The sequence below is a fragment of the Dermochelys coriacea genome, chromosome 26, assembly GCF_009764565.3.
Source record: "Dermochelys coriacea isolate rDerCor1 chromosome 26, rDerCor1.pri.v4, whole genome shotgun sequence".
Classification (NCBI taxonomy): Eukaryota; Metazoa; Chordata; order Testudines; family Dermochelyidae; genus Dermochelys; species Dermochelys coriacea.
Genome location: NC_050093.1, coordinates 15,346,505 through 15,413,618, shown reverse-complemented (window position 1 = coordinate 15,413,618; position 67,114 = coordinate 15,346,505). Strand labels below are relative to the sequence as shown.

General features: G+C 61.0%; 4 protein-coding genes across 7 annotated transcripts; 2 read left to right on the top strand and 2 right to left on the bottom strand.

The window, feature by feature from the left end:
• Positions 1–16,879: 16,879 nt before the first annotated feature.
• Positions 16,880–29,133, bottom strand: SH2D6 (SH2 domain containing 6). Its single transcript, XM_038385013.2, has 10 exons — positions 29,061–29,133; positions 25,958–25,974; positions 25,287–25,407; positions 25,083–25,135; positions 24,328–24,409; positions 23,785–23,898; positions 18,624–18,673; positions 18,225–18,308; positions 17,673–17,831; positions 16,880–17,355 (listed from the first exon to the last, which is right to left on the bottom strand). Exons 3-10 carry the CDS (start codon positions 25,369–25,371, stop codon positions 17,239–17,241), a joined length of 744 nt encoding a protein of 247 aa, XP_038240941.1. The 5' UTR covers positions 25,372–25,407; positions 25,958–25,974; positions 29,061–29,133; the 3' UTR covers positions 16,880–17,238.
• Positions 29,134–31,109: 1,976 nt separating this feature from the next.
• Positions 31,110–46,683, bottom strand: LOC119848828 (N-acetylglucosamine-6-sulfatase-like). The gene is made up of 13 exons (XM_038385109.2): positions 46,446–46,683; positions 39,185–39,244; positions 38,343–38,546; positions 37,059–37,124; positions 36,309–36,407; positions 35,017–35,181; positions 34,605–34,687; positions 33,992–34,110; positions 33,688–33,791; positions 33,263–33,364; positions 32,878–32,988; positions 32,201–32,308; positions 31,110–31,625 (listed from the first exon to the last, which is right to left on the bottom strand). Exons 1-13 carry the CDS (start codon positions 46,662–46,664, stop codon positions 31,482–31,484), a joined length of 1,584 nt encoding a protein of 527 aa, XP_038241037.1. The 5' UTR covers positions 46,665–46,683; the 3' UTR covers positions 31,110–31,481.
• A 164-nt stretch (positions 46,684–46,847) lies between these two features.
• POLM (DNA polymerase mu) lies at positions 46,848–53,862 on the top strand. Of its 4 annotated transcripts, XM_038385107.2 has the most exons (12): positions 46,848–46,918; positions 47,254–47,456; positions 48,718–48,898; positions 49,052–49,141; positions 49,390–49,560; positions 49,976–50,047; positions 51,162–51,282; positions 51,699–51,831; positions 52,112–52,214; positions 52,443–52,676; positions 53,115–53,198; positions 53,558–53,862. In XM_038385107.2, the coding sequence occupies exons 2-12, from the start codon at positions 47,275–47,277 to the stop codon at positions 53,642–53,644; spliced, it is 1,458 nt and encodes a 485-aa protein (XP_038241035.1). In that variant the 5' UTR covers positions 46,848–46,918; positions 47,254–47,274; the 3' UTR covers positions 53,645–53,862. The 4 variants fall into 4 exon arrangements, with proteins under 4 accessions (XP_038241035.1, XP_043358984.1, XP_043358982.1 ...); XM_043503049.1 differs by having other exon boundaries at positions 46,875–47,456; positions 52,112–52,172; XM_043503047.1 differs by lacking the exon at positions 46,848–46,918 and having other exon boundaries at positions 47,096–47,456; positions 52,112–52,172; positions 53,115–53,194.
• A 5,803-nt stretch (positions 53,863–59,665) lies between these two features.
• LOC119848761 (heparan sulfate glucosamine 3-O-sulfotransferase 1-like) lies at positions 59,666–64,759 on the top strand. The gene is made up of 2 exons (XM_043503148.1): positions 59,666–59,806; positions 62,846–64,759. The coding sequence occupies exon 2, from the start codon at positions 63,185–63,187 to the stop codon at positions 64,097–64,099; it is 915 nt and encodes a 304-aa protein (XP_043359083.1). The 5' UTR covers positions 59,666–59,806; positions 62,846–63,184; the 3' UTR covers positions 64,100–64,759.
• Positions 64,760–67,114: the final 2,355 nt, after the last annotated feature.

The window sequence follows — 67,114 nt, the reverse complement described above, 5'->3', positions numbered from 1 at the left end:
GCAAGTCCCGGCGCTGTGGGGGGCGAGGTATTGTGCAATCTGTGTCCAGGAGCCGAGGCGCACGGCTCAGCTGGTATTGATGGAGCAGGGTGGGGGCAAAGCGGGGGTGCAGCCTCACCCAGCAGCCCAATCTGGAGTGTTCCCACTTGCCAGGGGATGGGCGTGGGATGGCCCATAATATTGGTTTTCTGAGCCCCAGAGCCCAGGGCTTATCGGGGCTGGTTATTACGAGAGGGGCCTGGACAGAACTCCAGAGCGAAACCCTGCTGGCTCCGGGAGGAGAGAGTGGCCAAGTGGGATCTAGTTAATGTCTCTGCCCCACAATGAGCTGGGCCAGAACCCTGACCCCCGCCCCTTGGCCTGGCTGCTGCACATCAAGCATTCTCACTGGCTAGGGCCACAGCGGCCAGTGCCCCTGCTCTTGCGCCAGTGGGTTCTCATTGGCCATGGGAGTGAGCCTTGCAGAGTCTGATCCATAGACAGCCTGGGGCAGGGAGCCCAGGGGGGTGGGTTAACCCCTGCCATGCTGGGCTGCTGGGCATTTATGTGGGCACAAAGGGGGCAGGAGCCCAGAACACCGGCTGATCCCCGCGCTCTCCCTCTCTCTCCCAGCTGTTAGCCCCTGTTGCCCTGGTCTCCGCGGAAGTTAGTTTAGGCTCCAAATTTGGGCTGGTAACCAAAGGGCCTTTCCCAGCCACATGATCCTTGGAACCGTGGCCTGAGCTTTCCCACTGGGCTGGGCTGGGAAAGCCCCACCCCAGGCCCACCCCTGCACTGCCACCTGGGCCAGGACTGGAGAGTGAAACTGACCAGCCTCTGTGAAAGGCCCCTTTTGCCTCTGCTCGCCCTGAAACTGGCACAAATCAGGGCAAGGGCACCGGGGCCAGTGGAGTTTCATGGGTACAAAGTGGGGAGAAAAGAGAATCAGGGGCGCAGTGTCCAGGGCATGAAACTGACTCTGCAGCTGAGCTCCAGCCCACGGCCCTGAGCTCCGGGGCTTATCTCCTGCCAATTCCTGCTCTCTCCCACCCCAGATCACTGCTGTTTAGAAGGCAGGAGCCCTAATGTGCCCCCAGACATCATCCTCCCCCACATCCCTAGAGCTCCTCTGCTTGTTTCCCTGCTGCCCTGCTTTGTGCAGTCGTGTCAATCCACACCTGCCCTCTTGCCCTCTTCCCCCTGCCCTGTCCCGCTCGCCCCCTTCCCTTCCGTGGTCCCGTTCCCTTCCCTTCCCATTTAGTTGATCTCTTCCTATCTCCCCCCCACCCCCGCCACATCACATCCTGTTTGCTGCCATCCCTTGTTCCCTTTGCTGGTGCCCGACCCCAGCCCCCACCTGCAGCTGTCTGGTCGGTTTAGATTGCCAGCTCTCGAGGCAGGGACTGTGGGCACCGCTCTGGGTTTGTGCAGTGCTTGGCACAAGGGGCCCTGTGATTGGCTGGCCCCAGACTCTGCTGTTGTGAGTAATAATTATACATGGGTTTAAAACACCAGCATCAGGACAGGATTGCATGTTTGGGCACAGGATGGAGGATCAGGCCCTTGGTGTCTAGCCCCCTTCAGCAAGTCCCTTTGGGTCACTGGGACCTGAGGACACCCTGACTACCCCCCTGCTGAGTGGGTCACAGGGTTCCTGAGGCTGAGTGTTCTTCCTGGGCCCCAGGGTTACTGCAGGGCAGGGCGTGGGCCTTCCCCAAACACATACGCTCGACACCAAACAACACCGCCTGTGGGGTAACGTGCTCCATTTGCAGAGAATGGAGCTTTACATAATCCTGGCTTGGGTTCCTCTTGGGGATCTGCCTGGCGGGTCAGGCGGGCACTTGCCCTGCGGCTGTGGGTGTGGAAGGGTTCAGCTGTTGTTCTCTGTTTAAAGTTCATGGCTCCCCAGGGGCAGTGAGGAGCTCATTGGCCCAAGGATCAAGGTGTGTTTGTTGTTCAACATCCCAGCTCTCTGCCCAACTGCCTCCCACCTACCTGAATTGCCTCTGCCAGGGCCTTATCATGGGGCGGTTATCTTGGGAGAGCAGGGAGTAGGAGAGACGGCCACAGTTTGCATCATCCTGGACTCCCAGCGAGGTGGAGCCCGGGTGGGGGCCTGCGGTTAGGGTTGTGGGGGACTGGAGACCATGTGGGAAGCTGTGTGTGTGCTTAAGCCTCATATCTGCAAACCTTGGCTGGAAAGCGCAAGTGCCAGAACAGGCTTTTCTGTCCCTGCTGGCCCTGTTTCATGCCGGCTGCACAGCCACTCCTGGGCTCTGCTCCTGGCTCAGATGCTGACTTCACTGCTCTGTGCCTCCCTTTGCCCACTGAGGGGGAAGATGACCCTGACCCACCTTGTGATGGGAGGTTGTGAGTCTGAATGTGCCAGTGTTTGCAAAGTGCTCTGAGCTCCCTGGGCCAGGGATGGGTGGAGGGTGACCAGGGCGTGATTGGTATCGCAGAAGAACCTGGGTCCCGCCATCCCTGGGGCCTGTGTGGGAGGCAGGGGCCACCGGGGGGAATCCAGCCGGGCAGTGAAGCTCAAGGTCAGCTCACCAGATGGAAGATCTGAGCAACACTGAAACTTCAGATCTACCCAGCTGCGTGGCTCAGGGTGTGGATTCTCCAGCGCTGCAGAGCCGTAGTGTGGACAGGGCCTAAGAGTTGCCAGCTGGTCCCAGACATGGTTCGGTTTAATCCCGTAGCCCCGAACATGGGAGGTGGCTGAGAAGGTGCCTGGGGAGCGCATGTGGGGCTGGGAACCTCACTGCTCTCAGAACCTGGCCTCCTAGCCCCAAACTCCAGGAGCAATTTTAATTGGAGCCAGCGATGGTAAAGGGGCCTGATTCTGATCTCGCTCAATCTGGAGTCAATCCAGAGTGACTCTCCTGAAGCAGGGAAAGTGAAGCAGGATCAGGCCTGAGGGGAGCTGGGATACCCCCAGATGCCCGAAGGTCTCTGTGGGCAAGTATAGCTGGCTCTGTCCCTGGGAAGCTGCCCTCGCTATGTGGTATCTCAGCTGCCGGAGCAGGTGCCTGCCAGGGAGAGAAGGGGGGGACACCCCCATCCCATGCAGCTCCTGATAGGGAGGAAAGGCCAGCGTCTGTCTGCACAATGAGTGGATATGGCTGTGAATGTGCGTCAGGGGCTGGTGGGGCAGGGGATCCCTCTGATGGGGCTCAGGACCCGCTGCCAAACAGAGGCAGTGACCTTTCTGGGGAAGGTCATGGTGAGCTGATCCCTCATCTCCCCAGGCCCAGGGTGCGGGGGGGCAGGGTTGCGGTGGGAGAGTGGAGCAGCCTATCGCTCTAGGGCTCTGCCTCACATGGTTGGGTGGGTTTCAGGTCTTTGTGCATCAGTGAGAAGGATCAGAGCAAGGCCCAGGCACCAGGATGCACAAGGGCTCGGCCAAGGGCCAGGCACCAGGACGCACCAGGACACACGAAGGCTCAGCCAAGGGCCAGGCACCAGGTTGAAGGGAGGAAAGGTTAAGGAGACGGGTAATTGCCACCATCTATTCCTTAGTGACATGCATGGGCCAAGCCAGTCTGCTGCAGTCAGAGTCGGGCCGCATCTGCTGGCTCTGGGCCAGCCCGGGTGCTGGGAAGGGTTAATCCTGGTTGGTCTCAGGCCCAGCGCCCTTTTGTGGACATTTTGACCGTTACACTTTCCTGCATGACGCAAGGAAGCCGAAGACTCACCAGTGCTGGAGCTGATCCAGCGCAGCCCAGCAGGTCACAGAGTCCCTCGCCACGCCCAGGAGCGAGCTGTTCTCCCCAATGCACAGCTGCCTTCCAGGCCCTGCCCCTGCTCTCGGGGCCTCTGGAAAGCAGCAAGCCTTGCTCTCACTGGGGGTCAGCATGGCCAGGCGCGGGCAGTCTGGGTGGCTCCTCCGCCAGGCTGATGCAAGAGGCGGTGGCTCTTTCCATGGGGCGGGAGGGGCTGAGCCAGAGCCTCTTCACCATGGAGTCTGGGAACTTCTCAGGGCTTTGCCAGTTGAGGGCGGGAGGGACCCTGCGATCCTATGGGGCAGCCTCTTCCTAGCCCCTTTGCTGGTCTGTGCAGCGCTGCCTCCTAGTAAGGACCCTTCCCCAATGCCCTCTCCTCCTCCAGCCCCTCCTGGGCTCACAAAGCAGTGGGTTAACTGCCCATCTGTGCTCCATATGCCCAGCCCCCTCTCCCTGTGCGCCTGCCCCTCTCGCCTTCCTCCCCGTGGCTCAAGGCGGATTCAGCAGCCATGGTTCAGGCAGCTGGCGGGGAGCGCAGAGAATGACCCAGGCGGCCTCTGGCACAGCTGGGGACGGGGAGAGCCAGCGCTGTCCCTGGAAGGAGGGCATCAATCAGTGTCAATCCCAGCCCGCAATTCCTGGATATCTCTGTGCAGAGAGTAAAGAGCAAACCTCTTTCAGAGACTAGGAGCTGAGCTAACAAGCTCTGACAAGACCCAGCAGCTTGTTTGCTCTTCATTAATATGGCTTAGGCTCAGACAGGGGCTTGGCCCAGTGGACTGATCACAGGCCCAGGAGCTAGCAATAAACCATTGGCGCAGCTTCCCAAGGGACACGGTGGATTCGCTGTCGCTTGGAGACGGGGTCTCTTTCTAAAAGATCTGCTTGAGCTAGGCAGAAGCAACAGGTTGAGTGAGAGGCGCTGGGCTGGGTTACGCCGGCGATTGGATGGGATGAGCCAAATAGGCCCTTCTGGCCTTACCATTTAGGAATCAGGAATCAGGAACTGAGTTCTGATCCCAGCTCTAACAGGGATGCTCATTCAGGGCTCTGAGGTCTTGGTGGATTCTGACCCCATTGAGTTTTAATCACCCTAATGGCAAATGCAGCATCCGAACGTGCCTGGAATTGGGATGGCATTGCAGGCCTGATCTGTAGCCCATTGATGTCAATGGCGGAGGTGTTGGCCCGGGGCTTGTTACCGCCAGGGCAGGTGTCAGCAGTTGGCACCTTTGCACCTAGTCTTTCCAGTTCTATTTCTTAGTGTGCGAGCAAGTAGTGAATCTTGGGAAGAGATGCTGTGTTGTGGCTAGCGTGGGGCTGTGCACGGTCTGGAGCAGAGGGAGCTGAGCGAATAGCAGGCGCGATTGCTCTCCGCCTTGGGCACCAGCGGGTCAATTCTTGAGGCAGAGTCGCTCTCTGAGAACCCCACAGTCTGAGATCCACGGAAGAAACAATTGCCCTGCGTGGTGTTTGTCCATCAAACAGCTCGGCCTGCTTGATACATTTACACAGGAGATTCTATGGTGGGGCTGCCTGTGATGGCTTTGAAAGTCCTGTGCCATCCTCTGCTCTGATCTCAGTGTAAATATACACGGGACATATCGAGTACAGCCCGGCTTGGCATCACGGATGTCTCCGTCACTGGGAAGCCGACCTGCAAGGCCCTGGACCCTTGCAGGGCAGAGGGGCGAATCCAATGCTGGTGGCAGAAAAGGGGCAAGCTCTCAGTCCAAGTGTATCCCAAAGAGCAGCATAGTCCCCAGTCCAGTCAGGGCTGTGGAGAGGGAGCGGATGATCGCCCGCCTGATTCCCAGGGGAAAGGAGATGGAATTCCTACCCTCCCAGGAGATTGAGGCATTGAATTGGGGGCCAGGGGACGTGTGCCCTCTGCCCCTCCAATGAGCCCCGTGCACACAATAAGCCGCGCCGAAGGAAGTCCCCAGAACAAGACGCCGCTCGCAGGAGATTGTGAAGATGTTGGAAATGGGAGTGTGAAGCTCTTGGGCTCCTGTCAGTGGGGCGTGGATCTGCCCATGGGCTCTGCCAAGGTGCTCGACTCCTTGACTGGGGAAACATAAGTAGTGACCACCCCGCCGTGGGCAAAATGAGCTGTTCCCACTCCTGTCCCACCGGCGGGATGAAATCGTGAACGATGCTGGCCATCGCTGGGCACCCGAGTGAGCCCCGCTCCGAGGTACAGGGCTGGCTCGCACCCCACCCAGCGGTCGTCCCAGGCTCTGTGCAGACGTCTCGGCATCGGTTCCACGCGGGTCACATTCCTAAGGCTGTCGTCACCGCTAGAGGCTGGCAGCGTTTACAATAAAAGCGGAGGCTCCATGGAAGTCGCCAGCAGCAGGAGCGGGCTGCTAGTCCATGGTGCTGCCACGTGCCAGCTCAGTGCGAGCCCTCCCCGGCTCTGCAACTAGGGACCATAGGCAAGTCACTTAATGTCTTTGAGCCTGAGTTTCTCCAGCTGTAACATGAGGGGCAGTGTGGTCCAGTGGTCTGAAACTCATGCCTGGCTCTCCTGCTGACCTCCTGTAAGACCATGGATAGGTCACGTGCCCGCTCTGTGCCTCAGTTTCCCCTTTATCATGGTCTGTTTAGACTGCGAGCTCTTCAGGGCAGGGACCAGCTCTCATTCTGTGTCTGCGCAGCACCAGGCATGATGGGATCCTGATCTATGGCGATACTTGCCCAGCTGGCAGGGCAGTGTCAGTAAAGCGCTTTGAGATCTCGGGATCCAAGCGCAGAGCTTTGACAATCACATTCCTGGCTCTGGGAGTGGGGCAGGGACAATCAGGGCAAAGGGAAACACAACAGCTCCCATTTTAACAAGTAACCATAGCCCGCCCCAGAGGACCCTCCAAGCCGCTCCCATGCCCCAGGTGCCTGGGCAGGCCCCAGTCCAAAGGGCAGTCAGCTGAGGAGCACAGCTGTGCCTGGCCTCTTCCACTGACTCTGTTGATCTGTGAATCTATTATTAAATCAAATGGGGCCAGAGAGGCTAATTACCAGCCCGGGTGGGTGGCCCCTCAGCCAATCAGGTCCTTCCTGCATTCGCACCCATTTGCTTATGGTGTCTCAAGGAAAAGAGCAGTGAGTGTATTAGGAACTGGCTTAGCAGGAAGAAGGGCAATGCAGAGGCCCTGAATGTGCAGCAGGCCCCACTGGGGGTTAGCAGAGAGTTTTGAACCTGGGGCCTTTAGCACCAAAGTGCTGATCTCTGCCTCTTGAGCTAAAAAGGGGAGCATATTAGCCACCAGCAGTAGTAGACTGTTATCCTCATTGTGACCCAGGCAGACTTTACACGCAGGCTATGCACATGCAGCGGCGAGGGCTCTCCCCCCATCTTGCCAGTGTGGCTTCCACAGTGCTACAGGCCCAGGGTGCAGGGGGGCAGGGTTGCAGTGGGAGAATGGAGCAGCCTATCGCTCTAGGGCTCTGCCCCACATGGTTGGGTGGGTTTCAGGTCTTTGTGCATCAGTGAGAAGGATCAGAGCAAGGCCCAGGCACCAGGACGCACCAGGGCGCACGAGGGCTCGGCCAAGGCCCAGGCACCAGGGCGCACGAGGGCTCGGCCAAGGCCCAGGCACCAGGGCACACCAGGGCTCGGCCAAGGCCCAGGCACCAGGGCGCACCAGGGCTCGGCCAAGGCCCAGGCACCAGGGCGCACCAGGGCTCGGCCAAGGCCCAGGCACCAGGACGCCCCAGGATGCACGAGGGCTCGGCCAAGGCCAAGGACTCAAGTGGGCCGCACGTGGCACATGGACCTTGTGACTCTCACCTAGGCTGCTCAGCTTGGCTGTAACAGAGAATCTGTCAAGGGCTAGTGACCAATTCGGGGACATGCGTGGTGGGATCCTGCATCCTTCCTCCACACACGGCCACGGGGCACCTGCAGCAGCAGCAGAAAAGGATCCCAGAACCCCATTGCTTCCACAAGAGGGAAGGAGAATCACTAGCAGCTCTCTGCACTACAGGGCCTAGGACCCACATTGCTGCACACGACATTTGCTGCATCAAAGCTAAGTGCTGGCTGTTCGGGGGAGGGGGGCGACACGCTGGCTGCTGATCGGCCGCAGGGAGGGGGTCACACAGTGCGTGGAGGCTCTTTGTGTCATATGGCAACAGGTGTGAGGGGCCTGGTGCAGTCCCACCACCTTCCTTTCCAGTCGGTTCTGCATAACGCCAGCTGGGAGGCCTTGCAAGGCTGCTGCAAAGGGGCTATTCTGGGCCAGCAGCTGTGCCCTGCGCCTGACCCCGGCAGCTGTGGCGTGTGGGAAAGATCCTTCTGAGTCAGTCCTGGGAGAAGGGGCTAAAAGTAGGGCGCCCGTGGGAGACCGAGCTCTGGAGCCAGTGGGTGCAGGGCCCTGGAGCCGTGGCCGGAGCTCAGGCTCGTGTCAATCAGTTCCATCGACCCGGCTCTGCCACAGCGGCTCAGAAATCCACCCGGCTGGCCCAGCACGCCCAGTGCCAGGGGCCTGACCCCATCTTGCTTCTGCTTCTTGTTTCCTAGGGGCCCCGGGGGGGCCGAGAAGAGCCACAGCGCGGGCGCCCCAGCCACCCCCCCGCCCCGTCCCCTGTGGGCCCCATTGGGCCGAGAACAGTCACAGCGCGGGCGCCCCAGCCGTCTCCCCGCCCCGCTCCCCATGGGCCCCGGGGGGCCAAGGACAGCCATAGCATGGGTGTCCCAGGAGCCCCGCCCCGCCCCCCGTGGCCCCGTTAGGCTGAGAACAGCCACAGCACGGGCGCCCCGGCCGCCCCCCCACCCCGCCCCCCGTGGGCCCTGGGGGGCCAAGAACAGCCACAGCGTGGGCGCCCCAGCCACACCCCTGGTCCACACTGGGAACAGGGCCCTTCCTCCAGCTCCGCACCAGTCAGGGAGGCCCCCGCTCAGGGGAGATGCTCAGAGAGGAGGCCAGGCCCCGGCTCTGCCACAGCGGGCTCTGGGCACTTGCCTCACAGGGTTTGCTCCGTGTGCTGGGCGAGGGACCAGCCCAGCCGGGAGCTGATGCAACCTGCCCCTGCAATTGGCCTGTTTGGTTCCTGCCTGGCCTGGCTCCCAGCCCCGCTGTTTGCATTTCCAGGAGCACCTGGGGCAGCGCCAGGCCTTGGGCCCCGTTCCCGGCCTTCCCCCAGCCTGCCAACGCCCAGAACAGGCGCACAGGAAAGCGGGCTGGGAGGGCAGGGGGCTAGAGGCTAGAGCAGGGAACGGGGGCAGCCAGACGCTGGGATTCTGCTCCTACTTCTGCCGCTGACTCAGATTCCCCATCTGCAATAGGAGGCTATGACACACCCTCCTGGGTGAGGAGCTCGGCGATGTGAGGGACACCCAAAGGCGCCTGCCATGGGCAAGGGGCTGCTGTGGGAGCTGGGCCTGCTAGGTGCAGGACTCCCTGCACTTGGGGGCGGCTCCATGGGCCCGGAGCATTTGGGCTGTTTTCTCCTGAGGCCCCCCGGCACCTTGGCCTCTGGGACGGCAACGGGCTGGGAAAGCCACAGCTGAGCTGTGGGGGGAAGAGCTGCGGGGAAGCATGGGTCTGAGGGATTCCCCCAGCCCCGTGATGCCAGGCGTCTCCTGGGGGAAGCTGGCGAGGAGTCCTGGATGGGCAGCCCCAGGTGCAGAGTAGGGGCAGTGCCAAGGCCAGTGTCCCACACTGCCCTCTGCCAGCGTGCCCCAGCCTGCCAAACTCCCCTGCCCCCGCATGGTGGCTGTGGCTCAGGGCTTCTCGCTGGCACCACGGGCTGCCAAGCCCCCAGCGTCTGCTGCCTGCCTGCCCCAGGGCTCCGGCTCCTGCCTGCCAGCTCGCAGCACAGGGCAGTGGGCAGTGGAGGGCCCCTGGACCCACATGGGTGCTTGCTCCCCCAGGAGTCCATGCCCAGCAGCTGGGCTGGGGGCTGTATACAAGCCGACCTAGAACCCGGAGCCGGGGGAGGCTGGTCCTGGGTCCCAAGGGCAGAGGTGAAAGTAAGCCAGTACGCCCCATACGGCGTACCGGTAACAGCCGGTGCGCTGTACGGGGACCAGCTTTCCCAGAGGGCAATTTAAAGCCCTGGGGTAGTGGCGGCAGGGCTGCGTTGGGGATTTAAAGGGCCCCAGAGCTCCAGCCCCCACTACCCTCCTGCTGGAGCCCTGCTGCCTGAGCCCTGGGGTAGGGGTTGGGGGGTTCTGGCGGGGATTTAAAGGGCCCCAGAGCTCCAGCCCCCACTACCCTCCTGCTGGAGCCCTGCTGCCTGAGCCCTGGGGTAGGGGTTGGGGGGTTCTGGCAGGGATTTAAAGGGCCCCAGAGCTCCAGAGCCACTACCGCCCCAGGGCCCTTTAAATCTCCACCAGAGCCCTGCTGCTGAAGCCCTGGGGAAGCCTCTGGAGTGGATTTAAAGGGCTGGGGCCCCGGGGCCCTTTAAATCCTTGATGGAGCCCGGCCACCGTGACCCCAGGGATTGGGCAGCAGGGCTCAGGCGGGGATTTAAAGGGCTCCGGGCTCCGGCAGCCGCTACCACAGCGGAGCCCCAGGCCCATTAAAGCTCTGCCAGAGCCCAGAGCCCCAGGGTAGCGGTGGCAGCCGGGAGCCCCCAGGGCTCCTCAGTGATTTAAAGGGCCCGGGGCTCGGCTGCAGTAGCAGCGGCCAGAGCCCTGGGCCTTTTAAATCACCCCTGAGCCCCGGGGCTCCCAGCCGCCTCTGCAGCTGGTAGCTCAGGGGTGATTTAAAGGGCCCCGGGCTCCCAGCCACCACTACCGCAGCTGAAGCCCTGGCCCTTTAAATCAAGATTTAAAAGGCCTGGGGATTTAAGGCCCTGCCCCTTCCAGTTGAGGCCACGCCCCCCTCTAACTTACTTTCACCCCTGCCCAAGGGGGATGCTCAAGCCCATCTCTAGTTGGATCCTTTCCAGCTTGTTTTCCCAGCTGGCCCAGAGCACTTCGCCCTCCTGGACCACTGTCCCTAGCCTACACTTACACAGGTCTAAATCCAGAGTGACTCCAGCCCAGTCAGTGAGTCACTCCTCATTCAGACCATTTACGGACTGAAAGCCGAGCCTGGCCCAGCAGAGTGACTCCGGATTTACCCCCAGTCGGTGAGGCAGAATCCGTCTCAGTGGAGTGACTCCGGATTTACCCCAGTATCGGCGAGACAGAATCCAGCCGAGCAGAGTGACTCCGGATTTATCCCAGTATCAGCAAGGCAGAATCTGGCCGAGCAGAATGACTCTGGATTTACCCCAGTATCGGCAAGGCAGAATCCGGCCCATTGTGTTCCATCGCCGCCCATTGGCCGTGTGCCGAGTATTGTCCGTCTGTGGATGTCCTGGCCCAGCATTATCCTGCCTGCCCTGGGCAAGGCTGGTAGCCATTGTACTGGAGAGATAAGGAGCCCTTTCAGCTGGGCTCTGGCTCTGCCCCGTTGGTGCTTCCCGCTGGGCACCAATCCTCCTGCAGGGGGCCCTGCAGTCTGGGGGGGCTTACAGGCCCTCCCTGGGCCCAGGGGGTGGGGTGCCTCCTGCTTGCTGTCTGCTCAATCCCCATCGTATCTGCTAGGATCCACATCGCTCTTTATATGCTGAGCAGCGCAGCTGTGTCAGGCTGGGGCTGGCATGCACCCGGGCCACAAGGGGTGAATCTGCAGGGGTGCCCTCCCTCTCCTCCAAGGGCCAGTTGTTCCACTGACCCAGCTCCCACGAGCCGATGGTGCCATCCTGCTGGCTCTAGCTCAGCCATGCTCCCCTCTCAGGCTAGCTGTGCCCCGCTGGGCATGGACAGGCTCTGAGGTACAAGCGGGGTCTGCAGAGCTGGTGCTGAGTGAGAGGCACTCGGAGTGCCACGGCGGTGGGTGAGGGCAATAGGTGGGACCTGGGACCTAGGAATAGCCCTGCGCCACGCACACGAAATGTCAGTGCCAGGGAGCCATGCCACGGCCTGGCAAGAGGCAGGAGGCTTCCTGCAGAGGCCGGGAGCTCAACAAGCACCCATTGGGCATCCCTCTCGCCCGTGGTAACCCCCAGGAGTGGGGGCAGTGGGGGGGGTGACCAGAAATGCTGCCAGAGTTCTGCCGGGCCTGGCCTCTGTTCTGCCAGAGGGGGGCTCAGGCTCAGAGACCAGCCTGTAACACCCCTCATGCCAGGGCTGGCCCCACCTGCTCCCTACCCTGGCACTACTGGGTTATATCCCAGAATCCTCTGCTCCCCACCCTGGCACTGCCTGGGTTATAGCCCAGAATCCTCTGCTCCCCACCCTGGCACTACCTGGGTTATATAGAATCATAGAAGATTAGGGTTGGAAGAGACCTCAGGAGGTCATTTAGTCCAACCCCCTGCTCAAAGCAGGACCAACCCTAACTAAATCATCCCAGCCAGGGCTTTGTCTAGCTGGGCCTTAAAAACCTCTAAGGATGGAGATTCCATCACCTCCCTAGGTAACCCAGAATTGCTACTTAGCAGGTCGGTCCCCAGCCTGTAGTGGTGCATGGGATTCTTCCCTCCTAAGTGCAGAACTTGTCTTTGTTGAAGTGCACTTGTCCTTGTTGAACCTCATCAGATTTCTTTTGGCCTAATCCTTCAATTTGTCTAGGTCACTCTGGACCCTATCCCTACCCTCCAGCTTAGTGTTATCTGTGAACTTGCTGAGAGGGCAATCCATCCCATCATCCAGATCGTTATTGAAGATGTTGAAGAAAACTGGTCCCAGGACCGAAACCTGGGACACTCCGCTTGATATTGGCTGCCAACTAGACATCGAGCCGTTGATCACTACCCGTTGAGCCTGACAATCTAGCCAGCTTTCTATCCACCTTATAGTCCATTCATCCAGCCCATACTTCTTTAACTTGTTGGCAAGAATTCTGTGGGAGACCGTGTCAAAAGTTTTGCTAAAATCAAGATCTATCACATCCACCACTTTCCCTGTATCGACAGAGCCAGTTAGCTCATCATAGAAGGCAATCGGTTGGTCAGGCATGACTTGCCTTGGTGAATCCATGCTGACTGTTCCTGATCACCTTCCTCTCCTCCAAGTGCTTCAAAATGTATTCCTTGAGGACCTGCTCCATGATTTTTCCAGGTACTGAGGTGAGGCTGACTGGTCTGTAGTTCCCCGGATCCTCCTTCTTCCCTTTTTTAAAGATGGGCACTACATTAGCCTTTTTCCAGTCGTCCGGGACTTCCCCCGATCACCATGAGTTTTCAAAGATAATGGCCAATGGCTCTGCAATCACATCCGCCAACTCCTTTAGCACTCTCGGATGCAGCGCATCCGGCCCCATGGACTTGTGCTCGTCCAGCTTTTTTAAATAGTCCTGAACTTGTTCTTTCACCATTGAGGGCTGGTCACCTCCTCCCCATGCTGTACTGCCCAGTGCAGCAGTCTTGGAGCTGACCTTGTCTGAAGACCAAGGCAAAACAAGCATTGAGTACTTCAGCTTTTTCCACATCATCTGTCACTGGGTTGCCTGCCCCATTCAGTAAGGGGCCCACACTTTCCCTGACCTTCTTGTTGCTAACATACCTGTAGAAACCCTTCTTGTTACGCTTCACATCCCTTGCTCGCTGCAACTCCAGTTGTGTTTTGGCCTTCTTGATTACACCCCTGCATGCTTGAGCAATATTTTTATACTCCTCCCTACTCATCTGTCCAAGTTTCTTGTAAGCTTCCTTTTTGTGTTTAAGCTCCCCAAAGATTTCTCTGTTAAGCCAAGCTGGTCACCTGCCATATTTGCTATTCTTTCTGCACATTGGGACGGTTTGTTCCTGTGCCCTCAATAAAGCTTATTTAAAATACAGCCAGCTCTCCTGGACTCCTTCCCCACTCACATTAGCCTCCCAGGAATCCTGCTCATCAGTTCCCTGAGGGAGTCAAAGTCTGCTTTTCTGAAGTCCAGGGTCTGTATTCTGCTGCTCTCCTGTCTTCCCTGTGTCAGGATCCTGAACTCCACCATCTCATGGTCACTGCCTCCCAGGTTGCCACCCACTTCTACTTTCCCTATCAATTCTTCCCTGTTTGTAAGCAGCAGGTCAAGAGGAAAACGGCCCCTGGTTGGTTCCTCCAATAGTTGCACCAGAAGTTGTCCCTAACACTGTCCAAAAACGTTCTGGATTGTCTGTGCTCTGCTTTCCCAGCAGACATCAGGGTGATTGAAGTCCCCCAGGAGAACCAGGGCCTGTGTTGTGGAAAGTTCAGTCAATTGTCCGAAGAAAGCCTCGTCTACTTCCTCCTCCTGGTCTGGTGGTCTATAGCAGGCGCCAACCACGACATCACCCTTGTTGCTCTCGCCTCTAAACTTAACCCAAAGACTCTCAACAGGCTTTTCTCCCATTTCATACTGGAGCTCTGAGCAATCGTACAGTGCAAATCCTCCCCCTTTCCTCCCCTGCCTGTCCTTCCTGAACAGTTTATACCCATCCATGGCAGTGCTCCAGTCATGTGAGCTACCCACCAAGTCAAGTCTCTGTTATCTCCCAGAATCCTCTGCTCCCCGCCCTGGCTACATCCCAGAAGCCTCTGCTCCCACCCTGGCCCCGCCTGGGTTATAACCCAGAATCCTCTGCTCCCCGCCCTGGCCCTGCCTGGGTTATATCCCAGAATCCTCTGCTCCCGCCCTGGCCCTGCCTGGGTTATAACCCAGAATCCTCTGCTCCCGCCCTGGCCCTGCCTGGGTTATATCCCAGAATCCTCTCTGGGCCGCGCTCCCAGCCCCACCGGCGGGTGATAGATCTCGCTCCCAGCCTCCAGCCCCTCCACGGCTGTGGCCTTGTCCCTGGCCTGGTCACCCAGCAGGTCCCACCTTGGCCCAGGCTCCAGCTCGCAAGGAGGCTCCCAGGGGCAGGGGAGTGCACAGACATGGCAGTAATGCATGGGGCCCCCCAGCTTGAGAGCGGCACTAGGTGTTGCGGGGCACACTGCCCTGTTGTAAGCAGAGCCTGGGCAGGGTCTTTGGCTGGCAGCCGGACAGCCTCCGTGAATGGGGTACCGGCTGCCACCCTCGCCCGTTAGTGGAAGGCAGAGAGCTGGGGGGGCCGCCAAAGTGTGGGGTGAGTGTGAAGAATCACACTGTGTGCACGTGTGAACAGTCCGTGTGTATGTGAGAGAGACAGAGACCAGCCGGCATGTCGGGGGTGTGAAGAGACGCAGGACTCTGTGTCTGTGTGTGAGAGTGCAAGAGACCAGTTGCAGGGTGGGTGTGTTCAGTTCCCATCCTACCCGACGGACCTGGGCGCGTACTGCAGGGGAAAGGCCCTGCGGCCCGTTCCCTGAGCTGTGCCAGCCAGGCTCCTAGTACTCCTGGCACAGTTTGCCTCCGCTGACATTCAGCCCTGGCCAGGCTCCGGCTGCCCCCCATGGCATGTACTTGATTCGGTTGCAGCCCCCAGTTAGGGGGCCTGGCGGGTTTCCCTGTACCCCGCCCCTGGGGGGATGGGCTGCTCAAGCTGTGAGGGCCCTGGGCAGCCATGGCTCAGGCCGGGCTTGTGTGCGCCTGGCAACCCCAGTGTGCCCACTTCTGCCACCGCCTGCCCCCTTTGAGCCAAGTGCTTCCAACATGCTGAACAGCCAGCCAGAGAGGGAGAGACGCCCCCACATGCAGCCACCTCTGGGGAGGGTGTACAAACCGACTCCACTCCACCGACATGCAGCCAATAGGGGGTATTTTCCCCACACTGTCTGCTCTGCCCCCACCGTGGTGCTAGGGGGCAGATGCTGCCGGGAGCAGGCAAGGGCCAGAGGCTGATGCTGGAGGCAGGGGGTGCAGAGAGGATTGGGGGCGCTGCTGCTCCCCCTGGGCATTGCAAGGTGCCCAGTTCAGCCTAAGGCGAGAGGAAGATCCCCAAGGCAGCAGGTCCCCCAGACTCCCCCAGAACTGGCTGGGGCCTGGCAGGGGGCCCTGCCCCACTGCATCTGTCAGCCCCAGGCTCTAGGGGCCTTGCCCAGCAGCGAGAAGCCTGGCAGGCACCATGTGGGCTGTGGGGGGACAAGGCCTTCCACTAACGCCCCCAGGCAAGATGAGAGATGGGTCCTGGGGGGCAGGGAATGGGCTGATGGGGGTTCGGGGGGGGGTGTTGGATCCAGAGGCAGGGGGCTCTCTGCGGCCCAGGGGAAAGGGCCAGGGCCAGGGACACCCAACTGCTGGACACAGGGGGCCCTGGTGGTCTGTGTGGGCATTGCGTAGGGCTTCCCCACTCCGGCTCCTTTGGGGCCCAGGTGGGGAAAGGGTCCCAGACCCCTCTCCTGCCGGCCGCAAGTCCAGGGACGGGGCAGTGGCGGGGGGCGCGCTGGCCACGAGCCCAGGAATGGGGGTGGGTGGGTGCATTGTCTGCAGCATCTCCCACCTTGTAGCTAGGGCCCCAATGGGTCAGTGAGCAGGGCGGTGGGGAGCTCCATCCCCTGGCCAGCCCTGACTGCCCCCTACTGAGCCCTCCACTCTACTCCCTGCAGGTCTCCCCTCCACAACCTGCCTGGGCCCAGCTCTCCTGGGCTTGCTGACCTAGCCCTGCCCCCTCCCCCAGGAGTCACAGGGCTGGGCCAAGAGTCTTCTGTTAGTGCCCACGGCCCTGCTCCCCACCGCTCGGCCCTGCTCAGACCAACCACCTCCTGGCAGCGTCAAGCATGCAACAACTGCGCCATTAACATGGGGAAGGCCCCATATGCAGCTCACTGGGCACCGGGGGGCAGAACAGACTTGGGGGGGCTCAGGCAGGCAGGTGCCAAGAGTCAGGCCTGCGACCTTCAATCCCGGGGCTAAGCCTGGAGGTCCAAAGGGGTCCCCATGGTGCTGGGCACGACCCAGAGCCCCAGAGAGCGAGCTCAAGCCCCTGTTGTGCTGGGCGCTGTGCAGCCACAGACCACAATTCGGGCATAGAACTTTCTGTGGGTGGGGCTAACTAGACAATGGTGGAAAGGGAAACTGAGGCACCAAGCAGGGAAGTGGCAGGAATCGAACCCAGCAGTCCCATGGGTCCCAGCCCAGCATCTGATGCAGCCAGTCTCATTGTCTCACCCTCCCCCACACTTGTCTGGATCAGCTGCTGGGGCGAGGCCAAGGCCAGGGAGTCCCCGGCACAGAGTGGATAGCTCTGGAAAGGTCCCAGCCTGCAAATGGGCGGGGAGGAGGCAATGGCAGCAAAGAGGCTCCAGGAGGCAGCACCAGGCGTGTCCCAACGTTTATTGGGACCTGACACTGACACGGGGCAAGCGCGGCCGGGAGCCCCAGGGGCTTGGAGGTCCCACCATGAGCAGCAGGCCAAGCGAGACCCAGAGAAACCCAAAGGCTCCAAATCCCCCACCGCAGCAGAGGGGCCCGAGCCAAGGGCTACAGGAGCCAGCCCCCACCAGGGCTGTAGAGGCGAAAGCAGCAGTAACTCCAGCCGGAACGGGGGAGCTCCCAGCTCCCCAAGCCCTGTCCCTGCAGGGGCTGCACGGCCCAGCACGGGGGCATTCTGCAGCACTGGCACCCCCTGCTGTCCATCCTGCAGCAGTCAGGGCAGAGAGCCTCGCATCCCGCATGGCAGAGCTGGGGGTGGGAGCAGCCGGGCCCAGCCCTCAGGGCTTGACAGGGAAGAGCAGGCAGGTGTGCGCCCTGGAGGCAGAGCTGCCCTCGATCAGCACCAGGGGGTACTCGCTGTAGTGCTGGACGATGCTGGCCACGCTGTCAAACCGCTGGGGGAGAAAAGGGGAGATGGCAGCAGAGAGCGGCTGGGGGAAGTGGGACCAGCCCGACCCTCCGCGGGCACCGTCCCCAGGGCCGGATGTGCCCCGCCCAGTTCCACTGGCTCCCAGTTGTCCATTGAGTGCCCCGGCCTGGGGCTGCCACCCACCGACCCCTGGGCCAAGCAAGCAGCAGGGGCGACCAGGAGCTTTCCCAGGGGTCCCCCCCCATTCCCAGGGCTGCCAGGAGAGAGGCTGCCCCTGAAGGGGGCAGGGGAGAGACCCCTCCCTCAGGGCTCCCTGGCACCCCCTGCCCTCCTGGCACCCACCTCCTCGCGGCTCTTCCCATCCTTGCCCAGCGTGTACTGGCGGCTGCTCTCCAGGTAGCGGATGGGGATGTTGTAGACGCGGCCCTTGTACAGCACGACCAAGGTGAATGGTTGATTCCAGCCCAGCCCTGAGCTCTGGCGCACCATGAACGCGCTGTCCTGGGGCGGGGGGGGGGGGGCTGCTCAGCACTGGGGCAAGGACCCGGCCTGGCGCTGAGAGACGCTGCCAGGCCTGCCCAGGCCCTACCTGGCATAGATCTGTGGCAGCTCCTGGGTGCAGGAGGAACCACCACAGGGTCCCTACAGCCCCAGGGACGGGCTCTGGACCCAGCCTTTCCCCCCACACCAACCCACAGTACAGCTGGGGACTGACCCGCTCACAGTCACAGAGAGTCAGCAGCAGAGCTGGGAGAGAACCCAGGAGTCCTGCCTCCCAGCCCCTCCCCAACAACTCGACCCCACTCCCCTCCTCGAGCTGGGAGAGAACCCAGGAGTCCTGCCTCCCAGTGCCAAGCCCTGCTCTCGCCCTCGCCTGGTGGGTGCAGCCGGTACCTTATTGACCCCCTGCAGGACGCTCTCTGCCACGTGCCGGTCACAGCTCCCAGCGTACCAGGCCTGGTCCTGCAAGCCAGGATCCTGGGGAGCACAGGGGAGAGGTGAGAGCGCCGTGTGTATCCTCCCCCGTGGCAACACTTGACACGCTCAAGATGAATCTTCCCAGAATGCCCCTGGCTGCCTGTGGGGTGGGGTGGGGCTGGGGATGAAGCTGGGACCACCATGGTGAGGGTGGGGAAGGGAGAGTTCTCATAACTCTGCTCTGGGGCCCCCCCTTATATCTGCCCCCTCCCGGGACAAGCCCCCCCAGAGGCTGTGCTGGCTGCTTCGGGAGGAAGGTGCCACCCCTCCCGCCCGCCCAGGCACAGCGAGCCCACAAGCAGGGTAGGCGCTTACCTCTGCCAGGGATCTGCTGCCCCTGGGCCAGGCTGGGGCTTTGCTCGAGGCTGAAAGAGGCAGGACGCCGACGGGTTAAGAGGAGATGCGGCAGATGTCCAGCCAGGCCATGGGCACCATGCTCCCAGGCCTCTGCCATGAGCCTGAGGGGAGCTCCCTCAGCTGGCAGCAGTAGCGGGTCCTTTATTCCCCATGGGCCCAGCCCTGGGAGGGTGCCATAGTCACTGACACTCAGCCAGGACCTGGGGAGATCACAGGCCTGACCCACACCAGCTCCCAGCCTGACCCTCGCTCCCTGACCCTCCACCAGCTCCCAGGCCTGGCAGGAGCCACTGGCTCAGCAGCCTCAGGGAGACTGGACACCTGCTCCTCAATGAACAGGGTGCCGCGACTGTGCGGTGCACTCCCCCTCTCTGCCCCAGGGGGTGCTCACAGGCACCGGGGCCGTGCCCAGGCTGAAAGCGCCTGCCTTTCCCCTTCAGTCCCAGACGAAGCGGCTCCGCGCGGCCTCAGCTTGCTTGCACCTTCCCCAGCCCCCAAACAGGCCACACCTGGATGGGGAAAGACCACGGCTGCCTCTGCCCAGGGCCGGGATAGCAGGGGTTGTGGGTCAGGACAAACCCCTGACTTATGTCTGAGCTATTGAGTCCCCAAATCGTGATTTAAAGACTTCAAGGTGCAGAGAATCCTCCAGCAAGTGACCTGTGCCCCATGCTACAGAGGAAGGCGAAAAACCCCCAGGGCCTCTTCCAATCTGCCCTGGAGGAAAATTCCTTCCCGACCCCAAATAGGAGCAATCAGCTGAACCCTGAGCATATGGGCAAGATTCACCAGCCAGATACCCAGAGAAGAATTCTCTGTAGTAACTCAGATCCTACCCCATCTAACATCCCATCACAGGCCATTGGGAATATCTACCGCTAATAGTCTAAGATCAATTAATTGCCAAAATTAGGCTATCCTATCACACCATCACTTCCATAAACTCATCAAGCTTAGTCTTGAAGCCAGATATGACTTTTGCCCCCACTGCTTTCCTTGGAAGGCTGTTCCAGAACTTCACTCCTCTGATGGTTAGAAACTTCGTCTAATTTCAAGTCTAAACTTCCTGATGGCCAGTTTATATCCATTTGTTCTTGTGTCCACATTGGTACTGAGCTTAAATAATTCCTCTCCCTCTGTGGTATTTATCCCTCCGATATATTTATAGAGAGCAATCATATCTCCCCTCAACCTTCTTTTGGTTAGGCTAAACAAGCCAAGCTCCTTGAGTCTCCTTTCATAAAACAGGTTTTCCATTCCTCGGATCATCCTAGTAGCCCTTCTCTGTACCTGCTCCAGTTTGAATTCATCCTTCTTAAACATGGGAGACCAGAACTGCACACAGTATTCCAGGTGAGGTCTCACCAGTGCCTTGTATAATGGTACTAACACCTCCTTATCTCTACTGGAAGGACCGCTCCTGATGCATCCCAAGACCGCATTAGCTTTTTTCACAGCCATATCACATTGGCTGCTCATAGTCATCCTGTGATCAACCAATACTCCAAGGTCCTTCTCCGTTACTTCCAAGTGATGCATCCCCAATTTATAACAGAAGTTCTTGTTATTAATCCCTAAATGCATGACCTTGCACTTTTCACTATTAAATTTCATCCTATTACTAGTACTCTAGTTTACAAGGTCATCAAGATCTTCTTGCGTGATATCCCTGTCCTTCTCCATATTGGCAATACCTCCCAGCTTTGTATCATCCACAAACTTTATTAGCACACTCCCACTTTTTGTGCCAAGGTCAGTAATAAAAGGATTAAATAAGATTGGTCCCAAAACTGATCCTGAGGAACTCCACTAGTAACCTCCTTCCAGCCTGACAGTTTGCCTTTCAGTGTGACCTACTGTAGTCTCCCTTTAGCCAGTTCCTTATCCACCTTTCAGTTTTCATACTGATCCCCATCTTTTCCAATTTAACTAATAATTCCCCATGTGGCACCGTATCAAACACCTTATTGAAATCTAGGTAAATTAGATCCACTGCATTTCCTTTGTCTAAAAAATCTGTTACTTTCTCAAAGAACCTTGCATAATGACAGGTTTCAGAGTAGCAACTGTGTTAGTCTGTATTCGCAAAAAGAAAAGGAGTACTTGTGGCACCTTAGAGACTAACAAATTTATTTGAGCATAAGCTTTCGTGAGCTACAGCTCACTTCATCATAGCTCACGAAAGCTTATGCTCAAATAAATTTGTTAGCCTCTAAGGTGCCACAAGTACTCCTTTTCTTTTTTCTCAAAGAAGGAGATCAGGTTGGTTTGACACGATCTACCTTTTGTAAAACTATGTTGTATTTTGTCCCATTTACCATTGACCTCAATGTCCTTAACTACTTTCTCCTTCAAAATTTTTTCCAAGACCTTGCATACTACAGATGTCAAACTAACAGGTCTGTAGTTACCCGGATCACTTTTTTTCCCTTTCTTAAAAATAGGAACTGTGTTAGCAATTCTCCAGTCATATGGTACAATCCCTGAGTTTACAGATTGATTAAAAATTCTTGATAACGGGCTTGCAATTTCATGTGTCAATTCCTTTAATATTCTTGGATGAGGATTATCCGGGCCCCCCGATTTAGTCCCATTAAACTGTTTGAGTTTGGCTTATACCTCAGATGTGGTAATATCTACCTCCATATCCTCCTTCCCATTTGTTGTCCTACCATTATCCCTACAGTCCTCATTAGCCTCATTGAAGACTGAGGCAAAGTATTTGTTTAGATATTGGGCCATGCCTAGATTATCCTTAACCTCCACTCCATCCTCAGTGTTTAGCGGCCCCACTTCTTCTTTCTTTGTTTTCTTCTTATTTATATGGCTATAGAACCTTTTACTATTGGTTTTAATTCCCTTTGCAAGGTGCAACTCTACATGGCTTTTGGCCTTTCTCACTTTATCCCTACATGTCTTGACTTCAATAAGGCAGCTTTCCTTGCTGATCCCTCACATCTTCCACTCCTTGTAGGCTTTCTGCTTTTTCTTAATGACCTCTCTGAGATGCTTGCTCATCCAGCTTGGTCTACAACTCCTGCTTGTGAATTTTTTCCCCTTTCTTGGGATACAGGCTTCCGACAGCTTCTGCAGCTTTGACTTGAAGTAATTCCAGGCCTCCTCTACCTTTAGATCCACAAGTTTTTCAGTCCAATCCACTTCCCTAACTAATGTCCTTAATTTTTTTAAGTCAGCCTTTTGAAATCAAAAACCCTAGTCACAGATATATTTTTGTTTATCCTTCCATTTAGTTTGAACTGAATTAGCTCACGATCGCTTGAACCAAGGTTGTCGATGTGATGAAGTGGGACTGTTCTTAATGTTTCCTCTGAATATTGTGGGGGTGCCTCAGTTTCCCCTGTGCAGTTCTTAAGTATCTAGGTGGTGGGATAGGGGTGTATGATCGTTGCAGAGCTCTAGAGGGTAGGTGTGTGCAGGGGTCTGGACACAGAGAATGGCCGACACCCTGTTTCCTGGCAACTGATGGCCTGGCCCTTCCCCCTTGCAAGGTGAGAGCTAAAGGGTTGGAGAACAAAGGGATCCGGTGACCACCTGGCCAGGGAAAGGGACAAAGCCTGAGCTTTGGGGACAAAGGGACAAAGCCCAGAGGAGGGGCGGGGTTGGAGAGAGTTTCAGTTTGTGGCTGGCTGGGGACATGGAGTGAAGTGCAGACGTGGTTGTCTGGCTCACTGCCCCCCAAAATGGACCCAGCTGAGGGGTCCTGTTCTCTGTACCAACCAGCTCTGGTTTAGACCATGTTCCTGTCATCTAATAAACCTCTGTTTTACTGGCTGGCTGAGAGTCACGTCTGACTGTGGAGTTGTGGGGCAGGACCCTCTGGCTTCCCCAGGACCCTGCCTGGGTGGACTGGCTGGGGGAAGCACACGGAGGGGCAGAGGATGCTGCATGCTCCGATGTCAGACCCAGGAAGGGGGGAACCGGGAGAGCTGTGTGTCCTGCAGACAGGCTGCTCCCAGAGAGGAGGCTCCCCCAGAGTCCTGCCTGGCTTTGTAGGGCGCAGCTCCAGAGCATCGCCCGGGGACTCCATGACAGTCCCCTACAACCATTTCTTCTATGAGGTCCTCACTACTCACCAAAACCAAATTTAAAATGGCATCCCCTCTTGTCGGTTCAGCTATCGCAGCCAGGAAAATCTGAGACCTATTATTATTACTTATCATTTTCCACCGAATGCATCCGATGAAGTGAGCTGTAGCTCACGAAAGCTTATGCTCAAATAACTTTGTTAGTCTCTAAGGTGCCACAAGTCCTCCTTTTCTTTTTGCGGATACAGACTAACACGGCTGCTACTCTGAAACCTATTATTATTACTGGCACTTGTCCTCCAGTCTATATCTGGGAAGTTAAAGTCTCCCATGATCACGCAGTTTCCATTAGTATTTACTTCACTAAAAAACATTAAAGAGGGCTCTATCCATATCCACATCCGATCCGGCGGTCTATAGCACACCTCAAGCACATCTCAGGGAAGGCTCTAGTAGCTTTGTTCCCCAATGTGATTTTTGCCCAGACAGACTCAGTCTTATCCATTCCATCGCTTCTTATCTCTTTACCGTCGACCTCATCATTGATATACAATGCTACTCCTCTACCTTTGCCTTTCCTAAACAGCACATACCCTTCAATACCCACGAGGTCGGGCCGGGATCTGTGGGTGCAGGAACAAGGTGAAGTGAGCAGCAGAGGCTATCCCCCCCCCGAAAGGAAGGGGGTCACCACTGGAGTCCTGGGGGGCCCTCAGGCACTAAACCATGTGACTGGGTGGGGCACATCCATGGGGACAGGCCTGGGGTGGGACAGAGACTGTGGGGGGACGGGAACAGGCCGCGGGCAGAGATTGGGGGGGAGACAGACTGGGGGTAAGGGATTGCAGGGTGATGGGAGGAACTGGAAGGGGCTATGGGATGAGCAGAAGTATCCGGAGCCCAAGCAGGACTGAAGAGAACAGAGGGACCCCATCTGGGGAGCCCCCAGGAAAGGCCCTGGGGGATTCTGAGGAGCCCCCACCAGCCCGCAGGGACAAGCCCCCCCAGCTGCTCCAGTCCTCCCCCAGAAACTCCCTCCAACTCCCATCTACCAAACCCGGTGCCCCACATACCCCGGGGTGCAGCGGGGCCTGCAGGCGTCGGCAGGGGCCTCGGGAAGGAGCTGGACAGGGAGACCCTGCAACTGGCGGGAGCTGGCGGGAGCTTTGCCCAGGTTCTGTCCAGACCTGTAAGGGAAGAAGGCGGCTCAGCTCCGGGCGCAAGGGGCCAGCCAGGGGCAAGAGGCCGCGTGGCCAAGCCGGGCTTGTGGGGAGCCCAAGGGGCCCCAGGGCCCAGCCACAGAGACTCAGCCCCCAGGACGCCCCACGGGCCCAACACGACTACCCCAGCAACCATCAGCAAGCCCACCTGTCATCATGGCAATCACTGCCCTGGGCAAAGAGATCCCCTCCCACACAGGGCAGGGGCAAGCGGGGACCCCATAGGTGGGCAGGGAGCCAGGCTGCCCCTAGCCCTGTGGCCAGAGCCAGCCTCCATGGGTCCCGGGGTGCCTCCAAGCGGCTCTGCCAGGCTCCCAGGCTGCGGGGGACTCGGTGTCTGTGGGGAAGGGGGTCACTCCACAAAGCAGCCCCCTCCCAGCCCCCCCAGCCCCTCACCTTTCCCGCAGGCCAGGCCCTGGGGCATCTCCTCTCCGTTGCCAGCATCTGTGCCAGGCCCCAGGCTGAGCTTCGACAGGAACTGTGGGTTACAACAGGGACTGGTTACCAGCTAGCCAGGCTCCCCATAGTCTCTAACTGGCCCCCCCCATGAGTAACTCCTGGGCCCAACTCCTGAGTCTGCAGTTTTGGAGCTGGCTGGGCCAGGGTGGCTCCCTGGGGTAAATGGTGGCAGTGGTGGGATATAGGGCTCTGGGCTCTCCTGGAACGTAGCTGGCCACATGGTGCCATGCCATCACCTCAGAGGGTGGCCACAGGGTGAATGGGGGGGCAGTAGGGGGCTGGGAGGTTTTCTGGGGCCCATGACTGTTAGGGGAAGGGGAGCCCCCTGTCTGTTCACCCTGTATCTCTCCCTGGCAGGGGGCATCGGGGCGCTGGCTGGGGGGACCCAGCACTGAGGGCAGGGAAGCAGAAGAAGCAAGTTGGTGGTGTGGGGGCTCAGCCTGGGGAAAGGAAGATCAGCATGGGGGAGATGGGGCATGGGGAAGGGGATTGGGGGTACAGGGGGTTCGGTGTGGGGTGGGGTGTGGGAGGGGGCTTGGGGGTGCAGAGGGCTCGGTGTGGGGTGCAGGAGGGGAATGGGGGATGGCGGTCTCAGTGTTGGGGAGAGGGATTGGGGGTGCAGGGGGCTCGGTGTTAGGGGAGGGGATTGGGGGTGCTGGGGGCTCGGTGTGGGGTGGGGGTGGCTCACTCACCTTGGCTGGCAGCAGGGTGAAGGGCTCCGAGCAGCGCCGGGCAGTGGCGTGATCTGGAGGCAGGGACAGGGTGAGACGGGCACTGGGGGCACGCTGCCCCCCAACCTTCCAACCCCCACCAACTCTGCTCCTCACTGGTCCCAGCCCCCTGCTCCCTTCCCCCATTGCCAGCCTCCCAGTCTCCTGCCCCCCAGGTCCCGTTACCTAGGTAGGTGCCGTCCATGTCCTCCGGCCTCTTGGCTGGAGCCACCTTCCAGGCCTGGCTCTCACAGGGAGGCGCCTCGTACATGTCCCCCTCCTCTGACTTCTCTGCCGCCCTGGGACCCTGCGGAGTGGGACGGGGGCAGGTGGGTCCTGCCCTGGGGCTGAGGGAGTGGGCAGAGCAATGGCTGGGGGACACAGTGGGTTGGGGTGAGAGGTTGCATGAGGGGTGCAAAGGGTGGGGGTGAGGCGGGGAGCAGTGGGCAGGGTGGGGACAGGGTTGGGGGTTCAGCGGGTAGGGTGGGGCAGGGAGAAATGGGTGGGGCTATGGCTGTGTGGGGGAAGGATTGGGGTGCAGCAGGTGGGACGGGGCAGGGAGCAGTGGGTGGGGCAGGGAGCAATGGGTGGGGCTGTGTCTGGGTGGGGGCGGGGTTAGGGTGAAGTGGGCAGGGCAGAGCAGGGAACGGTGGGTGGGGCTGTGGGTGGGGGCGGGGTTAGGGTGAAGTGGGCGGGGCAGAGCAGGGTGCGGTGGGTGGGGCTGTGGGTGGGGGCGGGGTTAGGGTGAAGTGGGCGGGGCAGAGCAGGGAGCAGTGGGTGGGGCTGTGGGTGGGTGGGGGCAGGTTGTGGGTTAAGTGGGCGGGGCAGGGGTGGGTTTCTGGCTGGGCTATACTTACCGCATGCTCCCAGCTCTCTGTAACACACAGGGGGCTGTCAGTGGCTCTGCCTGCCCATCTATGGACCTGCCCCACCCCTCAGGACCTCCCTCCATGCATCTGTCCCCCACAGTAGCACCCTGGAACCCCATACTCACCATTTTTACCTTTGTGAGGTGATGGTGTGAGGGCCTTGTGAGGTATCTGACCTGTCGAACATTAATACCCTGTTGAATTGTGCGTACTCTCACTATATGGGAAGTTATGACATTGGTGTGCATGTTACATTGTGAAATACATTGTGAGGTGGGAAGACACCCACAACCAGCCTTTCAGTGGCAATAAAGGAGCAGCCATCACTGGCCAGACAGGCATTGATGGCTCATCAAGAACAATTCCCTTCCAGAGGCTCCTCAGAGAGGGCAGGTGCAATATGGGGGCTGCCTGATCCCACGTCACAGCTGCTAGAAAGATCCTGGCTGGATGAAAGTGTAAAAGGGAGCAGTGACAACATCACTTGCCCTCTCCCCTCCCCCATCTCAACAGCTGCAAGATCGATTGTCTGGAGGACAAAGTCTTTGAACTGGGGAGATTGGTCCCAGACTGAAAGGGAATCTAGCCTGTGTATTGAAAACTGTGAGCTGCCTGTAACATCTACGAGGGCGAGAAATTCTTGCTTGATTCTAATCCTGCTTAGTTTGTAGAATTTAGACTGCAAATTTATTTTTATTTCTTATGGTATTCACCAGATGGTATCACCCAAGAGCTCTGAAGAAATGCAAATGTGAAATTGCAGAACTACTAACTGTGGTCTGTGACCTATCATTTAAATCAGCTTCTGTACCAGATGACTGGAGGCTAGCTAATGTGATGCCAATTTTTAAAAAGGGCTCCAGAGGTGATCCCAGCAATTACAGGCCGGTAAGCCTGACTTCGGTAGTGGGCAAACTGGTTGAAACTATAGTAAAGAAAAAAATTGTCAGACATGTCGATGAACATAATTTGTAGAGGAAGAGTCAACGTGGTTTTAGTAAAGGTAAATCCTGCCTCACCAATCTACTAGAATTCTTTGGGGGGGTCAACAGGCATGTGCCCCAAGGGGATCCAGTGGATTAGTGTACTTAGATTTTCAGAACGCCTTTGACAAGGTCCCTCACCAAAGGCTCTTACACAAAATAAGCTGCAATGGGATAAGAGGGAAGGTCCTCTCATGGGTTGGTAACTGGTTAAAAGACAGGAAACAAAGAGTAGGAATAAATGGTCAGTTTTCAGAATGGGGAGAGGTAAATAGTGGTGTCCCCCAGGGGTCTGTACTGGGACCAGTCCTATTCAACATAGTCATAAATGGTCTGGGAAAAGGGGTAAACGGTGAGGTGGCCAAATTTGCAGATGATACAAAACTACTCAAGACAGTTAAGACCCAGGCAGACTGCGAAGAGCTACCCAAGGATCTCTCAAAACTGGGTGACCGGGCAACAAAATGGCAGATGAAATTCAAGGTTGATAAATGCAAAGTAAAGCACATTGGAAAACATAATCCCAACTACACCTATAAAATGATGGGGTCTAAATTAGACCACTCAAGAAAGAGATCTTGGAGTCCGTGTGGATAATTCTCTGAAAACATCCAAACAATGTGCAGCAGCAGTCAAAAAAGCGGGAACAGAATGTTGGGAATCATTAAGAAAGGGATGGAAAATAGGACAGAAAATATCATATTGCATCTACATAAATCCATGGTACTCCCACATCTGGAATACTGCGTGCAGGTGTGGTTGTCCCATCTCGAAAAAGATCTATTGGAATTGGAAAAGGTTCAGAAAAGGGCAACAAAAAGGATTAGGGGTATGCAACGGCTTCCATATGAGAAGAGGTTAATAAGACTGGAACTTTTCACCTGGAAAAGCTGGTGTGGAGAAAGTAAGTAAGGGAGTGTTATTTACTCCTTCTCATAACACAAGAACTAGGGGCCACCAACTGAAATTATTGGTTTCAGAGTAGCAGTCATGTTGGTCTGTATCCACAAAAATAACAGGAGGACTCGTGGCACCTTAGAGACTAACAAATTTATTTGAGCATAAGCTTTTGTGAGCTACAGCTCATTCGATGAAGTGAGCAGTAGCTCACTAAAGATTATGCTCAAATAAATTTGTTAGTCTCTAAGGTGCCACAAGGACTCCTTTTCTTTCAACTGAAATTAAGAAGCAGAAGCTTTAAAACAAACAGAAGGAAGTATTTTTTCACACAACACACAGTCAACCTGTGGAACTCTTTGCCAGAAGATGTTGTGAAGGCCATGACTATAACAGGGTTCAGAAAAGAACTAGATAAATTCATGGAGGACAGGTCCATCAATGGCTATTAACCAGACTGGGCAGGGAGGGTGTCTCTAGCCGCTGTTTGCCAGAAGCTGGGAATGGGCGACAAGGGATGGATCACTTGAGAATCCCCCATTCTGTTCATTCCCTCCGGGGCACCTGGCACTGGCCACTGTCAGCAGACAGGACACTGGGCTAGATGGACCTTTGGTCTGACCCAGTCTGGCCGCTCTTATGTTCTAACCAACTCTGATCTCTCTGCCTGCTACTTATAATCCCTCACAATCGATCTTTCTGGTAATAAATCCGTGTTATATTTCACCGAACGGTGGGGTTTGGTGGAAGTGCTCAGGGAATCTGAGCTCAGCTTAACAGGGGCTGGTGTGTGTTCAGTATCCTCTGTCGAAGCAGTGAACTAATGAATGGGCTTGCACTGTGCAAGGGGCCCTTGAGCAGAGGAAGACGGTGCAGTTCTGGGGTGCGAGGCTGGGGGCTGGGTGATGGGCTGGTGCCTCTCTGGTGATTCATGTGAGGCTCAGGGAACACGCAATGTAGCTGGGTGTGGGGCTCCCCATGCTAGTGGGGACTGATCCCAGCGCTGCCCTGGGTTTGCTGTTTGTCGCTGACGAAGCTCTGTGAAGGACAGCCCAGGTTGGCGAGTTAAGGGGTCGCAGGATGTACTGGGGGATCCTGTCACACCCTCCACACAGGACAGGCGGGGGGAATAATGCAGCCACCCTAGGCCCGGCTTAGCCGGCTGCGGCTACTGACCCCCCCAGGCTCCTGGGGCTGGGACCATCACTTACCCGGCCGCTTAGGGGGCGGGGGTGGAGTCTGAGGCCTGTGGGGAGGAGACACAACAGGACCCCATGAGCCTCCCTGCTCCATCCCTACGGTGCCCACATCGCCTCCCTGCCCCCCCCATGCTGACATCACCCCGCTGCCCTGCCCCCACATCACCCCACCCCCGCATAGCCCCCCCACGCCCACATCACCCCCTGCCCGCACATTTCTCCCCCACTCTCCCAGCCGGGTGACCCCCCCCGCCCTCCGGGCTCCCTGCCTAGGGTGACCAGACAGGAAGTGTGAAAACTAGACACATTTTGTTTTTGGGGGTGGGGGGGATAGTTGCATGTATAAGACAAAGCCCCTAATATCAGACGTCTGGGTCACCCTACTCCTGCCCTCCATGTGCCCATCCAGGCTCTGGCCTCCAGGGACTGATCCCACGGCGAGACCAGGGCCAGGGATGGACCTGGAGGGGGCAAAGGGCTGGTGCTCCCTAGGCTGCCCCCCACCCCCTGTGGCCCCAGCCCTCAGCCCGGAGTCTGCACTACTCACGGGCTGCAGCTCCTCCTGAAGATATTCTGCAAGGAATCCAAAGCGGGGTCAGGGCAGGAGGGGGGCAGTGGGGAGCCTATCCCCAAACAACCTCCAGCATCCCCCCTATTCCCTCCCCATGGCACCCCCTCTCCCTACAGTGCCCCACACAGCCACTGCCCCACTCCCCATGGCACCCCCACATGGCATCCCCTGCTGGATCTAGTCAGCAGCCCTGTCCCCCCCACTATGGGATCCTTCAGCCTGGGGATGAGGCTGGGGTTGAAGGAGGCTCAAGCTGATGTATATCACCATGAAGAAGCAAAAATGTAACAGCAGCTGGGAGCTTTCCCAGGAGAGGCCCAGGGCTGGGCTGGCAGGGGGCTGCGGGTCGGGAGTGAGGGGCACCGGTGGAGCTGGGGGGAGCCCGGGGCTGGGCTGGCAGGGGGCTGCGGATCGGGAGTGAGGGGCACCGGCAGAGCTGGGGGGAGCCCGGGGCTGGGCTGGCAGGGGGCTGCGGATCGGGAGAGAGGGGCATCGGCAGAGCTGGGGGGAGCCCGGGGCTGGGCTGGCAGGGGGTTGCAGATCGGGAGTGAGGGGCATCGGCAGAGCTGGGGGGAGCCCGGGGCTGGGCTGGCAGGGGGCTGCGGATCGGGAGAGAGGGGCATCGGCAGAGCTGGGGGGAGCCCGGGGCTGGGCTGGCAGGGGGTTGCAGATCGGGAGTGAGGGGCATCAGCAGAGCTGGGGGGAGCCCGGGGCTGGGCTGGCAGGGGGTTGCGGATCGGGAGTGAGGGGCACCGGCAGAGCTGTGGGGGCTGGGCTAGGCTAGCAGGGGGCTGCGGATCGGGAGTGAGGGGCATCGGCAGAGCTGGGGGGAGCCCGGGGCTGGGCTGGCAGGGGGTTGCGGGTCGGGAGTGAGGGGCATCGGCAGAGCTGGGGGGAGCCCGGGGCTGGGCTGGCAGGGGGTTGCGGGTCGGGAGTGAGGGGCATCGGCAGAGCTGGGGGGAGCTCAGGGCAGGGGGCTGTGGGTCAGGGAATCCAAAGGTGCTCACAGCCCTAAGCCATGCCTGCATGGAGCTGCTCCCGGCAGGGCCTGCTCTCTGAGCCCCAAGTCCCCCAGCGCTCCCTGGACTCACCATGCTGGGAGACACAGCCCAGCCCTGCCAGCCCAGCAGCTGCTCAGATGCAAATGGCCCAAAGGGCACAAACCCGCATTGTGCTGGGGATTTGCATGAGCAATGGGAAGGGAGGGAGGAGACAGGAAGGAGCAGAATCTGCCCCCCCCATGCCCCTTTCTTCCTGCCGCCTCCTGAGCCCCCAGGACCTGGGGCTGTGGGAAATGGGGCTGGAAGGTGGGGAAGATGCCAGAGGGGTCTGCGGTGGAGGTAGGGAGTCTGCACCCTGAGGAGGGTCTGGGTGGCCCATGGGGGACCTGATGTCTCACCAGCAGCCCAGGTGGGGTGGAAGGCCCGAGCCCCGTCCTGCAGGGCCGAGCCTCCAGGGAGGAACCCGCAAACAAACAGCCAAGTCCCTTCTACGAACCAGAATTTATTTCACCTTCATGTCACAGGGCGGGGGGAAGATCAGGGACCCCAGCAGCTTCCAGAGCCAGAGGAATCAGCAGGGGAGGGGCAGGGAGGCTGGGTAGAGCAAGCACAGCTACAAACTGGGGTGAGGATGGAAATATCCCTGAGGGTAGAGCCCGAGTCTGGGGGGGGGCAGCAAATGTGGGGAACTCAGACTGGGGGAGCCCCTTTGTCCAGCCCCGGGGCCCCTGGCATCCTGCGCTGGGCTCTGGGCAACCTGGGAAGGAGCCAAGGTCGGGGGAGTGGGCCCATCCAGCCCCGGGTGTTTGGAGTGCGCTGAGTCGTTGGTGGGTTCCTGGCACAGCCAGGGGGCGGGCGCCCCTAGGCCCGGCAGCTGGGCCCTGCGCAGGCCTGGAGCTTGATCAACCGTTGGTTCAAAGCCTCCAGCAGGGTGGGGTCCACGCTCTGGGCCACGTTGCGGAGCTGCTGGGGGTCAGCGGTCAGGTTGTACAGCTCCACGAAGGCCTGCAGGAGCCACACCGGTCAGCGAGGAGCAGGGCAGAGCCCGGGGAACTCCCACCCCACCAGCCCCACCTAGAGCACCCAGCAAACCAGGGGGCTCCATGGGCAACGGAATCCCTGGGGGTCGGAACCAGGATGCCCTCGGAGCCCCAGATCCTCCTGCCAGCCCCCCAGATCTGCCCGGCTCCACCCCTGCCTCTCGCCAGGGGACAGGCTCAGCCCTGCCTGGCTCCCCCTGCCAGCCCTGGGGGGCAGAACCAGCCCTGCCCAGCTTCCCCCCCAGCCCTGGAGGCCAGGCCCAGCTCAACCCAGCTCCCCCACCTCGCCAGGGGGCAGGCCTAGCCCTGCCTGACTCCCCCTCACCCCCCCACTAGCCAGGGGGCCAGAATCAGCTCTGCCCGGCTCCCCCCGTCAACCCTGGGGGGCAGAACCAGCCCTGTCTGGCTCCCCTCCCCACCCCCTGCCAGGGGACAGGCCCAGGCCCTGTGCAGAGTAGGGGGCTGTGGCAGGGGGCACTGAGCCGGCAGTGCTGGCTGCAGCATCTGGCCCCCGACTGGGGGCACCAGCGCCTGGCTCACCTGGCTGTCGGCGAACTCGCAGTACTGCAGGCCATGGGGATGCAGGGCGCGGACACAGGCATAGGTGTTGTTGAAGGCGTCTTCGCACACGCAGTCGGGGAAGCATTGCTGGGAGGCCAGGGGTCACTGTCAGTGCATTACAACCTCTTCCGCCCCCTCTGACCCCCCAGTCCGCCCGCATCCCCAACACCTCCTTCACCGTGGACCCACCCACCCATCCCCTGGCCTTCTGACCATCACTCCCCAGAGGGGGGCCCAGCCCCCGCAGCCAGCTGGGTTGAGCTGTGACAGACTGTCCTTACGGGGTGCAAGTCCTCCCCCCAGTGCCCCACAGCCAGCTGGGCCCCCAGTCCATGTATTGGGGCCGGGAGCCAGCTCTGGGCACAAGACGAGCCCTTGGGAAGGAGGAGGGAGGGGCGATGGGGGTCTGGAGGGGGGAGAGAAGATGCCAGAGGGGGCACCCTGGGCGCTGGTTCTGTGCAGGGCCAGGCACGGTGCCTGCGGGCCAGGGAGGGCCGGGCAGGGTTTGTAAATGACACTGTGTGGAAATCAGCTGCTTTGCATTGGCACCGCAGGCCGGGGGAGGGGAGGCCTGGCCCTGACGGCTCCCCCGTGGGCCCGGGCACTGTGACGCCAGCTCCCCCGGCAGCAACAGGGCTCAGCCTGGACAGACTCACCGATACCCCTGGGCCCAGAGCCGGGCAGGCTGGGTCCCCGTCTGGGAACCCCTCCCCTGTGTACTGCACCAGGAAATCCGCCCGCCACGCGCTGGGCTGCGCCGGGGTCACCTGGGGCCAAGCACACGGTGGTTAGACCAGCCCCCCTGCATGGAGCCCCCCCAGCCAGCGACTGCCCCACTCCCCACAGTGCCCCCTGCATGGGAGAGTCTGGGGTAGCCCTGCCCCACTCTCCACATCACCCCCTGCATGGAGCCCCCCAGCCAGCGCCTTGCCCCGCCCCGCTCCCCCCAGCACCCTCTGCTGGTAGAGGCTGGGGCTGGGGTCGCCAGGAGCTCCCCCCACAGGCCCCTGCCCCCCACCCCGGCGGCCTGGGCAGCATCACCAGCAGCGGCAGGAAGGACTGCCCATCCATGGCGGTCTGCGAGACGTTGAGGCCGGCGATGTCCAGGAACGTGGGCCCCAAGTCAATATTGAGGATCGGCTCCTGGGCGGGGGAGAGGGGCACAAATCACCGTGCGTCCTGGGGCTGGCATGGGGAGGGCAGGTCCTGGCCCGGTCCCTGCCCTGGCTCCAGTACGTCTGCCCGCCTGCCCCGCTCCCAGCTGGCTGTGATGAGCAGGGCCTCACCCAGAGCAGGGCTGATAGGACCCAGGCGTCCTGGCTCCTGAGGAGGGCAGGGCCGTGCGGACAGGGAGGGGACTCTGCCACTCTCTGGGCACAGACAGGGCCCCCGAGGGGCACAGGAACCCAGATTTCCCACCAGCCCCAGCAGCAGCATTGCCCACCAGGGACTGGGGGGGCACCTACCGATCGGGTCTGGTTCGCTTTGATGCCCGGCCCCCGCACCAGCAGCGGCACCCGGATGTCAAACTCGTACAGCTGGCGTTTATCGATGGGCAGCGAGAACTGGCCTGCGGGGAGGACAGGGGTCAGCACCAGCACCCACCCGGGAAGCCCCCTCCCCCACTGCCTGCAGGGCCCCTGGGGATGGGACCAGTGACCCCTAAAACCGGAGCCCCTCCATGCTGAGCCCACAGGCCCAGGGTCCAAGGCCAGGCCGTGCTGGAGGGAGCCCAGGCCCTGCCCTGCAGAGGGGTGGCCGGGGGCTCACCTGCATGGTAGCCGTTGTCCGAGGTGTAGAAGATGTAGGTGCTGGCCAGCAGGTCCAGGGCCTTTAGCCGGCCCACCACCCTCTCCACCAGGTCGTCCACCGAGAGCAGAGTCTGCCACCTGCGGGCACATGGGGGTTAACGGCCCCAGCCAGGGACCTGCTCCCACACGGGCTGCTGCACCCTGGGCCGGGACCCCTCCCCCTCCGGCCCCCAGCCAGCCCTGCTTGCCCAGGCGAGACCACCACGATGGGTCCCTCTGCGTTTAGAGCCACCAATCTCTGGCCAGACCAGATCTGTGGTCCCCCCTGCAGATATCCCGGCCCTGCCCATCCTAGACCAGACCCCTAGGCCCCCCCCGGCTGGTATCCCCCCCCCACCCATCCCAGATCAGACTAATGCGGTCCCTTCTATACAACATCCTCAACCCCCCGCAAGCCAGGCAGGGCCACCCACCCCTCCCCCATTCCTGGGCCGCCTCCTGACCCCCTCCCAGTCCCCTCTCACAATGAGTCCCCCAACCCTGCCCCCTCCCAGCCAGCTCAGCTGCCTCCAGCTCCGACCTGTGCTGCACTGGGCCCCCTTTGACTCCCCCCGCGGGGTGCGGCCCCTCACCTCTCCCTGTAGGCCTTGTCCAGGAACTCGATGGACGTGTTAGCCATGGGGCTCCTGGCCTGTCTCACCAGCCAGTGCTTGTCCTGCGAGAGGAAGGGGGCAGTCATGGGGAGAAGCATCCCTGACTCCCCAGCCTGGCGCTGTGCCCCCCCCCCCCCGCAGTACTCTCCTCTGCCCCAAAGGGGTGTCACAGCGCAGGGGATTGCCTGGCCACGGTGTTGGGAGCAGGGCTGGAGCACACGGTGGGATCCTGGAGCCCAGCCCCGTGGTCAAACCACCAGCCCACGTCCCCCCGTGACAGGGGCATCAGCCGCGCCAGGGAAGAGACCCACCCCCACCCTGGCCCCATGAGGGACTGGCAGGGCTGCAGGATGCTGGCACGGTGCGTGGCGGGCACCTCGTCCCCATTCACCTTGCCGTGGACGTTGAAACTGCCATCCCGGGGTGCCCTGGTGGTGCTGTAGGCCGTGGCATAACCTGGTGCCGCGGTCCACGGGGAGTGGGAGGCAGGCGGGGCCAGCACCATCAGGAAGGGCGGGCGGGACCACTTCTGCAGGAACTCCAGGCTCCGGTTGGTCTGCAGGCAGGAGGGCAGAGACCTTGCTGGTGGGGGGGGACAGAGCCCTGGGGGCCGGACAGACGGACCCACCCAGGGAGGGGATGGAGGTGGAGAGCTGTGGGCCAGTGGGGGTGGGATGGTGCTGTGGGGGGAGGCTTGTGTCACCCCACAGCACCCACTCCAGCCAGGAATCAATGGGGTTCTGCGGAGGCCTCCCCCACCCCTACTGTGCAGCCATGAGAGGTGAGTGGGGTGGGGCAGGGCGGGAGGGACACGGGGGTGGGGAAGGGTACTCAGGGCTGTGAGGGGTAGGGGTGGGGAAGTGGGGTGGGAGGAGTGCGGGGGAGGGGTGTTCCTAGGAAATGTCAAGTTTTGTCAAAAAGCCGAAATGGGGAATATTGCCCATGGGCAATGTCGACGTGGTGCCTCCGGGAGCTGCAGTTCAGGCACCTGCTTGCCCCATGGGCTGGTTCCCCGGTTGGACTACATCTCCCATGATGCACCACAGCCTCCTCTCTTGCTGAGGGGAGGTGGAGCACGGTGACTGTTGCATAACCACAGTGCATCATGGGAGATGTAGTCCAAGAAGGGTGGGTAATGGGGCAGTTCTGTCCGGTCCGCCCCGTCATGCCCTGATCTAGCACCTCCCTGGGGCACTGGACCCTTCTCAGCTTCAGCCCCCGCTGCACCATCGCCTGTTTACCCCCGTGTGGCCCTGTGCCCGTGCCCCGCACTGGCGGTCGCCCCCGAGGCGTTCACAGCGAGCGAGCAGAGCCCCCGGAACCAGCCCAGCTGTCTGGGCTCCCCTGCTAAGATTGGCTCCTCGCAGCCCTTCTCCGCTCCCGCTCCCGCCGGGGTTCATGGTACCGGGAGGGGGCGACTGAACCAGGACACTGACTACAGACGACTCGCAGGCCATTACCATGGGCTTAACTGTCAGACCCCCTGTGCCGTTTTCACACCCCCTCACCTTGGCGACTCGGTTATCCCTCGATCGGCCCCACGCCCAGCTGAGGAGCCCCAGTTTGTAGCATAAATCCTGGGTGGGAATCACAGGCCCCTGACCAGCCCCAGCTCCAAGCCCCTGGCGAGGTCAGCGTGGCAACTAGACGGGGCTGGCCAGCGGGCACGGGGCAGAGACTCACAATGAGATCCGTGAGGTAGTCGTCCTGGTAGCGCTGCCCATGCCGCTCCTCTCGCCCGTTCACCGACAGGGTGTAGTTATAATAGCGGGAGTTCCCCACCTGCGGGGCAGCCCAAGCAGTCAGCCACACCCTGCTACCCGCAGCCCCCACACCTTCACTGCCCAGCTGCCCTCGCCTCGCAGCGCCCCACCCGCCCACGGCACCCTGCGGGGGGTGCAGACTGGCTGTTACATGTCGGTCTCTGTCCCAGAGGGGCTCACCACCCCACCATGCAACCACAGTGCGGCCACTTCTGGGGTGAAGCGTGGCTGCTGGTCCCTGAGCACAGGGACGCCGCAGCGGGGCGGGAAGGAGAATCCCAAGGGTGGGGGGAGACACCAGAGCGGCAAAATGCAGTTGTTTGGTTAGATTTAGCTGGGACACTAGGGTCCAACAGGCACTTACTCCTTCTCTCATCACCCCCCCCATATTACCCCCGCATCTCTTCACGCATACTGGGAGCTCTTTGGAGCAGGGAACAGATCTGGGCTAAGCCTCCGCAGCCTGTCACCTTGGCTCCTGGCCGGGGCTCAGTCCTGGGTCCCCCAACCCCGAGGTGACGGACAGGACTGATTAGGGGTTACAGCAACCTGCGGCCACCATCCACCTGCCCAGGGTCCCCGCAAGGCCCAGAAATGTCAAGGCCTCCCGGGTCAGAGCAAGCCGCGAGACGCAGCACAAAGGCTGCCGGGAGGCAGAGCTGGCACTCACCAGGCCGTTCCAGTACCTCCAACCCAGGGGCACATGCTGGACGCCCCCGGCCGCGGGGTGTCCGTACTGCAAAGGGGGAGAGGCCCCGGTTACACATACTCACTGCTCAGAGGACAAAGGAAACCGAACAGGCTCCTGCCTCTGACCCCCCAACCCCGGCAGTGATGGGAAAGCCCCAGGAGCCAAGCACAGCCCAGGGCCATCAGCCTCCTGGTTCAATGCAGACACCTCTATGGCCCCACCCACACAGCGTCCCACAGCCTCCCAAAGATGGATCCATTTACCCTCATGGCCCTGCTCATGAGGCAGGGCTGTGTCACTAGCCTCACATTTCACTGTGGAAACTGAGGCAGAGAGGCTCGTGCTATGTGCAATCTTGCACATGTGGTCAGCAGCAGAGCTGGGAGTAGAACCCGGGGTCCTGACCCTACCTGCTCTAAACGTTAGCCTGCACTCCCCTTCCAGATCTGTCATGGAACCCAGGAGTCCTGGCTTCCAGCCCCAGGCTCCAAAACCACTGGGCGAAGCTCCTAGCCACTAAAGAGCCCATGGGAGGCAACCGTGGTCCAGCGCCCAACCCTGGGCTCCTCCCTGTTGCTGCACAGCCGTCTCAATTCGGCCTCCACCCGGCCCCCCAGCTCCCTGGGACTGTCAGCTCAGAAGCCCCTGGCTGCTCTCGCGGGGGCCAGCTGGGGCCCTACCACGCGGCTGGATGTCAGGATGTGCTGGGGAGCTCCTGGTTGCTCCCTCTGCCCCAAACAGCAACACCCTGTTGGTACCGGGCCAGATCCTGAACACACGGAACTCAGTGGCAAAAATCCCATTGATTCAGCGGCTACAAGTCCCAGGGCATTCAAACCGGAAAGTGGCCCTTGCCCTCCCCTGGAGCTGGGCACTGAGGTCCCCTGCCAGCTGCCCAGGCTGCAGCGAGGAGGTGTTCCCCAGCGCGTGGCCAGCGACAGCCCCTGCCCAGCCAGCACCACCCGTAAGGGGCCCCGGAACAGAGTGGCAGGCGGCAAACGCCCCTCCCACCACCACCCCAAGGACTCTCCATCTCAAGCAGGCTCAGTCTTGGGTCTTCCAGACTCCCCTCTAACCACTAGACCCCATTCCCCTACCAGAGCTGGGGATAGAACCCAGGAGTCCTGGCTCCCAGCCCCCGTGTTCTACCCACTAGCCCCACTCCCTGCCCAGCCATAGCACTCTGGCCATGGCCTGTGTCACACAGCAAGGTCTGTCGGGTGCGAGGCCCCATTGTGCCAGTCGGGGGGGGGAGCCCGTTACCTGGTTGAGGTATTTGCCGGCGTAGAAGGTCTGGTAGCCCTGCCTCTGCAGGTAGACGGGGAAGGCCAGTGGCTCTTGGCTCTTCTGCCAGGCCAGGCTGCTGCAGTTGCCCTCCAGGGAGTTGTTCCTCACCAGGTGGTTGTGGGGGTAGCACCCGCTCAGGATGCTGCTGCGGCTGGGGCAGCACAGGGGGGTGACTGTGAACTGGGGCAAGAGACGGACGTTCAGCCCCGGCCCCAGCAGCCCTCCCGGGGTTTCTGCAGGCGCATCCCCCGGCCCGGGAGGGGCGGCCTGTCCTCTGCTCCCCTTCCTGGCATCAGCACCAGGCAGTGGTGGACAAAGGCTGCTGTCCCGGACACTTGGCTGAGGGCTGGCAGGGCCCCTCGGGCTCAGACAGGGCAGGGGACTCTGGTCAGGCAGCCAGGCCACTCCTGGGCCTCTAAAGATGGGGGTGGGGGGAGTCCCACTGGGATGTACCAGGCCTTTGGGTCATAAGACCTTGAGTGGGCGCCAGGCTGAGGTCCCAGTGATCAGGCCATGAGGCACCGCCAGCCATGAGGCCACAGGGGACAACCCTCTGAGAGCCCCCAGTGGCTCTGATCTCCAGTGCCAGGGAGTCCCCGTCTGTCCCACCAGTGATGTCTGGGCTCCCCCTTCCTGTGGTCTCAGCTCCTGAGGCAGCTCTCTGGCTCTGTCCCCGGCCAGTCCCCCTGCCCCACACGGACAGGAGACCAGAGGAAGAGCTGTGCATGAGCCAGCCGTGGCACATGCGGTGTGGCCCACGAGGGGGCCAGTTTGCCCGGTCTCCGGCGGGGGTGTCCGTACAGCGCCGTGGCACTCACTGCATTGGTGAAGGAGACACCTGCCTGGCCGATCAGGGCTTGCGTCTTCTTCATCGGAGTCTATAAAGAGACATGGAACCAGTCATGAGCCGTGAACCCAACGTGGCAGGGACGAACAGCGCCCGCCCCTTCAGGGAGACAGGGAACATCTGGACCAGTCCGTACGGAGGCGTGGGGAGGCGAGAGAGGCACATAAAATAGTGGAAAGACTAGAGAAGGGAAATCAGATGCTCCCATCCCCCTCTTCCATAATAGCAGCACAGCTCATGAATCTATGAAATAGCCTATGGGACTCACTGCCACTGGATATCATACAGGCCTCAAACTGTAGCCAGATTTTTAAAAAAAAGCATTAGCCATTCCCTGTGTATGATTGATATTGTTGGTTTCATTAGACAGAACACATCTTTATAAACCCGCATGTTTCAGGGCATGTGCCAGCCACTAATTGCTCATCTAGTCCAGTCCCCTGCACTCAAAGCAGGTCTAAGTATTATCTAGACCACCCCTGACAGGTCTTTGTCTAACCTGCCTTTAAAAATCCCCAATGATAGAGATTTCACAACCTCCCTGGGCAATTTATTCCAGGACTTAACCACTCTGACTGTTAGGAAGTTTTTCCTAATGTCCAACCTAAACCTCCCTTGCTGCAATTTAAGCCCATTGCTGCTTGTCCTGTCCTCAGAGATTAAGAAGAACAATTTTCCTCCCTCTTCCTTGTAACAATCTTTTATGTACTTGAAAATGGGTATCATCTCCCCCTCTCAGTCTTCTCTTCTCCAGACTAAACAAACTCAAGTTTTTCAGTCTTCCCTCACAGGTCATGTTTTCTAGACCTTTCATCATTTTGTTGCTCTTCTCCGGAATTTCTCCAATTTGTCCACATCTTTCCTGGAATGTGGAGCCCAGAACTGGACACAATACTCCAGTTGAGGCCTAATCAGCATGGAGTAAAGTGGAAGAATTACTTCTCGTGTCTTGCTTGCAACACTCCTGCTAATACATCTGTCAAAAATATAAAGGGAAGGGTAACCACCTTTCTGTACACAGGGCTATAAAATCCCTCCTGGCCAGAGGCAACATCCTGTTACCTGTAAAGGGTTAAGAAGCTCAGCTAACCTGGCTGGCACCTGACCCAAAGGACCAATAAAGGGACAAGATACTTTCAAATCTTGGGCAGGGGGGAGGCTTTTGTTTGTGCTCTTTGTTTATGGGATTGTTCTCTCTTGGGACTGAGAGAGGCCAGACAGAAATCCATCTTCTCCAACCCATCCTAATCCAAGTCTCCAATATTGCAACCAGTAGAGGTAAGCCAGGCAAGGTGGGTTAGTTTATCTTTCGGTTTATGTGAATTTTCCCTGTGTTAAGAGGGAGGTTTATTCCTGTTTTCTGTAACTTTATGGTTTTGCCCAGAGGGGGATCCTCTGTGTTTTGAATCTGAATACCCTATAAAGTATTTTCCATCCTGATTTTACAGAGGTGATTATTTTACCTTTTCTTTAATTAAAATTCTTTTAAGAACCTGATTGCTTTTTCATTGTTCTTAAGATCCAAGGGTTTGGGTCTGTGTTCACCTGTACAAATTGGTGAGGATTCTTATCATGCCTTCCCCAGGAAAGGGGGTGTAGAGCTTGGGGGGATATTGGGGGAAGACATCTCCAAGTGGGCTCTTTCCCTCTTCTTTGTTTAAAACGCTTGGTGGTGGCAGCATACTGTTCAAGGACAAGGCAAAGTTTGTACCTTGAGGAAGTTTTTAACCTAAGCTGATACAAATAAGCTTAGGGGGTCTTTCATGTGGGTCCCCACATCTGTACCCTAGAGTTCAGAATGGGGAAGGAACCCTGACAACATCCCAGAATGATGTTTGCTTTTTTTGCAGCAGCGTTACACGGTTGACTCATATGTAGCTTGTGATCCACTAGGACCCCCAGATCCCCTTCCGCAATGCTCCTTCCTGGGCAGTCATTTCCCATTTTGTATGTGTACTACTGATTGTTCCTTCCTAAGTGGAGTGCTTTGCATTTGTCCTTATTGAATTTCATCCTAGTTACTTCAGACCGTTTGTCCAGAGCATTTTGAATTTTAATCCTGTCTTCCAAAGCACTTGCAACCTCTCCCAGCTTGGTCAGGAAGGAATTTACTCTACAGGGGGCTCCTTGGTGCTAGGCCAGATGGACCCTGGTCTGATTCACTGCGGTGATTCCTCTGGAGCTACCCTTTGCTCTGGAAAGTGTCACTTTGACTGTCTGTTGCTTAGGAACCGGGCATCATATCCCTCCCTCCCTCCCCCCACATGGTGCTGTATAAAGAACAACTCAATAGAACACAGCAATTAGGATTAGCGATAAATGTGGAATCGTTAAAGGGGAGAGACCTTAAACTGAGAGCTCTGAGAGACCCCCGGTCATTTTGGAATGCTCAGGCTTTCCTTTGGCATCTCTGCCCACTACGCTCCACCCCAGAGCTGGCTGCATTTCAGAGACGCTTGGTGTGTATCAGTTATGCTTTAGGAACCCTCATGATCTGTAGAGTTTAAGGCCAGATGGACCCATCAGGTCACTTGGCAGGGCCTATTGGTCACAGGCCAGGCAACCTTGTACACTTGCCCTAAGCACAAAAACCTGTGTCTAACTAAAGGATATGTGGCTGCAGTGGCCGCACATGCTAGGCGGGTGTGACCGTGTAGGGTGCAACTGGAACTGTTCTGCATCAGAGGTGAACAACCTACTACTGCTACCAGCTAATTAGCAGCTAGCTCAAAGAGTTGATGCTTCACCATTGAGGGCCTGGGGTTTGACCCGCACAAGGGGGCTGACAGACAAGGGCAGAGAGAGACCCAGCTGGAAAGTCTCCTTGTCACAAAGTGGGAATTTTTCATATTTTGTATGGATACTGTATGTGCCTCAGTTTCCACATGAGCTGCATGGTTACTAGGTAGTGGGAATAGGTTGTTTACAGAGATCCAGGCATGACTGGCCCATGGAGAGCCTGAAAGGACAATGACCACTCCAATTCCCCCAGAGATTTGGTACCTAGCAACGAAGGCACTCCCCCCACCCACCCCCGCCACCCACAGGAAGCCAGCTGGGTGGGAGCAGCTGAAGAACAAAGGGCTGTGGAGGGGCCAGGTAGGGGTGTTAAGTGTGGGGCTATGGGAAGCAGGAGTCTCTCCTGGACTGGCACCAAAGAGGGGGCAGAGGGCTCTGGGCTGACCCTGCTGGACCAGGCTGTCACTTTCCACTCCCTGTGCTAACCAAGGACTTTCTGCTCTGTGTTCCAGACACCTAATAAACCCCGACTGCTCCTACCGCGCTGGCTGAGCGTGACCACAGTCTAGGGAAGGTGGGGTGCAGTGCTCCCTTTGGGGGTACAAGTCTCCCTCAGGTTCCAACCTGGGGACTCAACTCGCTGCAGGGAGCTCACAGCATGACCCTGGGGTGCTGAAGGCTCTGGGGGTCGGTCCCAGGAGGCGGGGAAGCTGAGGGGCTGGCCCCAGTGAGAGTGTGACCCTCAGGGGGCTGACACTGATGGGGTCCTGCCAGGGACTGTTCCAGAGCCGTGGAGTGGAGAGGACCCTGTGGAGCTGTGACACCCCCAGCTCAGGAAGGAGGGGAGAGCAGCAGTGCAGCCCAGCGGGGGGGGGGGGGGGAGAGGGAGGGGCCGGCCGCTGATCTCTTGACCTCTCTGCTCAGCCCAGCATTTGCACAGGGGGAAGGGAGGGGGTTGCACAAGGCTGGCGCTGGGGCAATCGGTCGGTCGGGGTGTGGAGGACTAGCCTCGTGATGAGGGCAATACTAAACAGCAGCACTGAGGGCAGGGCTTGCTGGGGAGCCACTCGTCCAGGCTCAGAGCCCAGCCTGGGCTAAATCCAGAGTCACTTCAGATTGACATCAGTATCCACATCTGATTTGGGCCCAGCCACTGTCCCCTGCCTGGTCCTTGTGCTGCGATTCCCCTCCCCCGCTGGCTCTGCTCCATCGATTCCCGAGCTGTCACTTGTGATTCACCCCAGCGGCAATGCACCAGAATCAGGCCCTGGCCCTCGGGCTCAGAGCCTGCTGGACCCACAGGGGCTGACGAGGAGAGAAGAGGGGGGTGACTGCTGCTCCCCCCAGGCTGCTCTCCCCTGCTCTAACCCCCCGGCCCACACACCTGGCACCTCTGGATCGCACCTGGCGCCCACCCAGCAAGCGGGTCTCCACTAGAGGACCGTGCACTGGCACTGAGCCCCACCAGGGACACACTACAGGGACAGGGTCTTGGAGTGATGTGTGTAAGGTGCCAAGGCGAGAGAATCGCATAGAGGCCCCTACGCCATCCAGGTGCCACAGCACCCTAGGACGAGAGATTGGGGGCAGAGCCTCAGCTGGAGTCACCCAGCACAGCTCCAAGCTGCGGTCCCTGGTCGCCATGTCCACCTGCGGAGCCCAGAGCAGGATCGGTCCCTCCAGCATGTCCCCTCACGCTCTGGCCTCCAGAGGTGTTGGTGGTGTTAAGGGTATGGAGCAGCCAGGCTGGAGCGGCAGTGAGTGTAAGGCAGTGCCTGAAGGATTAACGTTTGATCGCCCGGCCTAGAGGTGACCTGACACACAGTGCCCCGGATCAGCCACGCTCCCGGCAGCTCCCATACAGGCTCTGACCCAGCGTGGCCCCAGCCCAATGCCTGTTGGACCCGAGGAAAGGCTCCCATCCCAGCCAGCAGGACACTGGGTGCTTCCCCTCGGAGTTCAGCCGGCTTGGCCCTGGGAGCCAAGGAGCAGAACCAGAAGTGGAAGGAGGAAGCGTCGCGTGTGGTACTGCCTGGGTCACGAGTGACGGACTGGGTTCTACCAGCTGAGGGCTTTAACACCCTCCCGAGCATAAACAGCTTGTACAGAATATGGGAGTGGGGTCTAGTGGTTAGAGCAGGGGGCTGGGAGCCAGGACGCCTGAGTTCACAGCAATTTCACTGACTTACTGAGCAAGTCCACGGCCAAGTCCCTCTTCATGCCTCAGTTTCCCCTCGATAACACGGGGATAACGATACTAACCCATCTTTGAGAGCCCCAGGTGAGAGTGTCCGGGTGAGGGGGCCAATGGCTAGGCACAAAGGGGGGTGGGGAATCCAGGTGCGTTTGACTCAGAGGGGCAATTTCCCACCCTCCAACACCACAGAGTGCGAATTTCAGAAGCCTGTCCATGTGCCAATGAACCCAGGAGTGGCGGGTCATAACGCTGCACTGTGAGCCCTGAACTGCTCACAGACATTTGCTCTTAGAGTAGCGACCATCATCCACCTGCCAAGGGAAAACTGAGGCACATGGTGGGAAAGAAAAATCCTGGGACTTGCCCAGGATTGCACAGTGGCTGGGCTGGGATCAAACACCAGGTCTCTAGAGGAGCTGTGAGGTTAACCATGAGACCCGCCCTTCACACCACAACGGTTGGACAGCCCCCTCCCTCCATCAGGCCCGCTTGCTCACCTAGCTCCCAAGCATGCCAATGATGGTCAGTCATCAACCCTGCCCAGCTGCAGGCTTTCCGTGCCCTCCCGGGTCAGACGGACCCCACCATGCGTCCACGGGGAGCACTGCACTTCGGAGAGCAATACAGATACTGCTTTTCTTCCAAATGCGGGCAACCCCCTGCATACCCCTGGGATCAGCAGAGCCACCAGCTCTGAGGGTGAACCGACAGCTGCTTCTGGGTTAACCACACGTTAAATAAACCCTTGCACAGCTGCACAGAATGCGACAAACACCCCAGCTCCTGTCATGCGCCAGCGACTCAAAACAACCGCCAGGCTGGGACCGACCAGCGCCCTGCGTGGGATCAGTAACGACACAGCCCCCCTCTGGGAGACAGCCGTGCCCTGAAGAGCTCACAGTCTGAACAGGTGAGACCGACACACGGTGAGAGGGGAAACTGAGCCAGTGGCGGTGAAGTAACCTGCCCAAAGCCACCGGCAGAGGCAGGATTAGAACGCAGCTCTGCTGGCTCCAGGAGAGCGTCCTGTCTAGGGGAAGTTTGGCACTATCTGGGTCAGTCCCACTGCAGCGGGGGGTAGGTGGCGTGGCTGGGCGGTGGGGCAGGCAGTAGCGTGGGTGGGGCTAGGCTGCGCATTGTGTGTTTACTGTGTCCCCAAGGGCCTGTGACACGGCTAAGCCATGGCATGGCCATGCATTGTGGCCCCGATTGGTGTGCCCTGGGTCTGGGCTCCATCTCGCAGTGGGGATAGAACCGTGTCAGCTGCACCCCCAGTCTTAGCTTATAAGAGGGGTCCCAGTCGTGGCAGAACAGCGACCACCAGCTCTCACAAGGGCCCAGCAGCCACGGATCCTTTACAAAGGGGGGCGACTATCACAGGACCATGCCATGGCTGTGTGATCAGTGCTATGGGGAGTGCACGAGTGGTGCTGGCAGCGCGGATGGGCCCGTGGTATGCATGACTGTGTTACTGGGGTAACAGCCAGCTCGGCACTAGGAGCCAAGGAGCAGAACCAGAAGTGGAAGGAGGAAGTGGTGCGTGCTGTGGGTCACGAGTGATGGACCGGGTTCCACCAGCTAAGGGCATTCACCGCCCCCCCGCCCCAAGCATAAACGGCTTATACAGAATATGGGAGTGGGGTCTAGTGGTTAGAGCAGGGGGCTGGGAGCCAGGACACCTGAGTTCACAGCTCTTTCACTGACTTACTGTGCAAGTCCACGGCCAAGTCCCTCTTTGTGCCTCAGTTTCCCCTCTGTAACGCAGGGATTTTGACCCACCTTTGAGAGCCCCCGGTGACAGCAGCCAGGTAAGGGGGCCAATGGCTAGGCACAAAGGGGGTGGGGTGGAGAATCCAGGTGCGTTTGACTCAGAGGAGCAATTTCCCGCCCTCCAACGCCACAGACCACGAATTCCAGAAGCCTGTCGAGGCGTCAGTGAACCCAGGAGTGGCGGGTCATAGCGCTCTGCACTGTGAGCCCTGAACTGCTCATGGACATTCGCTCATGGAGTAGCGACCAACATCCGCCTGCCAAGGGGAAACTGAGGCACGTGGTGGGGAAGTGACTTGCCCAGGATTGCTCAGCGGCTGGGCTGGGATCAAACACCTAGGTCTCTAGAGGGGCTGTGAGGTCCGTGGCACAAGGAGCGCACAGGTGAGGCTGGCGGTGCGGATGGGCCCGTGGCACGTGTGACCGTGTTACCAGAGCCCATGACACGGGGAGCATACGGGGGGGCTGGCAGTAACTGTGCCCACGCCCTGTGGCCAGGGAGGGGCTGGCGGCCCCGGGCACTTACCATGCCCCCGATCTCCGTGTCCTGGTCATCCGTCAGGATCAGCACGATGTTGTGCGGGCCCCCCAGCACCAGCTGCCAGGCGGCGCTCAGCACCAGTAGGGCAGCCCAGCTCGCCGGGTGCCCCATGGCTGGGCTGCGACCCCCGCAGGGTGCACGGCCCCGGCCCCCTGCCCAGCCCCAATTCCTGGCCCAGCCCCCAGCGCACTTCTTGCCGATCATATGATAGTTGCAATTGCACAAACCCGCAGATACCCGGCCCCGCCCCCGGCAAGCCCCGCCCCCGGCCCCGCCCCAGACGGGGGCGGTCCTTTAGCAGTGGGCGGTGCCCACCCAACTCCCGGGTTTCCAATACGACCCGGCACCTCCAGGAGCGCGGGAGGGGGCGGGGCTGTATTTGCATAAGGGGCGGGGCTGCGCCCGCTTTGACCCACGTGGAGCGGGGCGTTTCAGGCTCACGCAGCGCTTCTGGGCAGGTTGGGCCGGGGACGGACAGGCCCCCTCCCCCCATAGAGCCCCGCCCCCATAGGCCCCCCCCGCTCCAGGCCCCCCATAGGGACCCCTCCCGTTGTCCTCCTCCAGCTCCCCCATAAACCCCCGTGCAATCCCCTCCCCCAGAGCTCCCCTGGTGATCCCCCAGCCCTGACCCCCCTTAGCCCTCCCCCCAGCCCCATAACCCGCCAGTCCTACCCTTTCCCCGCAGCCCCGGCCTGCTCCCGCCCCCGCTCCCTGCCCCTGCTGAGCTTTGGGGGGGCCCTGCTGTGCGGGGCACCCTGGCCACTGTCCCTGACCCCCCCCCGTGTTCCTGCAGCCTAGCCCACCCAGCGTCCCCATGGCCCTGGTGCCCCTGAAGAGGAGGAGAAGGGCCCCGTCCCCACCAGCCGGGCCCCCAGGCCCTGGGCGCTTCCCCGCCGTGGTGCTGTGCCTGGTGGAGAAGCGGATGGGTGCCAGCCGCAGGGCCTTCCTCACCCAGCTGGCCCAGGCCAAGGGCTTCCGTGTGGACAGGGCCTACAGGTGAGAGGGGACCTGGGTGGGCAACCCGGGACATGGGGAGATGAGGCACTGCCCCATAGACCCCATGGCTGTTGCCAGCCTCACCTCATTGGCCCCTTGCAGCCCCCCAGCTCTCCATAGCCTAGAGCATCCGACTGGGGGGGCAGGGAGAGCAGCTGGCCAGCCTGGGCAGGACGAGGGGCCTGTGAATCCAAGGCCTGGCAAAGCCCAGAAGGGCCGGGCCTGACAGGTCCCCCGCAAAGCAGGGGTGGCCCCGGCTGCGCCCCTTTCCCCTCCCCACACGTCGGTGTCGCTCATTATCCCCTCCCCCAACCCGGGGGTCACCCGGAGTGGAGGGGCACCCTGATGGCGCCAGGCTTGCCCAGGGCTGCTCCTGGCCTGATCTCCCCCTGGCGGAGTGGGGTGACATGGGAGGGAGACATGGCCTGGTTGGGACACCGGATCTGATGTGACACCTGGTGGATCCAACTGAGCCTGGGCAAGGCTGGTGGGTTGGATCCCGCTTAGCTGGTACTGAGGGACGTTTGGAAAAATCTACTGGGTCTCTTCCCTCTCCATGAGATCCCGGGGCTGGGACAGCAGGGGGCTGCAGATTGGGAGTGAAGGACACCGGCAGAGCTGGGTGGGGGGCAGGGCTGGGGTAGCAGGGGGCTGCGGGTCAGGAGTGAGGGGCACTGGCAGAGCTGGAGGGAGCCCAGGCCTGGGCTGGCAGGGGGCTGTGGATCAGGAGGAAGGGGCACCGGCAGAGCTGCGGGTGTAGGGGGAGCCCAGGGCTGGGCTAGCTGGGGGTGGGGAATGAGGGGCACTGGCAGCGCTGGGGGGAGCCCAGGGCTGGAGTTGCAGGGGGCTGCAGGTCAGGAGTGAGGGGCACTGGCAGAGTGGGGGTAGGGTGAGGAACCCCAGGGCTGGGCTAGCAGGGGGCTGCGGGTCGGGAGTGAGGGGCACCGGCAGAGCTGGGGGGAGCCCAGGGCTGGAGTTGCAGGGGGCTGCAGGTCAGGAGTGAGGGGCACTGGCAGAGTGGCGGTAGGGTGAGGAACCCCAGGGCTGGGCTAGCAAGGGGCTGTGGGTCAGGAGTGAGGGGCACCGGCAGAGCTGAAGGGGTGGGGTGGGGAGCCCAGGCATAGGATAAGTGGAGGGCAGAGCCATGCTCTGTCCTAGTCTGAGCCCCACAGACTCACGTCGCTCCCCCTATTCCCTCCTGGGGTCCCAGCCTGACACTCCCTCTCGTCCCTTTCTTCCCCGCCCGGTGGCGGCTCCCCAGCGCCGCGGTGACCCACGTGGTGTCGGAGCAGAACTCAGGGGACGAGGTGGCCCAGTGGCTGGAGCAACAGCGGGAGGAGTGCGGTGCCGGGGGGGACCCCGCCCTGCTGGACATCAGCTGGTTCACGGAGAGCATGGGGGCCGGGCAGCCCGTGGAGATCGAGTCCCGGCACCGCCTCAGGGTGAGCTGGGGGGGAGGCATTGTGGATAGCAGGGCAGGGGCTCCTGGGCCCTGAGCAGGAAGGGGAGATGGGGCATGCTGGGGGCTGGGCAGGTTGAGGGTCTCCTGGGTTCCTGGCACTGACACCCACCCTCCCCCCCGCTCCCCTCCCCAGGTGACAGCGCTGGCTCCGCATGGGCGGCAGATGGCACCGTACGCCTGCCAGCGCCGGACCCCGTTTCTCCACAGCAACCAGCTGCTGACGGTACAGGCTGCCCCACGGGGCTGGGGGGAGCACTATGGCCAGGGGAGATGGGTGTTGAAGCTGGGAGGGGCGAGAGGTGGCAGGGCCTGCTGCAAAAGCTGGGGGGGATTGGTCCTGGGGGTGCTTGGAGGCACTTGGGGTTCCCCGGCTGCCATGGGGCTGAGCTGCAGTTCCCGGTGCCCGACGGGGGGGAGGGTGAGTCTGGCTCCCTGATTCCCTCACCCTGCACTGACTCTGCTCTGTCCCAGGAGGCGCTGGAGACTCTGGCGGAGGAAGCGGGGTTCAGCGGCAGCGAGGGGCGCAGCCTGGCATTCACCAGGGCAGCCTCGGTGCTGAAGGCCCTCCCCGGCTGGCTCGGCACCCTGGAGGAGCTGGGGCCTCTGCCTGGCATCGGGGAGCACTCCCGGCGGGTCATCCAGGTAACTCCCCGTCCGGCTAGCTGCACAGGGCCCCCAGGAGCCAGGCCTGGGGGAGTGACCTGATCTGGAGGTACTGAACCTGAGGCCTGGAGAGAGCCAGAGAGACCCTGCAGCCCCCTGCTATCCCTGCCCTGCCCCCCAGCTCTGCCAGTGCCCCTCAACCCTGACCCACAATCCCTGCCATCCCTTGCCCCCCCAGCTCTGCTAGTGCCCCTCAACCCTGACCCGCAGCTCCCTGCCATCCCTTCCCTGCCCCCCAGCTCTGCCAGTGCCCCTCGGGCACGACCTGCAGCCCCCAGCTGTCCCAGGTCAGAGCTGGCACCGGGATGTCGTGTCCTGCAGCGAGGGCTGAGGGCATCGCTCCAGCCCCATGGGAGGGGCAGGCGCCGGACTCAGGGCTGTCTCTCTCGGGCAGGATGTGCTGGAAGATGGCGTCTGCGCAGAGGTGGAGAGAGTGAAGCTGTCGGAGAGATACCAGACTATGAAGGTATCAGAGCTGGGTGGGCTGTGGGGCCGGGTGCTGTTGGTGGGGTGGAGGGGCTTTTGGGGCCTGGCTGCTGTCCCCTGCCGCTGGGAACGAGTGTCTGACACCCCACGCTGCTCGCGGCAGGGGGTATTCTCTTGGGGCTCGGTGGCAGGGCAAGGAGGGTGGCTTCTGTCCCAGAGGGGACTGGCTCCGACTTGGCAGCTCTCACAGAGATGCTGGAGTCAGAGTTTCCTGGCTCCATCGTGTTGCTTGCCCCCTGGGGACCCTCCCCTGGCATCTCTATCGCTCTCTCTAGTCTAGGCTCCGTCGCCTGCCCCAGCCCCGAGCCGCCTCATCCTCCCATGTGGAGCTTCATTCCGCCCCGTCACCGCTGCTCTGCCAGCGCTGCCCACCCTGTCTGCCTGTGCCGCTCTCCCTGAGCTCACACGCCTGCCCCGTGCCAGGCCAGGCCTGGAGCCCTGAGACGTGCCCGCCTCTGCCCCCAGAAGCCCTGGCTGGTCCAGCGGGGGCTGGGCTAGGTGATCTCTGGAGGCCCCAGCCCTCGATCCTGGGGCCAGGGTGGGGCACACACTGGGCCTGGTTTCGGATGTGGTGGTCTCTGAGTTGGCTATTCAGCGGCTGCTCCTGGTTGCCTTCTGGTGGCTGCTTTAACCACCTGCCAGCTCCATGGGCCTTGGCTGTGGTGTTGAAAAGGCTCAGACAGGTTCCCTCCTGATGGGACCATGGGTCAGCCATGACTAGACCTCACGGCATGTCTCTTTCAGCCTTTCGGTGAGGGTCCCTTTCCGGGTACAGGCTGGAGCCGTAAGGTGTGTGTTTGACAGGTTAATTATATGGTAGAGATACCAGCTGAGCTGAAGGGGGGATCCCTGTTAGCAGTATAGGGCCCAGGACACACAGCTGAGCAATTACTAGATACATGAAACACCGTGGAGGAACTGGCACTAGCACCCAGGTCTCCCAGCTCCTCTAACTCTGTTTCCTAAGCTAAAGGAGCGCTCCTGTGGCTTCCACCAGTAGTAGCTGCTTTATCCTGGCTGCGAGTGCAGCCACTAGGGGATGACATCACATGGGTTCACTCACAGCCAGCACCGTCCGGCTCCTGTCTCCGCAGCTCTTCACCAAGATTTTCGGGGTTGGGGTGAGGACGGCCAGTCGGTGGTACCAGGAGGGGCTCCGGACGCTCTTGGACCTGCAGGAGCAAAACATCAAACTGACCAGGCAGCAGCAAGCAGGTGAGGAACTGCGGGAGAAGCACCAGGGCGGGGCTTTGCCCGGAGGCTGTTGGAGACGGACACACGCTGGGGGTCCCTCAGGCTCTCGTTCCCGCCCACGCTGCCTGGCGCTGTCACCCCCTTCCCCCTCTCCGCCCTGGCCTGGACTCTGCAGACGTGGGAGGGGTGAGTCCCCTGGGGCAGGGAGGCATGAGCTGGGCTGGACCTGGGGTGCTGCTAGTTTGGTATTTTGGGCCCCTGGTAGCTTTCCTGGGTGGCCGTTTGCTCCTGACGTGAGGCGCTGAGCCCGGCAGCCTCATGGCCAGATGTGGAGTGGCCCATGCAGCAGGGCACGGGGAGGGAACCTCGCACCCGTCTCCCAGACGGTGCCTCGGGCCCTGGGATCCTGAGCGACGGCCCCGGCGGTTCTCCTGCAGGGCTGCGGCACTACAACGACCTCAACACCCCGGTGGAGCGCGGTGAGGCAGAGTCCATCCGCCGGGTGGTGCAGGAGGCGATGCAGCGGTTCCTGCCCGGAGCCTCAGTGACGCTGGCCGGCGGGTTCAGACGGTAACGGGCTGGGGGCCCTTCTCCGTGGGGAGGGGCATCAGCTTGCCACCCTGCTGCCTCCCAAGTGGAAACAGCAAAGAGAGAAACAACTTCGGGTCTCCCTGGGAGCATGCGCATGTGTGTGGCCGTGCTCTCCCCAGCGTGCACAGCCTGTGCAGGGGGGGGATCCCAGCCCCAAGCCAGACAGGCCCCTGCCTCTTAAACCCACTGGGCAAGGGAAGTCCCTGCTGGCCCTGGGGCGTACGTGCTGCTGAGGGACCGTCCGTTTCTCTCCACGCAGGGGGAAGCCATGCGGCCATGACGTCGACCTTCTCCTCACACACCCCGAGGATGGCAGAGAGGCGGGGCTGTTGAGCCACGTTGTCAGCTGGCTGGACAGCCAGGTGCGGGAGGGGCGGACTGGGGGTTCATCTTTAAAGACCTCAGATCGGGGGAGAGTGGGCTCTGGCGGTTAGAGCAGGTGGCTGGGAGCCAGGACTTCTGGATTCTCTCTCTGGGCTCTTGGAGGCGACTGGGAGCTGGTGGTTTGGGGTTGGCACTAGGCGGGTGGGGTGGGTGGCCCTGGAAATACCCCCACACAGCTGAGGTGCGTGCTCTCCCCCCACCCCCAGGGTTTGATACTCTATCAGCACAGCCAGGAGAACAGCTACGGGCTCCGTGAGGGCCCTGAGCCGCTTGGGGGCAGGGACGTCATGGACCGATTCGAGAGGTGCTTCTCCATATTTCGCCTGGAGGCGCAGGGGGGCCCAGGCGCTGCCCGAGGCTGGAAGGCCGTCAGGGTGGACCTGGTCGTGGCTCCGGTCAGTCAGTTCCCATTCGCTCTGCTTGGCTGGACCGGCTCCCGGGTAGGTGACTGGCCAGGGATGGGGGAGCTGATAGACGTGGGCGAGGGCCAGACCTCTGGGTGCAGGCGTGGCAGGTGCCAGAGATGAGCCAGCCTCTGCAGGGGAGGCTTTGGGTTCTAGAGCCTAGCCCCGCAGTGGTGAGGTTGTAGATTTGAGCCTGTGCCACCCTGCGGCAGGGGGCCGGGGGATTTAGATCCCAGCCCAGCACACCCTGCCCCGCCATGCTGAGCTCTGAATCTGGATCCAAACAGCCCTTTTGCAATGGGCCAGATGCTCCATGTGCAGGGGAGCCGAGATCCGAACCCGGGTCAGCACTTCCCAGCTGGGTCTGAATCAGAACCTTGGGGCCAGGCCCCACCCTGACTTCAGGCTCCGAGTCCCTCGACCTGCTCTGCCGAGCGACCGGCGGTAACTCTGGGTCTGTGCCCTTCTCCCCAGCACTTTGAGCGCGAGCTCCGGCGCTTCGCCAGCCACGAGAGGAAGATGGTCCTGAACAGCCACGCCCTGTACGACACCAGGCAGGTATGGCAGCGCCAGGCGTGGGGCGGGACACGGGGCTGAATGGATGGGTCCGGGGAAGCCTAGTCTGGGGTTCGATCCTGCCCCCTGGTGGTGACGTGCCTGCAGAGACCTTGCACCCAGAGGAACCCACCCCAGGGCAGGTGGTTGCACCCTTTGTTCTGTGGGAGGGATCCCCAGGCCCTCGCTACCCCGCCCAGGTGCTGGGCCCTACCTATGACCCCTGAAGGCCCTGGCACTGCCCTCTTGCCTGCTCCCTGCCGTGCCTGGCATGAGCTGGTGGGGCCGAGCCACAGCCTTGGTTTCAGCCGACTCCCCGGTCATGGGCAGCCCAGCTCGGGCGCTGGTTTCTTTCCTTCCAGAACCTCTTTCTACCCGCTGCGTCCGAAGAAGAAATCTTCCAGCACCTGGGCCTGGAGTATGTGCCCCCTGCGCAGAGAAACGCCTGAGCCCTGGGCTTGGAGTACGTGCCCCCCACAGAGACCTCTCACTGCCCAGGAATCCCCTCTCCAGCCCCAGAAATGGCCCCTACTGCCACCCGTGCTGGCTGCCTCCCGTATGTTCCCCGAGTGACCCAGCCAGGCTGGTGCCTGTGGACTGAGCCCCCCACGTCTGTGCCCAGCGCCCAAGGGCTGATCAATAAACCCCTGGCCCCGTGTTCCCCGCACTCCTGACTGGCCGGTTGCTTGGTTCAGGGGATGGGGGCACTAGCAGCTCAGCAGGTCGCGGTCCCTGTTTGTGGCGCCCCCTCCCCCCCCACCAGCAGGCTCTGTCTACCTCCACGGCAGCAGGAAGGGATCAGTCCCACTGCTGGGTGCTCAGGTGGGAGGGAGCAAGGGGGGGGCAAGGGGGGTTGGGTCTGGGGCGTGTACAGCTGGCTTCTGTGGCTCAGGGGAGGGGGCCTGCAGTGTTGCCATGGGGGTGTCCAGCCCCACTTCCCCAGGAGTCGGACAGCCAGGGTGAGTCATGGTGGATGCCAAGGCCCGGGGAGCCAGGCTGGCATCTTGGTCTCTCCTGCCAGGACCCAGCTGGCTGGGCTCCGTGCCAGGCATGCAGCAGGGCTATGAATATTTCAGGGTGGTTCTCACCATGACCTCACCACAAGTTGCCCCCCGCCCCATCAAACCCAGCCCTTTCGGCCGGGGGGGCTGTGTCTGCCCCCAGGGCCCCCACTGGGGTCAGTCAGGGTTCAGCGCCTCCTGCCAGCGCTGCTCTGCATGGGGGGGGGGGACCATCCCCAGGGCCTTCGCTGTGCTGTGAGTGAGGGCCTGACCACATGATCCCCAGATGCCTTCAGGGTGTGAGGAGCTGGGTGGGAGCCAGGACTCCTGGGTTCCAGCCCTGAGAGGGGGCTATGGGCTGGGCATGCGGATGGGGGCTTCTGTCCCCACCCTTGGTGGGACTGGAGTCCAGGGGAGGGATTGCACATCTGCCTGCTGCCCTGTGCCCTCCTGGGGCCTCTGACAGCCTCATGGCCCATTGGGCCTTAGCCCCAGCTGTGTAAGGGAGTGGGCCAGGCCAGAGCAGGGGGGAGGGGCCCAAGCTGTGGGTGCTGGGAGGAGGGACAACTTGGCTCCTGGTCAGTTCCCAGTCCCCACCCTTGTTGTCCTAATAGCCCTGGTGGGGCTGCCCCAGCCCCGGGCCCCGGGGTGACCAGCGCTGCACACAGATGTTCCCTGCCCCAAGGAGCTCCTGGGCTGGAGAGACCACGAGCGGATCATAGCCCCAGTGGACAAATGGAGAAACTGAGGCACGGGGGGCAGTGATGCCAACAATCATGTACAGGCCAGGAACAGAGCCGAGGTCTTGACTCCTGACCTGCTGTCTGTGGCCCAGGTTCTATTGCAGAGGCCGTGACCGTGGGCAAGTCCCTTGGCCTGGAGCTCTCAAGGCAAGGGGCACCATGTCTATGAACGGCACTGGCATCACACCCCTGGTGGCTTTGGCAATCAGCGCTATTCACCTGTGCCTCAGTTTCCCTGACCCTGTCAAGTTGGGGGAGGGGCTCAGCCCCTGTGGTAGCATGGTGGCGGCCAGTCGGGCAGAAATGGCAGATAACAAAGTGTGAAATGCGTCACCTGTGAGCCGGCCTGGAAGCTGCTTCCCCTGCGTTATTGATGCGGTGGGGGGGATCCCAGGTGGCTCCTGGTCCGTTTCCATTAGTGTCTCTTCCAGGTGTGGGGGGCCCGGGCAGCAGCAGCAAGAGCGTGGCAGTGAGCTGGGGTGGCCCGGCAGGGCACACTCAGATGGCAGCAGGGCCAGGGGGTGATTGCAGGGAGGGGCCAGGCTCACTAGGCAAGGCTGTAACTAGCGGAGGGGCAATCAATGGGGCGGGAGACACCCTGGCCGAGCAGCAATGGATGGGGTGAGATCCTGGTGCTGGGCCCCCGTGGCTCTCACTTCTGTCCATGCAGGGCCTTACCCCTCTGTGCCAGGCCAGCTCCCCACGTCGGGCATACATAGTGCCCGGGCCTCAGGCCAGCCTTCCCTGCTCAGGCAATGATCCGCCGAGCAGGGCCACATCAGGGAGTTTCCCATGTAGGAGAGGGGGGCTCAGGACACCCAGCCCCCCTCCCCATGGGCAGCCTCAGCCTCCTTCCTGTCCCATAGGCTAAATGAATGGAAACCTAACCCCCTGCCCCCCAGGGTCCTCCTATTGATGGGCGTGGGCCCCAAGTCCTTAGTAAGGCAAGGGCTGGGCACCTGGGGTGGGCACTTGCCCCTGGACTCAGGCAGTGGTGTGCCTAATTCCTAGAGGAGCTGGCACCCAGGGGACCCCTGAGCTGGGTGTCCAGGCTGCCCACCCCATGCGTGGGGAGAGCTGACACCCAGGCCAGAACCCCAGCTGCCTAAGCCATCCGGGAGGGAAATGCAGAGGAGGGGGGCCTAGGCCTTGCCCCTCAGAGGTTTTTAGCTCCTGCTGGTCCGGGCCTCCAGGCATCTGACTGCCAGGCTGAGAGCGGTGCCCGTCTCTGCCCCGAGTTCTCAGCCGGAGTGAGTGACGCACCATGTGGCAGCCAACAGCCGGTGGCCAGGGCATCTCCTGAGACGTCAGCTGGGTTTGGGGCCCTGATCTGGGGCACGGACTTGAACCCACGTGGCCTGTGAGTGCCCGATTCCCAGGCTGTGGGCTCTGTGGGGGTGGGGAGCTCAGTTGCTCCTGCTGGCACTGTTCTGCTTCATGTAAATAATCAGCTGGTAGCTGGGCCAGGCTGGGAGGGGCCCCGGTCCAGGTCTCTGCCCTCAGCAGGGGACCAGGCCCCAGCACTTGCTCACCCCAGTGGATGTGAGGACAGGCTGTGGGGCTGAGGCATGCTCCTGGGGTGCCTACGGGGGTGGCCACCATGAGGGGACACCTGCTGTGGGAGCCCCACGTCAGGGGGTGCCCAGACTCCCAGCAGCCCTCAGATTCAGGCTTCTTTGCACATGCCGACGAGCGGAGAGATGATGCCTCTAGGGTTAGGTGCCAGCTGGGCGTGGGGTTGTGAATGCCAATGGCAGATGCCCCTTGGCACCATTGTGGGCCTGTCCCTGCCCCCAGAGGTGGCGAGGGCTGGGGCAATGCCACTAGCTGCAGCTTGGCAGGCCTGGGTCACATCCCTGTATGGCCCTGGTCTGCCGCCAAGCCCAGCTCCTGTTTCAGGCTCTGGCCCTAGGTCTCCTCTGTGCAATGGGGCTCACAGTATGGCCCCTGGGGGAGGGGTTGTGGGGACACTGGGGACCAGAGCTGCCTCATTGCTGGGGTGAGGCGGGCTAGCACCGCCCTGGCTTTGGGGTCGGTAACCCTCTGAGTGAGGCCCCTGGATGGTTTTGCGGGGATTCAACCCAAACTCTGCATGATTGAGCGGCTGGGAAGTGCTGGCGGCTCCGGCCCTGGAGGGGGTCAAAGAGACTCGTCCCCAGGACCCAGCAAGCTGAGCCACAGGCAGGCCCAGAGTCCGACAGGCCGTCTGCCCCGCTCAGGGTCTCCTGTAGCTGAGCTGGGCTCCTACTGGCTGCTTCCCAACTCGGGTGAGCAAGAGGGCAGTGCTGGGATGGGGAGATGGGACAATTGTCTGGCTCTGGACAGAGCTCAGCAGGCCTGGAGCCGTGCACACTGCCCCCTTCCTGACTGTATCCTGGGGGGACCGACAGCTCCCCACTGCCCCTTTCAGTCCTGGATGGCGCCAGGGGGAGTGAATATGGGTCCATGGGGCTTGGGGTCTGTGGACGATTCTCCACTTGTCAGGGTGGCTGCCAACCTCCGCCCCCAAAGGCGGTGCCCCTGAGAGGGGGCCCTGCTCTCTGAGTGTATCCATGTGGGGAGCTGGGTTTCCCATCACTGCTGCTCCCAGGAAATGGACCCGTGTGCCAAACTCCCACGAGCCATTGGCTCAGGCAGGGCGGCCACGTAAAGGGCTGATACCAGGCCTGCTGCAGGAGAGCTGGGCCTGAGGTCTGCTTGAGGAGAGCAGCAGAGAAATGGGCAGGTGGGGAAGAAAGCGGGCTTGGGGGCAGAAGGCTTGTGGGTCCAGCACTAGAATCAAGAGAGCTGAGTGGTCTGGGTGACTGATGCTGAGCTCCTTAGTCTCGCTGTACCTCAGTTTCTCCTCTTTGTTTAGGCTGTGAGCTCCTCGGAGCAGCGCCTGGCACTGGGGGCCCCACCTCACTCAGAGCCGCTACTGATATAGGGGGCTGAGCTGGAACTTGGGGGGAGCCCCCCAAATGGGCAGGATCTGGGGAGGGGAGAAGGGGGGAGGCAGCGGACAGCAAAGGGAGGGAGGGAAAGTTGGGGAGGGGCACTGCAGAGATTTTCTCAGCCTGACATTAATTTTTGAAGCCTCCCTTAATGTTTTAGCACCTGCTGCCCCCCTGGGAGGGCGAGGGGGAGATCAGTGGATTGTGAACTCTGGGTGAACTTGAGCTACTGAATCTGTGTAATTGTGTCCCACACACACCCATGGGGAGAGGGGGGGGGCGGGCTGGGAAGAGCTGGCCCATTTAAAGGGCAAGTGTCCCGCTTTGGCGGGTGGGTAGGATGGGCTGGGGAAACCCGGCTCTCAGAGTGGCAGTGAGTGGGCAGGGTGGATACCCAGCCCAGAGCCTGGCTCTTTGGGCTCACGTGCAATGCTCAGGCCATGTCTAGGGCCCCTGAAGCTTAGGAGTGGGGCCCATGGCTACCTGGCCCAAGGGAATGACCTCATCCCCCTCCCTGCCCCACACACACCAGAGGAGGGACCACACGTGGGCGCAGGGGGTGGCACCCTCTGACTGTTGGCCTGCACTTTGCATCCCTGCATTAAAGTCTTGGTCCTGCTTTGAGCAGGGGTTGGACTAGATACCTCCTGAGGTCCCTTCCAACCCTTAGTCTCTAAGGTGCCACAAGTACTCCTTTTCTTTTTGTGATTCTATGGTTACAGTGCAGAACTGGGAGCCAGGACGCCTGGGTTCTATCCCCAGCTCAGGGAGGGGAGCGGGGGCTGGGAACCAGGACGCCTGGGTTCTATCCCCAGCTCAGGGAGGGGAGCGGGGGCTGGGAGCCAGGACGCCTGGGTTCTATCCTCAGGGAGGGGAGCGGGGGTTGGGAGCCAGGACGCCTGGGTTCTATCCCCAGCTCAGGGAGGGGAGCGGGGGCTGGGAGCCAGGACGCCTGGGTTCTATCCTCAGGGAGGGGAGCGGGGGTTGGGAGCCAGGATGCCTGGGTTCTATCCCCAGCTCAGGGAGGGGAGCGGGGGCTGGGAACCAGGACGCCTGGGTTCTATCCCCAGCTCAGGGAGGGGAGCGGGGGTTGGGAGCCAGGACGCCTGGGTTCTATCCCCAGCTCAGGGAGGGGAGCGGGGGCTGGGAACCAGGACGCCTGGGTTCTATCCCCAGCTCAGGGAGGGGAGCGGGGGCTGGGAGCCGGGACGCCTGGGTTCTATCCTCAGGGAGGGGAGCGGGGGTTGGGAGCCAGGACGCCTGGGTTCTATCCTCAGGGAGGGGAGCGGGGGTTGGGAGCCAGGACGCCTGGGTTCTATCCCCAGCTCAGGGAGGGGAGCGGGGGCTGGGAGCCAGGACGCCTGGGTTCTATCCCCAGCTCAGGGAGGGGAGCGGGGGCTGGGAGCCAGGACGCCTGGGTTCTATCCCCAGCTCAGGGAGGGGAGCGGGGGCTGGGAGCCAGGACGCCTGGGTTCTATCCCCAGCTCAGGGAGGGGAGCGGGGGTTGGGAGCCAGGACGCCTGGGTTCTATCCCCAGCTCTGACTTGCTGTGGGCGTTGGGGTAAGTTCCTCCTCCCCACCGCTCTGTATCATGGTGCTGATGCCTGGCCCCATCCTGCGAGGGGGAAGCGGGGTTGAAGCTTTTCCTGCTGGCGAGGGGCTCGGAGCCAGAGCCCCTGATGGGGAGTCGGGCACATGGGGCTCTGTGTGGCATGGGGCTGGGCACAACCAGAGGGGAGGGGGGCGGGGCAGGGGCGGGGCCGGGGGGGCCGGCGGGTTACAAAGCCGCTGGCCTCGGCACCCCAGAGCCGCGCTGACTCTCGGGCTGCAGGAGCCGCCCCGCGGACGGAACGAGCCGGGCCGGGCCGGGGTCCCAGTGGCGGGTCCCTCCCAGGGGTCGGGTCGGCGGTACCGCTTCGTTCCCGGACCAGCCCGTGAGTTGCAGCCCCTGCCGGCCGGATCCCGCCCCCAGCCCGGCTCCGGGAGCAGCCCCCGGTCCAGTTCCAAGTTGCCGCCTCCCCTGGGCTGGGACCCTGCTCGGGCGGAGCGAGAGACGTCCAGGGCAGCTGGGGAAACTGAGGCAGGGGGCGGCTGGAAGGCGGGAGGTGGAGACGGAAGTGGGGGGCGCCGCAGTGTGAGCGGCCCGTGCGGACACTGGCGGCTGGACCCGAACACGTGTTCTCAGGTGGTGGATCCCTAGGTCGGCGCCGGGACAGACCCGGGGGGAGCCCCGACAGCCGCCGTCCGCCCCAGCGGGGCGCGCACCCGTGTGACAACCAGCTCGGGAACTAGGGCAGGGGCGCGAGTGATGAGGGGTGTGGGGCAGGGAGGGACGGATATGGGGGGGTTGAGGGGGGCCGTGGGGGGAGGGGGCAGGCTGAGTCAGGGGCTCCTCAGAGCTGGGCGCTGGTGGGGGGCGGCGTTGTAACCCAATTACACTCGTTCCGGGGGGGGTCTGGCTCAGGCTGCCCGGAGCAGGCGATGCTACGTCACCTGCCCCCACCCTTGCCCCCCCACTGTGGGCCGGGCCAGCACCTCAGTTCTAGCGAATCGCCCCGGGCCTGGGTCCCCATCCGGCCCAGCGGGAGAGATGGTGCTTTTAACCCTCGCTTCGCCGGGCAGGCTCAGAAGCCCCGGGGGTCCAGTGGGGGGCGATGGGGGGGGTCTGGGTGCCGATCGCTGCGTCTCATCCCACGGGGGGGCCTAGACCCATAGAACCAACCCCCCTCCCAGCACAAACCGGGGCCCCCTGCGGGCCCCGCATGGCCCGTGTCGCACCCCCAAGCGCCATGGGGTATTTCTGCCCCTGGCTCCCAGCCCTGCCGGAAACTCCGCCGCCTGCACAGGTGGGGCAGGCAGGGAGGGCCCCAGGCTAGGGGGCCCGGAGCAGGAGTGTTTCTCACTCCTGTGTGCCCAGGTCTGTGTCACGGGCGGGGGGGGAGGGCAGGCCCCGGTACAGGTGCCATCCTGGAAAGGGTCGGGGGGGTTGGGTCCCCGGTACAATGGCATGCGGGGAAGGAGATGGGGGCCGGGTCCTTAGTACGTTGCTGTCCCGGGCTGGGTCCCTGGTATGATGCCACCCGGGGCATTGGCACTGGGCCCTGCAGGCGCTGCATCTGCCCCCTGTGCGCGGTGCCCCCCGAGGAGAGGGCTGGGGCTCGAGCAGTTCATTCATAACTGACACGCCAGGCCCAGGGGGGCCAGGGCTGGGGGGGGAAGGCTCAGCCCAGACAAGCCACGGCACAAATTAAGCCCTGGTGCCCCTTCTCCCAAAGCCTCTCTCCCCTCCTCGGCGGTCACCTGGGGGCTTGGACCGTGGCTGGATTCCTGGGGCCCTGGGCAGAGGGGCGCTGCAGCGACACAGGGGACCCCCGGGGGCTGGGGTTCAATCTCCCCCACCCCCATATTGAGGCTTTTGTCCCTTTAAACGCGCTTCCGTGACCGCTGCCCCCCCCCGCCTGGCTCCCCACAATTCACATCCTCCAGGAAGTGGGGATCATCCCCCGGGGGCTCCGCCTCATTAGAGCAAAATACGTCACCGAGCCAAATAGCGTCCCCCCGAGAGACGGGCAGGCCCTGCAGTGCCAGGAGCTGGGAGTGACCCTGGCCCTGCTCCAGCCCCTCCTGGGCGGGTGTCACTAGCCCCAGAGGGGAAGCTGAGAGAGGGAAGACCCATCATTTCCTTAACTCCAGGGAGAGACCCCAGGAGTCCTGGCTCCCAGCCTCCCCCCCCCCGAACCCCACTCCTCTCCTGGAGCCGGGAGAGAACCCAGGAGTCCTGGCTTCCAGCCCCCAGGAGCTGGGGAGATCACATTGGCTCCCGCCAGCGTGGGGGCGAGGGTGCCGGGTCTGTCTGTGCCCAGCTGTGGCAGAGACTGGGCCGTTCCCAGCCCGGTTCCGTGCCGCGGTGCCCGGCCGCTGCCCTGACGCTCCGCCGGTACTTTCGCCCCTTCAGCCCATCTCATGGGGCGCTGCAGTGGCTCGGGGTCGGGGTGCAGCCGGGCTAAGGCCTCCGCCGGGTTTGCACTGGCGCCCCCACCCCCGAGCCGGCCCGGCAGCGCGCCCCTCCCCCGCAGCTCTGGGTCGCTGGGAGCGGCCCCTCCTGCCTCGGTTTCCCGCAGCCGGGCAGACGCTTGGGCCCGGCCCGGGGAGAGGCCGGAATCTGCCCCCTTGTTGGCCGCGGGGGCGCCGCCGGCAGATGAGTTTGCTGGGTCTCAGCAGCCCCCGCCCCAGCTGCAGCTCCGGCCCCTCCCGGCGGGGACGCGCGGAACCCCCCGCGCGGTGTCCACGGCGACACACCCGCCCCCGGGGGCCGGGAGACGGGGCTCGACGCTCGCTGACGCCAGCGGGGCTCCCAGGGGCTCAGTGAGGGCGTCAGGCGGGGGACGTGGGTTGCCGAAGGGCTCCCTAGTGCCCCGCTCAGCCGGAGCAGCAGCTCCTGTGGGGCGGGGCTGGCTGGGCCTGTGTGGACACGTGGGGGGGTGTTTGTGTGTGTGTGTGGGGGGCTGATCGCTGCACACGGGTCGGGAAGAACTCCCCCCCCAAGCCCTGGGCAGATTGGCGGGGGGTCACCTGCCTCTGCAGGGGGGGCAGGGGGTCACTTGCAGGTTTAAACTGGTGTAAATGGGGGCGTCTGGATCTTGGGGTCTTTAAATCCAGCTTGGAGGAGCTGCTTTGGGTCTGTGGGGGGGGGCCTGTTGCGGGTACATGGATGATGAGGTGGGGGGGTTGAGAATGGACCTGGCAGCGGGGGGACTGTCAGCATGGGGGGGGGAGTGCGCATGCACTCTGCAGGGGCCCTGTTGCCCAACTGGGCACTTCGTGCCAGGAGATGCCTGCCCCAGGGGCCGTTATTTCATGCTGGTCAGCCCTGATCCATCCCCGGGCTGCTCCGGCTGGGTTACTTTGTGCCAGGGATCAGAGGAAGCCCTGTGAGTCTTACTGAGGCTCCGTTTCTCCCCTTCCTCCCGCAGGTGGCTGCGCCAGGCGTTGAGGAGCCGGTTAATCGAACAAGGGTCCCAGCACCGGAGCTGCCCCGGGAAGCGGAGCGGGGCTGGAACCCTGCGAGATGCACTGGGGCCGTAGCACCCCGCGAGATGCACTGGGGCCGTAGCACCCCGCTGCCCCTTTGAGCGGAGACGGTGCCAGGGAAGGGGCTCTGCCAGCCAGGAGCAGGGCGGGACCCCCCTGGGGGTAAGGAAAGGGAGCCCCTGCCGTTAACCCTGGCCATGAAAGGGGGTTGGCTGTGAGACCCCCAGCTCCTGCCAAGAGCCCAGGCAACTTGTGCCCATCTTCCCCAGGCAAGGGCAGCCATGGTCTGCTGGTGGGCTGGCTGGCTGCTCCTGCTGGCAGAGGCTGGGGCGGCCCGCCTGGAGCAGGGGACGCTGGAGTCCTGGGCCCAGGAGGCTCCGTGGCCGGGAAACACATCCGGGTTCCAGGCGAGCAGCCTGCAGCGCCGCCTGCCCCAGGGGCTCATCATCGGGGTGCGGAAGGGGGGCACGCGAGCCCTGCTGGAGATGCTGGCGCTGCACCCCCAGGTGGCTGCTGCCCGCTCCGAGGTGCACTTCTTCAACCGGGAGGAGAACTACCGCCGGGGGCTGGGCTGGTACTGCCAGCAGATGCCCCTCTCGCGCCCTGGCCAGCTCACCATGGAGAAGACCCCAGGCTACTTCTCCTCCCCCCGGGCCCCTGCGCGCATCCATGCCCTGGCCCCTGGCATGCGGCTGCTGCTCATCGTGCGGGACCCGGTGGAGCGGCTGGTGTCGGACTACACCCAGATCCTGCACAACCGCCAGGCGCGGTGCAAGCCCTACCCGCCCCTGGAGCGGCTCCTGGTGCGGGGGGACCAGGGCCTCGACACCCGCTACAAGCCCATCCAGCGCAGCCTCTATGCCCTGCACCTGGCCCGCTGGCTGGCCGCCTTCCCCCCGGCCCACATCCACGTGGTGGACGGTGGCAGCCTGATCCGCGAGCCCCTGGCTGAGCTGCGCCGCGTGGAGCAGTTCCTGGGCCTGGCGCCCTGGCTGGGCCCTGACAACTTCTACTTCAACCAGACCAAGGGCTTCTACTGCCTGCAGGCCGGGGCCCGCCAGCGCTGCCTAGACGAGTCCAAGGGGCGGCCCCACCCGCCCATCGCCGAGCTGCTGCTGGAGCAGCTCTGCACCTACTTCAGTGCCCACAACGAGCACTTCTTCAGCCTGGTGGGGCGCACGTTCAACTGGTGCTGAGTGGGCCTGGGGCCTGCAGGGACAGAGCCCCCCACGGCAGAGGCTGTGAAATGGGAGGGTGGGGGAAGTTGGTACCAGGACAGGCAGGGAAGTTTCCCCCGACCCCCCGAGCTCAGAGGACCTAGGTGCTCAGAGCAGGAGGCGAGGGGGATCCTGCTGGGGCTGTATCCCCTGGACACAGGAGTGTAGATGGGAAAGGGGGTGGGAGGAACCAATCTGGGCAGGAGCAGGGGGGCTCCTCCCTGCCAGGACAAGGCAGAGGTCCATAGCTGCCCCAGAAGCACACTCCTAAAAGGGCCCAGAAAGAAACTTTGCCCCACAGAGTCGTGGGGCAAGGCAGGATAGCAGGGGGGATGAAGGGACAGGGGGCTTCTACAATTCAGGGCATCTGCCCCCATATTCCCCCTTACAGGCTACCAGCTCCCAACCTGCCACCTCCCTGGGGGGACTGGAGCCCCACCTCTCCCAACAGAGGCATTTCCAGGCTGCCCCCTTTCCTGCTACTGAATTCCCCAGCCAGCCTGCAGTGCCTTCGCTGCAGGCTATACAGAGCACGATGGGCCCCCCTTGAGTTATGCCCCAGCTCTTCCTAAGCAAGCCCCAGCCTAAGGTGAAAACATGACAAAGCTCCCCTTAAACCCAACAGACCCCCCCCCCCCGGGTTAGGCGTTGCCCTTTGCAGCACAGGGTCTGTCAGCTCACTCTGGCTGTGGCAAGCTGGCAGCTGAAGACAGGTGCCCCCTTATTCTGGCTTTTGGCTAACTCCTGCCTGGAGGGGAGGGCAGGGTGTGGTCACCCAGTGCTCCGTGCAAGCCCTTCAGACTGCAGCCCACAAGACTCCCCTCCCATGAAAACCCCACCCCTCACCGCAGGGGGGCACTGGTGGTTGTGGTGGCCCAGCCAACACCTAGCTCAGCTGCCCTGGTCACCCGTGGCCATTGCAGGTTGGTGCCTGTGGAGCAGCTGGGCCAGCCCCCCCACAGCGCACTGAGGGAAGGAGCAGCCACCCGCCAGGCCAGGTCCTCCCAGGCAGAGCACCCAGTCCTTGCCCAGGTGTAACAGCAGCTTAGTGCAATGTGCTTATCGCTCGCTAGTGTCTGGCTCTGGGAACGACAGCTGCCTGCTACCACTTAGCCCAGCTGCATCATTAGAAATGGAGTCACTCAGACCCCATGGGTGGGCACGTCACCCCTCCCCCCCGTTTGCTACATAACTCAGAACACAGCCTCATAACTTGAGTACTGAAGTGTGGGCCCCCCCTTGCACACCTAGCATGAGCGTTAACAGTGCCAGCCCCATCCTGCATGGGGTTTGAGCCATCAAAGGCCTAATGGTCTTGGGCTTGCAGCAAAGGAAATAGGGATGAACTCCCTTAGCTAGAGCACAACCTCCCACCCAGCCCGTACCTTAGCTCAGCCCTAGGGGCTCCCTCCCACAGGGTAACAAACGGGGCTGTCTTTTCATTCCTGTATCCCACTGAACATCAGGGCTAACTTTTTGTCTGACACAAATTTTGCCACAGGTCAGCAGCACATGTCAGGGAGACCAAGCTGGGCGGATGCAGTGGCTGTGCTGGCACTGAGGATAGATGCTGCCAGCTGAACATGGATTAAGTTTGCTGAGATTTTTTTAATTGGGTACAATAAACACTAGGGAAATGGTGTCTGCATTGTTGGGGTTGTTTGTTCCTCCAACTAGTTCCCCTCAGTGCATGATAATGAGGCACAGAATGGAGTCGTGAGCAAAAATCCCAGGGCCAAATTCCAAATTAGGACTTTGCTCTGTAATAGAGATGAGAGGAAAGTTTTCCCCCTCCATCCAAAGTTTTGAAATAAGACAACTTTCCCTCTAAAATATATATTTTTGAATGGAAAATGCTAAAATTCTACACTCAGGAGCCCTTCCACGGGTGGGATTAGAGCCAATGCATGGCACTGGCAGGAGTGTGAGGATTTTCCACCCTGCCTGCTGCCCCAAACATCCTGTTACGTAACTGCCAGACCGGACACGAGAAGGGAGATGATTATTCCCACACTGACCATTTACGATGTCAATTTCCAGGTCTGACCTGAATGGACATTACCATGCTGAGCACCTTCCCCTGTACCTGACAACTTTTCTGTAAGAGCGCCAGACGCTGGGGGCTAAGAGGATGGGCCCCTTGGAGGCAGCCATAAAGAGCCTTCTATCAAATCTCTCTTCCCTACATACATACTTTAGATTATGTTCAAGTCACTCCTTAACCTTCTCTTTGAGGTGTTATATAACTCAGTCTCCTTGAGTCCTACCCCATAAGGCATGTTTTCTAACACTTTAATGGTTCTCATGTCTCTTTTCTCAACCCTCTCCAATTTTTCAGCACCTTTTGTTAATTGTGGACACCAGAGCTGAACACAGTATTCCAGAAGCAACACCAGCAACAAATACTTTCAGTTTAGCTGTTTGATGCAAGAGCCCCATTTTCACTGTTCAGCTCACAGTAGCACTGTTCCAAAGGTTTAGAAAGCCAAACCGTCTAGATAGAAGAGAGGAGAAAACTAAGTACTGAGATGTAGCTGCCATAACTATAAAGGGAAGGGAAACAACCTTTCTGTATGCAGTAGTATAAAATCCCTCTTGGCCAGAGGTACAGAATCCTCTTACCTGAAAGGGGTTAATCAGTTCTATTAACCTAGTTGGCACCTGACCAGAAGGACCAAGGGTGGGGTGGGGTGGGAGAAGAGAGAAAGAGTTTGTTTTTGTGCTGTGTGGGTGTTCTCTCCGAGACAGAGAAACCAAGCAAGTAATCCAGCTCCTACTGAAATGATACTATATTACAAAAATAAAAAGAAAAGGAGGACTTGTGGCACCTCAGAGACTAAAATTTATTAGAGCATAAGCTTTCGTGAGCTACAGCTCACTACGGCTGCTACTCTGAAACCTGTCAATATTACAAAAATAGTAAGTAATAGCAAGGAATGTGTTAGATTATCTTTTGTATTGGCTTGTGAATTTTCCCTGTGCTAAGAGGGAGGT

Coding starts and splice junctions, on each gene's coding strand:
- LOC119848761 (XM_043503148.1), top strand. CDS start 63,185: ATGGTCTGCTGGTGGGCTGGCTGGCTGCTCCTGCTGGCAGAGGCTGGG.
- SH2D6 (XM_038385013.2), bottom strand. CDS start 25,371: ATGTACGAGGCGCCTCCCTGTGAGAGCCAGGCCTGGAAGGTGGCTCCA. Junction 25,136..25,286: donor CATGGACGGCACCTACCTAG/GTAACGGGACCT, acceptor CCCTGCCTCCAG/ATCACGCCACTGCCCGGCGC. Junction 17,832..18,224: donor TCCTGCAGGGGGTCAATAAG/GTACCGGCTGCA, acceptor CCCCCGCCCCAG/GACAGCGCGTTCATGGTGCG.
- LOC119848828 (XM_038385109.2), bottom strand. CDS start 46,664: ATGATCGGCAAGAAGTGCGCTGGGGGCTGGGCCAGGAATTGGGGCTGG. Junction 37,125..38,342: donor CCGGCAAATACCTCAACCAG/GTAACGGGCTCC, acceptor CCCCCTTTGCAG/TACGGACACCCCGCGGCCGG. Junction 34,688..35,016: donor GTTTCAACGTCCACGGCAAG/GTGAATGGGGAC, acceptor TTCCTCTCGCAG/GACAAGCACTGGCTGGTGAG.
- POLM (XM_043503047.1), top strand. CDS start 47,275: ATGGCCCTGGTGCCCCTGAAGAGGAGGAGAAGGGCCCCGTCCCCACCA. Junction 47,457..48,717: donor CGTGTGGACAGGGCCTACAG/GTGAGAGGGGAC, acceptor GCGGCTCCCCAG/CGCCGCGGTGACCCACGTGG. Junction 49,561..49,975: donor ACTCCCGGCGGGTCATCCAG/GTAACTCCCCGT, acceptor TCTCTCGGGCAG/GATGTGCTGGAAGATGGCGT.